A 69,890-nucleotide genomic window follows, 5' to 3' on the forward strand; every position below is an offset into this window, starting at 1 on the left:
TCAATAACAATGCAGATGTCTTTAATTTTCACTACAGATAATAACTGTAGCGTAATGGTTTATTGCTCTTTTATGAAAGATGAACCATCCTACATAATAATTTGAGATATTAATTTTAATAAATTAATAACCAAATTTTATAGAGATAAGAAGACTCGAAGGTTGTTTTCATCGATAAACTGACGATCATATCCGTTTGTCTGTGTTTCAGTTCAATGAAAAGACAAGTTTAAAATTTAAGAGTTTTAATTCTTCAATTTAAACTAATGATTTGAAACGACAATCATAGGAAAAATAATCAACATTGGCAACCTTGTTGGACAATCTTTAACAATTGATATTTTAAGCTTGCACAAATAGACCTTGTGTTGGATGTGCTAAGATTTGAGAATGATGGAATTATGAATGCGTGCATGTATGTGTCTGAGATTGCTTCAGGGAGAGAAAAGGTGAATCTGAGTGAAAAATGATGGTTTGAATTAAACTTAGTTCTTATTAGAAAAACTGCATCAGAACGCTATCTATTGTGTTCTGCCTCACCGACCTTAGGACCCTCTTTTAGATCCGGACGTCACAGGAGGATGTTTCATCCAGGTGACACCTTGGCTGGCAGAGAAGACGAAGGTGTGCTGACGGTCCAGTCCAGAGTTGACCTCGGTACACGTTGATGAAGCGTTTAGCAGATGTGCTTTCTCAAGTTTAAATTAACTCAGAAATCAAAGACTCTGGGACGAGTCTGCGTTAGCTGGTTGCATTTCAGCTATCCTGTCTGGCTTGACAGAAATAGCGTGTGTGTGTGTGTGTGTGTGTGTGGGGGGGGGGGGGGGGGGGGGGCGCCAGGGCTCCTTTCCCCGTGGCGTTGGTACCGCACGTCCTCTCTCTTTCGTTGTCACTCTCGTTCCGACTAACTTACCAAAAACCACTTCTCTTTCCAAAGCAAACTTGTGCGTCAGAGCAAATGTGTTTTGGAGTTACTGTGAATCCAGACCTGTGTGAGCGAGTGTGAAGGTCATCACCAAACTTCTCCAAAAACATTATTTAATTAAATATACTGATTCATTATAGTTCATTATGATTACCCGAAGCATAATAATAATTCATTTGATTAAAATACATTTATAATGAGCAAAGTGATAAATTGATTATTTAGCATTAATAAACAAAGAAAGCGTAAGACTCTTTATTATGACTAGACTGTGTGAGAACTCCTTCTTCTGGAGCTGCAGGTGTTGGATGTTGTGGTTTCCTGCAGACTTGCTGTCGGCTCAGGTCTTAATCTGTGGGTGAAAGTTGGTGAAAGTTGCTGCGTGACCCAGCTCTGACCCAGCCGGGCAAATACAACCTTTGGCACAGAAAACCCATACTTCCTCACCTTACATAACTAAAGGCGTTTTGTGATGTTTGTGTCATTTTATTTCACTTTTATCTCCACCAGTACATATGAGAAGCATTGGAGTGACAGAAAAAAAAAGTAGCAACCAGATAATCTGCAGTGGTTTCTAATAAACTGAGGATGTGGATCACAATTTATTTCAATAAATGGAAGTTCTGAACATTTTACCTGCGGACCTCGCATGTTGTAAAATCAATGTTTGATGTTAGCAAACACTTCTTGTCAAAGCCCTGGTCATCACACAGCATTTATTGTCCTGTTTGTTTGCAACATACATTAACAAACGCTCTTCTAATATCCATGGTCTGCGCCGCACAGCTTCCTCAAAGCTTACGTACTATTTTACGATTTGAATGTAGCATCTTCTTCTTTTATGTCAATTCAGGATGTACAGACGCAACAAAACACAACACTGCCCTCTGGGGTCACAGATTGCAATGGGTCGCAGAATTTGGTGTAACAGGTGCTCTCTGGATATTTACTGGTGAATGAGGAGGAGTGAATGTGCTATATAAATACAGGCCATTTACCATTCAGGTTCTATATAGTTACTGTAAATCAGAATGTGTGATGAACCCATAGATGAGTGCATATGCTATTAATCATTTGCTTCAATGCTTTTACTCTATAATGTATAAGTCAAGAGTCAAGAGTGTGAAATGCTTTAGAAATGTGATTTCTGTGAGGTTTATAATTCACAGCAGATTTTAAAAGACTGATAAAATAACGAACCCTTCTGAATTTAGTTAAATGCATCATCACTCCAGCCGCCAAAGGCGGTATTTAGAAACCAGTTTTTCCACAAACACCTGATACCTTTTTAAAAACCTGCAATTAGATGTTCTTGTAATTTGAGGAGCTATACTAAAGTAGCTCACTGGATTAGGAGGTTCTACGGCAGATTAAACTTTCAACGGCAACTGGGGAATCTGAATTTCGTTAGGGTTTCACTACTCATATAATCACAAAAAAGGTTTGTTAGGTTGATTTTCTGATAATCATATTTAAAATGCATGCTACAAGTCCAGACTGTCAGTGAGCCTCAGAGCAGCTGTGGCTACAATGTAGCTCATCCCCACCAGCGTGTGAATGTGTGTGTGAATGGATGAATGATATACTAGTGTAAAGCGCTTTGGACTCCTCTGACTCTGAAAGGCGCTACACAGCGACATACAGACCATAGAATGAAAACTTTTTTTTTACTTTGATGAAAGAGCTGCACATCTGGAGATGAACAGCTGTTTCTGGAAAGGCTGTAAAACATTTGTGTTTTTAACATGAGGATGTCTGTGTTCCCAGCTGTGAAGAAAGCATCCATCAAGCTTATGTTTCTGTATTTGGCTTTTGCCTAAAGCCACTTAAAATCCAGTTAGTTAAGTTCTGCAGGTTATTGTGACCTGTGTGTGTGTGTGTGTGTGTGTGTGTGTGTGTGTGTGTGTGTGTGTGTGTGTGTGTGTGTGTGTGTGTGTGTGTGTGTGTGTGTGTGTGTGTGTGTGTGTGTGTGTGTGTGTGTGTGTGTGTGTGTGTGCAGCCTGTAGCTGAGGTAATGCTCCCTAGAGTTTTTCTACACAAGCTGCTCTGTGTGTTATCTCTGCCCAGTCAGACATGAAGACAGCTCTAGCACAGATGGAGCTTTTGAAGGATTTCATTTTCTTGCTCGTTTCCAGCCCCACCACAGCTCTGGGAACTGTTTTAATTTTGTTCATCCTTTATTTTGTTGCTGTCAGTTTCGCCTCCAGAGACAGGAGGCCAGAGCCTCCAGGACCAAGGCACCTGCCTCTTCTTGGCAACCTGCTGCAGCTTGATCTCAGCAGACCCCAAAGGACTCTCTGTGAGGTGAGCTTCACTCGTGTATTTAAAAAAATGTTAAATTGAACTTGTTTACAAACTACATTAACACATTTTTAAAAAAAACTTTTCCAGCTTTCCAAGAAATATGGGTCTGTATTTACAGTTTATTTTGGACCAAAGAAAGTGGTTGTCCTTTCTGGGTACAAAGCAGTAAAAGAAGCTCTAGTCGGCCATGCAGATGAGTTTGGAGAACGAGACATCTTACCAATATTCTCTGATGTAAATAAAGGTCATGGTAGGAACTTTCTTCTAAATGTCTTTAGCACTGAGGCATGAATGAGCTATGAAATTATGTATTTATTTTTACTCCCAGAAATACATATTTTCATCTTACAGTATCTTTTGAACATGAGATAAGTATAAATCACTGGTGCAAAATAGATCTAGATTCTTTTTGTGTTTTAAAGGAATTCTGTTTGCAAACGGAGAATCATGGAAGCAGATGAGACGCTTCGCCCTCTCCACCCTCAGAGACTTTGGGATGGGAAAAAGAATAGTGGAGGAAAAAATCCTAGAGGAGTGTAGCCACCTGCTTCAAGTGTTTGACAATCAGAACGGTATGACGCCGACACTGTTTTATGTTGGCTATTTTGTCCATTGAGCTGAGAAGAGCATGTTAAAGGGATACTATGCAACTTTCTCACATGTTAAAATAATTTTCTTGAGCCAGTATGTGCTCAAATGACCCTTTACAGGCTTAATTAAATGTCACTCAGACCTCTACCGCCCTCTGTGGCCAGAAAATCACACTTAGGGCGATGGTGGCACAGGAGTTCAGTGCTTGCCCCGTAATTGGAAGGTTGCAGGTTGGAGCCCTGCTCAGTTTGTCGCTGTCGTTGTGTCCTTAGGCAAGACACTCACACTCAACCCTCCTTGCCTGCTGGTGGTGGTCGGAGAGACCAGTGACGCCAGTGCTCGCCTCGCCTCTGTCGGTGCCCCCCGGGGCAACTGGCTACATCATAGCTCATCTCGTGAATGGGTGAATGACTGATTGTGTTGTAAAACGCCTGTAAAAGGACTCTAGAAGGTGCTTTATCAAATACAGGCCATTTTACCATCTACTTGCAACTTCAGAGTGGCCGACCACCTGTTGGACTTAATAAAGTGGAGCTGACATGCCTGCGCTGGAGTCTGCTTCCAGCATGTTTTAGATCAGTGAACCTCAACTGGTGGCTCGCGGGTCACATTCTTCCCTCCTAATCTTTCCACCTGACCCTCCAATCCTCTGGGCCCTAACGCCCCCAGATTGGGGGACCTTGACGTTTAGCAGCAACATTTATGTCCCAAGTATAAGTAATTGTTTACGTTTTTCAACCACAACTAAAACTACAATCAAAACAGTTTAGATGGAGAGCAAAGCCATTTTAAATATTAATAAATTAAGATACAATAATACTTTAACTTTATTTTAAAAGTAAAAATATTATTGTATAAACCAGAATCCCAATACTGTTTTTTTTTTCCAGCAAGGTGTCTGCTGGAAAAAACTTTGGCTCTTGGGCAAATTTAGTTACATCATGAACATAGATGATTTGTTTGATTTAGTGATGAAGTGCTCCTGTAGAAACTAATGAAGGCTGAGGAGACATTTAGCAGTAAGATTAAGGTGTTAAATGGGCAAACACACGATGAGGAGGAGCATTTCACTTTTGGTTTTACTAAATGGACACTAGGGGGTGCTAAAAGCAAGGCAAAACTGCCTCGTTTCATTTTGTCTTTCCAGGTAAACCTTTTGATACGGCACGTCCACTAAATTTTGCCACATCGAACATAATCTGTTCCTTTGTGTATGGAAGTCGATTTGAGTATGATGATCCCCGATTCATAAAGCTGGTGACTCGAGCCAACGAGACGATACAGAAAGCAGGTTCACCCCAAGTCCAGGTGAGCTCAGTGTTAGGCTTGAATTAGTTATAATGTACAACAAATTGACTAATACAGTTTTAACAGAGTTTAAATTATTTCTGTTAGTTTCATCTGAAGAAAAAACACATATCAACTTAATGTTTGTTGTCAGAAGAAAAGTCACCTACACAACTTCTATCAACTCAAAGGTCACACTTCAAGAATTCACTTTACTGATTCAAAATAACTGCACACTTAATTGTGACATAAAGGCACCACCTGAGTTCAAACACATTAACCCCCTGTAGACTGTTGCTGTTTTTTGCATTAATCATTTCTGGCCCCATAATGTCCAGACAGATTAACAGGCTTAGTAAACTTAAAAGTCCTAAATGTCTTTCAAATTGACTTATTTTTTTTTACTGATGTTAATATAACCGCTACAAATAGCCTGTTATATATTAACGTGATTATAAAACAACATGAAAGTAATAAAGAAATAGAATTGGCCCTTGCCACCTGTAGATCATCCGCCAGAGGGCTGTAGATATGTAACTCAGTCTTATAGTCATTTTTTGCTCTTATATTAACATTTGTGAAAAACAAGTCAATTTGAAAGACTTTTAAGTTTTATCATCTCACATATCTGGCTTTGAAGGAATAAAAGTTGTGAACTAACTAAAAAGTTAATTTAATCAATCTTCACAGAAAAATGTTAAAGCTAACGGACAACTGCTATTTCATATATACTGTGATCAAAACAGCATTCAGAAAAAATGAAACGCAGTGACATATAAAACCTTTATAGAAATACTGAATCTACAAAGCCCTTTTTCTTTTTGTTCAGTAACACCCATGTTCTCAGTAAAATGACTCTTTTCTATTTATTTTGTTTACATGTTTATTTTTACGTGAAGATCTATAACATGTTTCCTTGGCTGGTCGGTTGGATAAAAAACCGACAGGTGATTAAAAACAACTCTGAGATGTCCATCAGAGATGTGAGGGATTTAATCCAACAGCTGAAGGAAACTCTGAACCCTCAGATGTGCAGAGGACTTGTCGACTGTTTTCTCATCCAGAAGCAGAAAGATGAGGTAAGACCGAATGTTCTGCCAACCTTCTTTGAAGAAAAGCAGCACTTGCATGTTTTATATTATGAATGTCTTTATCCTTTTAGGATTCTCATGTTAGAGACACTCACTTCCATGAGGACAACCTGATATGCACTGTGACCAACCTGTTTGCTGCTGGCACTGACACCACAGCTACAACACTGAGATGGGCTTTATTACTGCTGGCCAAATATCCACATATTCAGGGTAAAATAGGCCATCGAGAAGCTTGTTGTTTGCACTGAACAAATGTTCATTCATGGATTTGTTTATTTAGTTTTAGTTATTAAGCTAAAGCCCCGGACAAGATCAAGTGGATACAGAAAACAGATATTTATTTGACTGTAGTAGAGCTCTGCAGTCCTCATGTTTATATCTACGTAAGACTTACAAATGTTTAACAACAGAAGCCAAAACATGTCAGGAATCAAACCGTGAAACTTTCTGTCACACAAATCTATTTAAAGAAAAGCTTCTAAATCTGACCTTGGGTCTGTTTGTCTGGAGATTCTGCATCAAAGTCTCTCAGTAATTTTTTAAGATCATTTTCCAACTAAGTTTAAAAGTAATGGGGTTTAAAAAATTAATCATAAAACCGATTAATTGGTTTTAATTTCATCCCTTGATTAAATAAATAAAACATAGATTACCTTTTCTCAAACCATAACTCAGCCATGAGCTTCTCCAGCCGTATGGACTCTCTCAGCTCGATTCAGCATGTTTCTGGCCCCACACACACCAGGGGTCTTACTCTTGTAACGATGGGTCGTTTACATCTTACTTATGAACCATAAAATGTGAGATTCCATAGAAATATGAAATATCAATCTGATGGATCTTTGAATATTTTAACCAGAAGATCAGAACTTTTTATTGCAGGGATTACGTGACACTTTGTATTAACTCTGAGGAAAGAAAGAGAGTCAGGTTTATAATAGTTGAGAAATTTATTTCTACACAATTTAAACAAGAGGAACTTTAAACACTCTGTGTACTGAAGGACTAGGTGGAATGAGACATGAGTTGATGGTGTGTGTGGAATGTTGTTATCAGAACCAGCTGATCCAGAGAAGCATTTAGTTCTGAGTGGGAGTGAATGTTTCACTCTAGACTTTAGTTGGAGATTTATAACACACATGAGACGCCATCTGTCGGTCTATGCACCCAGGGGAAGCCTCCATTTAGATCCAGAATGTCGAGGCCCTCTTGGACCCTCCTTGGAACCGAAGCCGGTAGAAAAGCAGCGGCACCGACCAAACTAGTCTTGGAATGCTTCCAGGTCACGACAGGTTATCATGGGTGTCAGCGAGACCCTGAAGGGGTCGTGAGGTTCAGCTTTTATTCTGAAGGAACCGTTGTGGTCAGGTGTAACTTGCAACAGATTTTATCCAGCTTGTCGAGGTTCTTTTGGCTGAAGAGGAAGTCCTGATGGCCTGTCCAAGACTTCTCTAGAACGCTTTGAACTAAAAAAAAAAAGGTGACGTGGAATAGTTTTTATAATTGTCATATTTTGCTTTACTGGCAAATCAGAACTTGACATGCAAAAGAGGGTTTATACAAACACAACAGAAAACCACGCCTCGCGTCAGAAACGAAGGTTCTGATTGGATCAGACAAAAGGAAATGTGTCGTGTGACTTTAGCATTACGTGTCATCAGTGTCTAGTGCAAATGTCCAGGATTATAATTACTTGTAAAATACTACTGATTACAGGATTGTAATATCAAGTAATAACATTGTCATTTCACAGATTGATTGAACATTTGGCTCACATTATTATTGGCAATAACAAACGTTGTTTGAATATGTATTTATCAAGAGAGTTCTCCGTCTTCGTCTTGAGCTGTAACAGAGGTGAAGCAGTTCAGATGCAGAGGGCATGAAAGACCTTGGCCACTATCTCATGTAGATTAGGCCTGTGTCAGAGACTTTAAGTCTCTGCTCGAGCAGACGCAGCAGATCATGACCTTTAGGTCACAAACAGGACATTCATGACGCTACACTCTGGACCTTGTTTTTACCCTGAGTCTAAATGCTAATAAGTGTTTGTCCTGAGAATGTTTACACTTCAGATCACCATTGAATTTTCTTTGTCAGTTTTTGTGTCCCCACCTCCTGCTCACTGTCTGGTTAGTTCTTGTTTTCTTAATGAGAGCACAGCTATCAACATTTCTGCTGCTTTTAATCCACCCTATTCTTCTGATAATACTCCTTAACTTCTCACTTTAAGGAGCACTGCCTCTCCATCCTGGACAGCATCTGTCCTGTCAGAACCAGATCAGTTCCTACTCACTGGTTTAACGACAGCATTCACAGCCTGAAGCACCAATGCAGTACCTGCCATTCTCTTTATAAATCGAGCTCTTGTGGAAGAAAACCCGCCTCCTCGTCCATCTGCTGCATCTAAAGGACCTTCTGACATCCTTTAACACTGCAGTCAGAGAGAGAAGGGTTGCCCATTTCTCCAACCTGGTGTCCCAGAGCAAAGGGAACCCCAAGGTGCTGTTTAACACCATCAGCAGCATCGTCTCTCCTGCCTCTCCTACAGCCTCCGTCCACTCTGTTGCAGACTGTGAGAACTTTCTGTCTTTCTTTGTGGACAAAGTCAATAAGGTTTGATCTAGCATCTCTCCTTCAGCCTTATCGCCGCCTCTCCCAACTCCAACCAGGCCCATCATCCTAGATAGCTTTGCTCCTGTTTCTTTGCCTGCCATTTCTGATCATTTTCCAGTTTTGTTTGATTTTGATTGTCCGGTGAGCTTACGTAAAAGGCCTGTGGTGCTGCGCCAGACACGGGTTATTACCCCGGTTACAGCTGATAGATTCTGTGCTTCTTTCACTGAACTGCCGGCCTCCACACTATTTTACACCAATCCAGATGATGCTTTGCGTGTTTTTCACTCAGCCTGTCTCATGGTGATGGATATCGTTGCTCCTTTAAAGGTTAGACGCCCTAAGCCAAAATCTGACCCTAGGTTAAACTCTCACACACATGAACTCAGAAGATTATGCAGAAGGTGTGAACGCAGATGGAAGAAGGATAAACTATCCATTTCCCATGAACTTTTTAGAAATGCACTAGATGAGTATCAGAAAGCAGTCAGGAATTCTAGAAATAAATACTTTGCCAGCATTATTACTACCCATTCTGGGAACCAGAGGGTTTTATATAAAACGCTAAATGCAGTTTTGTCGAGTGATTACTCTCCTACAGTTGCAATCACAGATGATCTCTGCTCCCAATTTTTAAGTTTTTTCTTAGACAAAGTCTCCAATATTAGGAGTCTAATCATTTCCCCTGCAGATGTTCTGCTACCCGTATCAGTTTGTACCGGATGCTTTGACCATTTTGAGCCGATTACACTGCCTGCCCTGGAGAGATTAATATCTTCCATGAAGCCATCAGGATGTCCTGATGACATTGTACCAGCCAGACTCTTCCAGGAGGTTCTTCCAGTGGTAGCCCCTCATGTGCTCAATATTATTAACTCCAGCCTTGTTTCGGGAATTATACCCTCTGCTTTTAAACATGCCGTGCTTCAACCACTACTGAAAAAATCTGGCCTAGACCCAACTGACCTCAGGAACTTTCGCCCCATTTCAAAGCTCCCCTTCTTGTCGAAAGTGATGGAAAAGGCTGTTTATAACCAAATCATGCCCCATCTGAACAACTTTGGGGTCTTGGATAAATTTCAGTCTGGTTTTAGACAATATCACAGCACAGAATCCGCTCACATCAGGGTTTTTAATGATATTATTTTAGCCACTGATTCCGGTTCCCATGTTGCCCTGGTGATGTTGGACCTCTCAGCTGCATTTGACACGGTGGACCATGACATTTTATTGTCCCGCCTTGAGAATTTGGTCGGCATTAAGGGATCCGCGCTTGACTGGTTCTGCTCCTACTTTGACAACAGGTCTATTAGAGTTAGAATGGACGACTGTTCTTCTCCCGCTGCTGCTCTTCCTTGGGGCGTTCCACAGGGGTCTATCCTCGGCCCTCTTTTATTTAGCATTTATATTATTCCACTGGGACTAATCTTCAGGAAGTTTAACATTAACTTTCATCTTTATGCGGACGACTGCCAGATTTATGTTCCATTGAAGGCTTTTACCTCCATCCAGCCGCTCCTTGATTGCCTGAGTGAGGTTAAAGACTGGCTGTCAGCAAATCTTTTGCTGCTGAATGATTTTAAGACCGAGTTTATTGTTTTTACTCCTAATGGCTCGTCTTCCTCCGCTCCTGATTTTTCTGCTCTTCCTTTTAAAATTAGTCAGACAATTGTTAATCTTGGAATTAAAATGGATGTGGCTCTAAAAATGGACTCTCACGTTAATCACATGGTTAAATCATGTTTTTATCAGCTAAGACGTCTTTCCAAACTAAAACCCATTCTGAATCGGCGCCACCTCGAGACAACCATTCACGCTTTCATCACCTCAAGGTTGGACTACTCCAACGCAATTCTGTTTGGTATTTCAAAAGCTGCATTATCTCGCCTTCAGCTGATACAAAATACGACGGCAAGATTTCTGACCAATACTGGCCGTCGTCAGCACATCACTCCAATTTTAGCAAGACTTCACTGGCTTCCTGTGCACTACCGCATACGTTTTAAAATTTTAGTGTTTGTTTTTAAGGCGCTGAATGGCTTAGCACCACCCTACATATCCGAGTTACTCACTCCTTATGTGCCAGGCAGGACTCTCCGTTCAGGTGACCTACACCTCCTACAGATTCCCCGTCAACGCTGCAAAACCCGTGGTGAACGAGCTTTTTCTGTCTGCGCTCCAAAACTTTGGAATGATCTCCCACTGAATATCAGAATCTCCTCCTCCATTGGGGTTTTTAAGTCCCACTTAAAGACTTATTTTTATTCTCTTGCTTTTACTACCTAGCTATTTTATCGATGGTTTATTTACACTGTTCTTTGACTGATTTTATTGACTTCTCATGGTTCTTTTTGTTCTGCTCTAGTTGTTTTATTCTTTTATATTATTCTTTTAACCTTATATGTTTTTACCCCTGTACAGCACTTTGGTCAGCTCACATGCTGTTTTTAAATGTGCTTTATCAAATAAATGGAATGGAATGGAATGGAATGAGTTAACCAAACTAGTTAACTCTATGAAGACCTCTGCATGCCCCCTCGACATCTTACCCTCATCTTTGTTTAAAAGTGCTTTTCAGTCCATCGGTCCGAGCGTGCTCTCTATAATTAATGCTTCTCTGGTTTCTGGTCAGGTCCCTGCTTACGTTAAGAACGCTGTAATCCACCCGCTTCTTAAAAAAACGAGTCTTGACTCCTGTTCATAGCAGCTTCAGACCCATCTCTAAACTTTCATTTATCTCCAAGATCTTGGAAAAGGTGTGGCTACAATTATCTGGGTCATTAACAGAATTGGCCACAAGGTTGGTCCAAATAAGAATGATAACAGGGACACTTTTAGGCACTGGCGTAGAAGTTCCTTTTGAAATGTTCCCAGGGAGCTCCATTGGATTTACCGACTGATCTAGTAAAGAAATTCAAGTAAATATAATCCTAAATTTTTAAAAATACAACAAGAAAATAGTTTCGATCTGCTCTTACTGGACTTAAACATTCTCACAGTTAAACTTCATTGCCCTTGACAGAGGTGACCTCCAGAGCTGCTAGAGTCCAGATAATACTCATTTCTTTCTCTGGTTTGTTAGACCAGGTCCAAGAGGAGCTGGACAGGGTGATAGGAAACCGTCATGTTCGGGTGGATGATCGTAAAAACCTGCCGTTCACCGATGCCGTCATCCATGAGACACAGAGGCTGGCTAACGTCGTTCCCATGTCCATTCCACACAAAACCAGCCAAGACGTCACCTTCCAGGGATACTTAATCAAAAAAGTAAAACAAGATCTCATTTAAGAAACGTCGATTCATCTCTGAGGGCATGAGAGGACTGTTTACTAATGAATCTGTTCTACTTTAACCTTCAGGGGACTGTCGTGTTTCCTCTCCTTACTTCTGTCCTGTATGATGAGACTGAATGGGAAAGCCCTCATACCTTCAACCCCTCTCATTTCTTGAATGAAGAGGGTAAATTCATCAAGCGGGATGCCTTCTTGCCCTTTTCTGCAGGTATAAGTTTATTTATTTGTTAGTGATGACTCCAAAGGTAACACACATGGATGGATGAGCATTGGAGCCATTTTGCTCTTCCAGGTCGCAGGGTTTGTCTCGGAGAGAGTCTGGCTAGGATGGAGCTCTTCCTGTTCTTTGCCTCGCTCTGTCAACGCTTTCTCTTCAGGCCTCCACCTGGAGTTTCAGAAGACGAGCTGGACCTGACCCCAGCTGTTGGCTTCACCGTCCCTCCTTCACCTCATGAGCTGTGTGCTGTCAGTCGCCAATGAGGAAGGAAGTGTGGCTTTTAGTTCGCCTTTTTGTGTAATTTTCATAGATTAACTTTCCAATAATCTTAATAAAAGTGAGCCTAAAAGAAACATATAAAGTTTCATTTAAATCACAGGAAAGATATTCTACAGCATTAAAATGCATTTTGCAACCTTTAATTTTGATGTTGTTACGCCCCCTCTCTGCAGGTCTAGGAGGATGAGGGGACTAACACAAGAAAATAGGTGTAAAAGTGTGTGTGAGGATAAAGGACGAGGAGGTTCGAGTAAAAACAAAAGGATTTATTAACATAAGGTGTCCGTGGGTAAACGGCATAAATAAGGCTTCGTAATAATAAACTACAACATAAGCAGTCTCACTGCTTATGACAGAGGCTTTCTGCCAAAACGCAAAATATCCCCGGCTCAAAAGTCCTATGGGGAAAAAAAAGAACAACACCACGAAGGTTTAACCCTTAACAAGACGTGTGAAAACACACTCAGAAGGTACCCAGGCTAATCTTGGATCCTTAGTAGAAAACCTAAACACAAATGAGCGAGGGAGAATCTCAGGCTACTCCTGGATCTCTATCAACAACCTTAAACCCAGCAGGAACGGTGTTAACAGCCTTAAACCTGTCTGGTAACGGTCGCTAAAGTGTCTGTGAGCTAAAGGAGAATCTCTGGCTACTCCAGGATCTCCTCGATGTCTGTTGCGTTCCTCCTTTTAAAGAGCTGGGAGCTGCTTGATCGCTGATGAAGATCAGCTGCTGTCTCTGCTGGCGTGCCTCTCTCCGAGGTGCTGAAAGGGCGCTGGAGCACTGGAGAGTGTGAGCTGGCCGCTCCTGGCGCTGTCCCTGGTGCTGGATCCCGTGCAGCGGGGACAAAAGGCTCAGGCTAGGATGAGAGGACGGACCGAGGGGACGAGGGTCGTCACAGCCTCCCCCTAAACAGCTAAGAAAGACAGTCATTAAAAAGGATTGTCTTTCTTAAAGAACAAGCTCTAAAAAACCAACTCAGAGGAAAAAAAAACAATGCCTATGGAAAACAAATCTAGGATTCATTTCAGGTTGACAAAAAAACGGATGAGTCCCCACTGACTGCCTAACATTTCTTCTCTAAAAACTGCAGTCTAGGCTTCATGTGATTGCAGGCGGGCAGATTAAGCACATGTTTTCCTAAGAAAACATACTAACCAGCAAGAGGGGTGGCCAAGCCGGCCCCTTTTCCTCCTGGGGTGCTCCCGAGATGGTGCCCAAAAGGACACCAACACTAGCCGCGACACACAACACTAATAAAAAAACAAACAGGACATACCCCAAAGGGGGTATACCTCTAAAACCTACCTGGGAACTCACCGCTTCATTCAAGATTATCTGCAAAATCCATAGAATAAAAGAAAGGCACTATGCTGAAAAACCACGAGAGTTGCTCTCGTTTCACTCCTATGAACACGGAAGTGTTTTCTGGTTATTTCTCTTTTACTGTCGCCTTTACAGTGCACCAAAAACCGCGAGACCGATCATCAGCAACCACATCCTCGCGGCTCCTCTTATTCCGGGATCTGAACCAGGGACCTCTCGCACCCAAAGCGAGGATCATACTCCTGTTAAGGTCCCGCACTTGAAGTATGAGGGTCCACCTCAGCAACTGTTGATTTTCATTCCTGGAGAGAAAACTTACACGGTTAAGATCGAGATTAGTGAAATGATGCAAAAACAGTAACACGGCAAGAATGAGACAGAAAGAAAAGGAAAGAGGGTTTGTCGGTCGTGGACTAGAAATGGAACGCAGTGTTAGCTGGGCGTCCCCCTCAGGGATGGGAGTGAAGGATGCGGCTGCGCACACCGCAGCTTCAGAAACCTCTGATGTTGATGCCTGAGGGGAATGGTAAAGCTTCTGCATTTGGACGTGACAAGCCCTAGACTTGTGGTGACAATGAGGAATGGAAATTCTAGTAGTAGTATAATTGATTTCCCTCACCACAACACAACAACCGGACTCATCACCATCAGTACTCTTAAAGTCCCGAAAACATCCATTCAAGCTGTCATCACGACGCTGCTCCTCTCCTAAAGTCAGCCGGGGTAAGGGCAGACACCCCGACGTGAGCGACACGCCTTCACCCTCGGTGTTGGCGGTAGTGTCCACATTGTGGTCGTGGACGTGATTGTCCTCCTTATTGTGTCCATCCTCAAAGAGAGAGGATAACAGTAAGGTTTCCTCCCGTTTACGTGCCTGGGCACGGGTTATGACACATGCAGGATAATTTCCTGGCTGCTCCTTAACACACGAACTGGTTTCTGAGCACGGGTCGTTTAAAACTTGGAATGGAGGGACCACATTTCCTCCAGCAACATCGTTTCCGAGCAGGAGATTTACTCCAGCGATCGGCAAAGATGGGCAAACCGCCACATCAAAATAACCTCTGGCTAGCTCGCAAGAAAGAAAGACTCGGTGTAACGGCCGAGAAATCGGCTCACCATTTATTCCGTTCAGCAGAACTGACACGCCCGTTGCACTGCTCTCGTTAAAAATCATGACATCGCTAGTTATGAGCGTTTGTGATGCCCCAGTATCGCGCAAGATGATAACTGGAGCTTGGTCAGAACTTGACTCATTTAGCTGAACCACACCTTTGGACAAAAATGGTTGAAAACAGTCGTTTATTTCTGTCACGACCTGCTTGTTTTTCGTTATAAAACCAACCTCACGTGAGGGGGAGGTTTTCTGTTCGTTTTTCCTTTTTAATTTGTAACAGTCTTTTACTACATGCCCAGACCGATGACAGTAAACACATCTTGGCTGGTGGGCGTTTACCGAACTGCTGTGAGCAGGCCTCATCATAGGAGGCCGTCTGGCATCTCTGGGTGGCAGTTCGCCGCTAACGCGGTGCGTTAATGAATATTCATCCGCCAACAAAGCTGCAGAAGACAAAGTCGCTACCTTTTGTTCATTCAAGTATAAAACGGTGCGCTCCGGTAAACATCTCTTGAACTCCTCTAACAGGATTAATTCCTTCAGCTCAGTAAAAGAAGACACTTTTGATGCTGCAACCCACTTTTCAAATAATAAAAGCTTTTCTCTGGCGAACTCGACAAACGTCTGATGTGGCTGTTTATTGGTTAATGCTCGGAATCTTTGTCGGTATGCTTCTGGGACCAGTTCATAAGCAGTTAACACTGCACTTTTCACACATTCGTAATCTAAACTGTCAGAAAGGGACAAAGAAGACATTACCTCCTGGGCTTTTCCGGTGAGCTTGCACTGGAGGATCAACGCCCACACGTCACGAGGCCACTCAAGAGCTGCAGCAATGCGCTCAAATATCTGGAAGTAGCTGTCCACCTCAAACTCCCGAAAAGGTGGCACCAACACAATGCATTTACTTATGTCCAGTCTCTGTTTTATTCCAGGGGTAGTTTCTTCTCTTGTGGTGTCGGGTTCTGTCACAACCTTGTGCGTGTCAACATGTGGGTCACTTTGTTGGGAAATCTCGGCTCGTCTCCAAGCCTGGGCTTCCAGCTCAAGTCTTTTTAGCTTGATCTGAGTGTCGGCTTCCAGATCCATTCTGCGGATCTCCAGCTCCATCTCCATCAGACGGCGCTTCTCCTTTTCCTCGGCCTCATACTTTAGCTGAGCCATTCGGACTTTCAGACGTAGTTTAAAACGCTCCAGCGAACTCGGAGTAGAAGCTGGTGAGACAGGATCAGACTTGGGCAAAGTTAGTGGTGAAGAAGGGGTCTTACTGTGAGCTGGCGGGGTCTGGTAGCCGGGAGCCGTCTCCTCGGGTGCCGCCGAAGATGGTCCTGCTCCGTTCTCATGGCTTGCGGCGTCATCCGCACGCGGGGAAAGGACAGGAAGATCTCCAGTCCCTTTTGCAGGCAACAAGTTCAAGTTTTCCAAGGCAGCAATAACTGTCTCTTTTAGAACCTGTTTCGTCATTGTGCGGGTGCCATGGAGATCAAGGTGCTCAGCCACCTCCACCAGATCGCTCTTGCGGCAGGCCTCGAGCGCTTCCCGCGACGGTGCACGCAGAAACTCCTTTAAAGAAAACATAATTATTATAGAGCTCACCTGGGAAGAGCTAAAATCCAGAGAGTGAAACCACCAAAATGAAAGAGTCCCAGGGTACTTAACACACACTTAAGCGCAATGGGAAAAAAAAAACGCGGCGCACAACCTATTTCTTTATTACCGGGCAGACTTAGATTAAGTTCCAATTATTTATAACTCAAATAAATCCCGGACGAGCCCCCATTATGTTACGCCCCCTCTCTGCAGGTCTAGGAGGATGAGGGGACTAACACAAGAAAATAGGTGTAAAAGTGTGTGTGAGGATAAAGGACGAGGAGGTTCGAGTAAAAACAAAAGGATTTATTAACATAAGGTGTCCGTGGGTAAACGGCATAAATAAGGCTTCGTAATAATAAACTACAACATAAGCAGTCTCACTGCTTATGACAGAGGCTTTCTGCCAAAACGCAAAATATCCCCGGCTCAAAAGTCCTATGGGGAAAAAAAAGAACAACACCACGAAGGTTTAACCCTTAACAAGACGTGTGAAAAAACACTCAGAAGGTACCCAGGCTAATCTTGGATCCTTAGTAGAAAACCTAAACACAAATGAGCGAGGGAGAATCTCAGGCTACTCCTGGATCTCTATCAACAACCTTAAACCCAGCAGGAACGGTGTTAACAGCCTTAAACCTGTCTGGTAACGGTCGCTAAAGTGTCTGTGAGCTAAAGGAGAATCTCTGGCTACTCCAGGATCTCCTCGATGTCTGTTGCGTTCCTCCTTTTAAAGAGCTGGGAGCTGCTTGATCGCTGATGAAGATCAGCTGCTGTCTCTGCTGGCGTGCCTCTCTCCGAGGTGCTGAAAGGGCGCTGGAGCACTGGAGAGTGTGAGCTGGCCGCTCCTGGCGCTGTCCCTGGTGCTGGATCCCGTGCAGCGGGGACAAAAGGCTCAGGCTAGGATGAGAGGACGGACCGAGGGGACGAGGGTCGTCACAGATGTCTTGTTTTTCTCTGGAATGAACACAAAACACTTTTTCACATATGACGCCAGATCATTTACAAGAAGATAATAAGTGAATACTGCAGCTCTTTTGTTTCCCTTGAGTATAACTCCTGTCATTCAGAGCCTCATAAAAGAATGAAAATATTCCATTAATTTAAAGAAGCCAGTCTTAGCCAGTTTTTTTTGACTAAATGCTCACTAAAGCTTGGTTCACACGACAGGATAATAATCTCAGTGTTCAGACAAACTCCTCCCCTTCTGACAATTTGCAACATTTTCTTATTTTTAAATAATTTTCTTGAGCCAGCATGTGCGTACCTTTACAGGTCATCCAGCCCCCATCTCCCCCTGTGGCCAGAATATTGCAATTGCAACATCACAGTAGGTGTTGTAGCAATCTAGTTATCCCCAGTAGACTTTGTTTCCCCTGTGTTGGACGCTGGTGTAGTCTCACAAAACTGGAGGAAAAACAGATCTCGAGGAGGTGACAGATATTGACAAAACACCGGCACACGTTCCAGACAGTGGCGGCTCCAGAAATTTTTTTCTGCAGGTGCTATGAAGGAGCTAGTCTTTTTATTGAGGGTGCTATGAAGGAAGTGGTCATGCGTACCTATTGTTCTCTAAAACACGTTCAACACTAGCAGATACACATGCGTGTACAAAACCTCAACAACACCTGAAACAATCATTAATGTACATCATAAACAGTGGCGGCTGGTGAAAAATATTTTTGGTGGGGCTGTGCCATTTTTTATTTTTAAACAAACTTGTGCTTTCTGAGCTTTGTGCACAACTCCACTATTTCCTGAATTAAGCACAGCTCTTTTATTTCCTGTCTTACATCATTGGACAAACTGATTAATCCAGGTGTGTCTGACTATTGGCACACTGCCTTGCAGACCAAGGTTGAAAAATACTGCATTAAATTGCACATAAAATAGCATGACCATAAATGGTAAATAGGCAATGCAAGAGGCAAGTAACAAAAACATTTTGTTTAATTTCAACATCTGAGTGAACACGAAAAATTATGAGCAGAAGAGATGAACATAAAAAGGCTAAAACCACTAGGTGCCCCATTCAGGAAAAAAAAGAGGAGAAAGATAAAGGTATGTACGCTCTCATGATGCATGTTTTCAATTTTTTGAACCAGTTAACTGGGATTTTAACGGTTACATTTGGTCAACTAATTGCTAACAGAGCTAATAGGGCTAAAATATTGAAACAAATATTCAAATGGTTCGAAAAAAATCCTTGAATCGTTTTTTACTGATTCAAACTAGGATTTGTTAAATGTTCGCTGTAGCCCGTAGCCTGCCTGAACAAAAACAAACACATGTTGATCATGTTCACATAATAATAAAACAACTCTACAAGCAGAAGAAAACTCCCCAGTCACCACTAACTATCCTGTTTATTTATTGCAGATGGCTGCACTGATTATTTTTTTACATGGTTTGTTCTGTAAAAGTTGGCATTTTTGGTAGTCTACAGTTTTTTTTATGTCAGTTTAAATTACAATTTCAGAGGCAATTCTAAAATATTATGGATCATGGTAAAGATCTGTTGGAGATCTACCCCAACTTTTGCACTGCTCTGCCAGTCACTGTGGCTCAAGCTGAGAGGAGCTTTTCAAAACTTGATCAAGTCATACCTGAGGTCACCTATGTTTCAGGGGCGGCTCACTAAAGGTTGGTTTATGCTTGACGCGTCCGCGAGGTCCGCACGGCTCCGCGCGGAAAAGTTGCGTCATTTTGCGTCATTTTAACAACCACGCCCCTCCACCGCGTCTCCGCACGGCCCAAGATTTCCGCAACGCGCACCTCGGAAAATTTCTAACCATGCGGACGGTCGGACGCGGAAAAACATGGCGGACCGGCACGGCAGAGGTTCGTAAATACAGACATTTGTATGATTCAGCTCTCAGAGATCACCGTGATCAACATGTTGTTAATAATTCTTGGAGAGAAATAGCTCGCACTGTCTGAAAACACGAGAACGCTGTTAAAAATGCTGAAATGCCATGTTGTAAACAGTCATTTCTACTTCTACTATGGTGTAGTGTTGGATGCATGCTGTAGAGCTCCATGCTGCCCGTTCAGTTTGGGAGAATATTGGCTCACCGCAGAGACGAGCCGCACAAACCATAAACGCTGCGAGTTGTGAAGCGCGTTCCAGCCGCGAGCCGCATCACCGCGCGGAAAGTGAATGCGTCAAGCATAAACCAAGCTTTACCTGGTTCTGATTAGTATCAATCACTCAGTAGGGGAGCAGATTTCATATGATGACATTATTGATGGCTTTGCATCAAGGTTAGGTTTTAATTTTAGTTTGTGTTTTTTTGTTCTAAGTGCAATGCTGTAGTGATTATCTTTAGTTTGTTATGTGTGAAATATTTTTGCTATTTAGAATATTTATTATATATTATGTTCATATATTCTTAATATTTAGTTATTGTTTGTTTTTGTATATTTGATTCTATATATTTTGATACAGTATATAATGTATATTGCTTTACATTCTGACAACTTCATAGTAATTAATGTAAATACTGTATGTGCAACTTAGAAAAATGAATGTTCAATAGTCGTTCTAATAAAACATGCCTGTTTGTAGAAAACATGCATGTGTTCGATCAGGTGGGGTGGGGTGGTGGTGGTGGTGGTGGGGGGGGGGGGGGGGGCGCTCAAAGGGGGCCTCGCCCGGGGAGTAATTCCATGTAGAACCGCCACTGATCACATTTTTATTCTGTCGGGCATGACCATCGACATTATTTTTGTTTACATCTAACAGCCACTAGAGGGCACCGTTGTGCTCAAAAGTCCACTTAGCAAGGTGATGCAGGGACTGTGTAAAATGGCAGATCTGGCAAGTCAAGCAGCTGGTTCTGAGCCCAGAAGATGTTCTAATGATAAATACTGTAAATAACGTATTAGTTGAAATGAGTCCTTATCCTGTAGGATTAGTCTCTGAACATGGTGCTGGAACGTGTCAGCAGTGGACCAACATCCCCAAGGCTGAAAAACTAGTCCTGCTGTTGCATTACCACCTCTGAACACCAGAGTTTGCCAGAGTGTTTGCCAGTGTCAGTTTCATGTTCAACCTTTAAAAATCAAGGAATATTCAAACACAGCAAAGAACAAGTTCAAACAAAAAAATGCAGATATTTTATCAAGAAGGGAGTGAAGCACTATAACTGAAATGTTTTCAACACACCTCAGCAGATCCACTCATTGTTTTCACATTAGACAAGGCTCTTATTTCAAGGGTGTCAGGAAATAAAGAAACCAGGAAGTTCTGCTTGCAACACGCTACATTTCACTGTGGATTCAGGTTTTCAGCAGCAAGCTGACTGTAAGTTCAGCCAGCAGCTTGGTCTAAAGGTCACAGCTGATCACATCAACATGTTGGAGCTTGTTTTTCAATCCTCCACTTCAGTCTGGCTGTTCAGCGTTTTTATTGTTCTGCTGGTTCTCAACCTGTTCCACAGCTCCCCCAAAGAAAGAGAACCTCCAGGACCCAGAGGCCTTCCTCTGATCGGTAACCTGTTTCAGGTGGATCTGAAGAGACTCGACCAAAACCTGTTTAATGTGAGTTAAGTTCACCTTCTCTCCAAACTGTCTGCAGAGTGGGTAGCTTTTAGATAAACTGTCTGTAGCTTTCGCTGCTTTGTGTTTTTAGCTGTCGAAAGAATATGGGCCAGTTTTCCAAGTGTCCTTTGGACCAAAGAAGGTGGTGGTCCTGGCCGGGTACAGGACAGTCAAACAGGCTCTGGTCAACCATGCTGAGGAATTTGGAAGCAGGGAGATTAATCCAATTTTTCATATTTTCAACCAGGGACACGGTAGGAAAACTCAAAACATTTTCCAATGTGAAAGAAACGGCTTGTTTTTGATTAATGAGGCGAGCATTTTTTGTTTGCAGGTATTCTGTTTTCTAACGGAGACTCGTGGAAGGAAATGAGGCGTTTTGCTCTGACCACACTGAAGGACTTTGGAATGGGCAGGAAGATGAGTGAAGAGATAATTATAGAGGAATGTCGCTACCTCATCCAAGAGTTTGAGCTTTTTAAAGGTAAATCTTTAGATGTAATGCAGACATAAATTTATAAAGTTTTACCTACTGTGTAGTTATTCCAGCAGGTCTGTGTGACCTGATCACAGAAATAGACTCAGGTCTGTGCCTCAGTCAGCAGGTTGGTGATGTGATTTAAGTATAAAGGTTACCGTAGATTTGTGTTAACTAACACTGAAAGAAACTAATATTACTCTTCATGTGAACTTTTTCTAATAATTTTGTCCCAAACAGCATTTAGGGATTCTCAAACAGGTGTTTATTTTGTAATTTGATCACAGGTACAGCCTTCAAAAACACCCAGGCTATCAGCTATGCTGTTTCAAACGTGATCTCTGCTCTGATGTTTGGGAAGAGATTTGATTACAAAGATCCCGTCCTCCAAGCTATGGTGGAAAGAGATAACGAGACCATTCATCTGACAGGATCTGCGTCAATCCAGGTACAGCAGAAGGTTTGTGTGTCGAACTTTAACTGATCAAAACAATTCTACCATGTCAGACAAGCCCGAAGAGGACCACAATGCCATTTTATGATCAACTAAAGAGTTTCCTCTGAACACTACGATTGTAGCTGGAACATTTACACATGGAGATAATTAAAAATGATACATTTTGCCAGATAGGTAGACTAATAATAATGTTCCACCCAGTATTAACAAGGCAATATGTAGAGCTCCATGAAACCCATTTCTTGTTTTAGGGAAAAACAAACAGGGAAAATGATCTTATTGGGCTCTAGAACAACAACCATCATGACATGTTTGCTTGAAGGACATTAAGAGAAAAACCTGTTAGTTTGGATTTAGGGTTTTGCATAACAATGAAAGTTGTAAATGCCAGAGGTTAAGCAGCCAGTTTCTCCTTTATTCCTCTGAAATGCAAGAAGTTTGGATGTCATATTTTCCTCAGCATTGAAACATTTTGTCCTAAAAACGACAACGGATGAAAGTGCAGGAGCCTGAATTTTAAACGCTACACATAGCTGTGATTTATGGCCGAAACTTAGAGATCAAACTGGAGAATTTTAAACCACAAATTGGTTGGGCATCTATTTTTAATTGTTGTTCTGTTGTATATATTTTTGTTAGTAAATGTTGAAAAATCCTGAACATCGAAACACTTTTTATTAACATTTAAGTTTTCTTCAGAATTTGCAGATTTGAGTCCTTGAAAAATAATTGACATCAGTCCACACTTTGGCTGATTTTTGCTGTTCTGTAAACTGGAACCGTTAAGGTTCCTGCACCAGCACTATCTGAAATCATGCATTTATATTCATTAGTAAATCTACTTAATTTCTTTTTGTTAGATTTACAACTTTATTCCTTGGCTGGGTCCTTTTCTGAAGAACTGGAGGGATATTGTTAAGAACGTGGAGGATGGTAAAGCAGATGTAAGGAAGAAAATAGCAGAACTGAAGGAGACTCTGGACCCTGAGCTCTGCAGATGCTTCATTGATGCTTTTCTACTTCATAGAGAACATCTAGAGGTGAGCCGTCACTCCAGTCAGTCGATTCTGCATAATCCTGCTAGCTGAATATCTTTGCTCTTTGTGTTCAGGATTCTGACACAAGCAGCTCATACTACCATGACGAAAACCTGCTGTACAGTGTGGCAAATCTGTTTGCAGCTGGAACTGATACCACAGCTACTACTCTGAAGTGGTGTCTCCTTTACATGGCCAAGTTTCCTCAGGTTCAGGGTAAATTTCCTCCTACTGTCATGAACAGAACTCAGAAGACCCGTGAAGACGCCAACACAGTAAATATATAAAAAAGTCTTTATTTCAAGCAGTTACCAGATGGGCGAGGCTGGAGACAGAGTCGGAGACAGAGTCGGAGAAAGGCGAAGGTCACAATGGCAGGCAGGATACAAGGCGGGGGTCAGGCATAAAACAAGGACCAGAGGCAAAGATCAGGCAGGGTGGATGGCTGGAGAACTACTGGCAAGGCTGTAATAATCTGGCACTGGTTGGAGAGCAGGCTGGGAGTTATATAGCAGGAGGAGCAGGTGTGTGTAATGAGCTGATGAGGAGCTAATGAGAGACAGGTGGTTTGGATGATGTTGATGGTGAGTTGACTGTGGTTGCTGGGGGGAAACAGTTTGGCTGGAGCTTGATGAGGTGACCAGGTGTGATGCATGGTTGAATGAGGAAGTGAAGGAGGGTGAAGGACGGGAGCCATGACACCTCCAGCTTGTTTTAGTTCGCCATTTCCAGTTTGACGCCTGCAGCAGCTTGTTTTAATGTGGCACCAGATCGGGTCCAGGAGGAGCTGAGCAGGGTGGTTGGAAACCGGCAAGTTCAAACAGAGGACAGGAAGAACTTGCCGTACACTGATGCTGTCATCCACGAGTCACACAGAATGGCTAACATCGCCCCCATCGCCATTCCTCACACCGCAAGCAAAGATGTTTCCTTTCAAGGTTATTTCATCAAAAAGGTCAGCTGATCACACTGATCCAGCTGAACAAACAGCACTGTCTCTTCTGATGAGCGCTACTGTACTTTAATCCCAGGGAACAACAGTTTTCCCTCTTCTCACGTCTGTCCTGTATGATGAGAGTGAATGGGAGAGCCCCCACAGCTTTAACCCTTCTCATTTCCTGGATGAAGAGGGTAAATTCGTCAGGAGAGATGCCTTCATGCCATTTTCTGCAGGTGTGTTGCCGACCTATTTCATACATTTGATTTTTTAAGCTTTCTAACACTTTGCACCTTGCAGGTCGCAGGGCGTGTCTTGGGGAAAGTTTGGCTAGAATGGAGATCTTCCTCTTCCTCACATCTCTTCTTCAGCATTTCCGCTTCACTCCCTCACCTGGAGTGTCAGTAGATGACTTGGATCTGGAACCACTTGTGGGCTTCACTCTGGCTCCTAAACCTCAGAAGCTGTGTGCTGTCCTTCGCCTCTGAGGAACGGAATCTGACTGCTTGACTGGTTCTTGTTACATCATGACAGAAATGTATAAACATAAGAAATGTAGAGAAAAGATTTACTGAGGCATGGACCATCTTGATTAACAATCTACAACTTCTTCCCATCTCAGGAACTTCCATGTTATCACCCTTCGGTGATCATATACAAAAGTAATCATCTGTTTTCTGTCATTTTAGTCTTTTTGCCTAATTTGTGCATGTTGTTGCAAGGGCATGAAGCGGGGGAAGGATTTGGGAGTCTGAGAGGAGAGGAAAGAGTGAATTAGTTTTATTTAACCATTACTTATCCAGATGAGTCGATTGAGAACTCATTCTCATTTACAACGACCATCTGGCCAAGAGGCAGCAGCCACAGACACACAGTTAGCTTTACATCAAAGAAAAACAGGTACGATAAAACATACTAGATAAAAATAAGATAAAACTCCTAAAGACAAAGAACTGTTCTCATATATAATATGTACAAGCAATCAAAACAAACTTAAAACAATCTTTAAGTACTCAGAAGCACATTGTTCAGAAACTACTGATTGCAGTGAATTATTGAAGGTAGATAATGGAATGTGGGTAGTGAGCTTTAGTGATTTTTGCAGCTCATTCCGGTCGTTGGAAGCAGCAAACTGGAATGAGGAGCGACCAAAGGAGGCACGAGCTTTGGGAATAACCTAACCCCGGGTTTCCACGGGAGCCGTCAGCAGCACGTTACTGCAGCAGCACGTCTTGCTCGCGTAAGCTGCTGCTTGGCCCTTCCCACGAGACGCGAAGCAGCAGGGGAGCAGCTGTCACCGACAGAGCACGAAGTCACACGAGTGACTTCGTCAATAAACACAACAACAAGCAGGAGAAAACTACAACATGGTTTGTGTTTTATGTTCTGTCCGTTTTATAATCGCCAATACGGACCTGAAAAACAAAGGAGACCGCTAGCTAGGTGATAACTTCTCACGGGGCCGCACAGTTAGTAACCTTTTTTAAAAGTAAAGCAACCGGAAGGCAGTACGTTCTTTATTCTGAAAATCTCGGTAGCTTCTCTCCATTTCCGCGTCCGATTTCCTGTCTTTCCTTCCCCCAAAATGTCGAAATTGACCCGCTTCAGAGGCGTCGCACGTAGAAAATAGAACCGGCGCGTAAAGGCCGCGACATGCTGCTCCTGAGACGCGGCCGACTCGCGCTGCTGACGGCTGCCGACGGCTCCAGTGGAAAAGGTTCTGTTGACCACAGCGGTTCCTATCAGCAGCTATGACGTGCTGCTGCAGTAACGTGCTGCTGACGGCTGCCGTGGAAAGCCGGGGTTAGAGATGAAGTTACTGGAACGTAAATTGTGCTAGTTGTTGGACGTGATGAGTAATGAGCAAAGACATGACGGTGTTCTACCGATGACTGGTGTGTATATAAACTGGTACCACCTGCCGGAATGGAATGATGGCCAGTTAACAAGATAGTACAGATCACAATGATGAGTAGTGAAAGGGCCACCAGTGATGAAACGGATTGCTGAGTGATGAATGACATTGAGTTTATGAAGAAGTTTTTTGGAAGCAGTTGATCTATAGATCAGGGGTCCCCAATCGTGGTTCTGGAGGGCTGGTATCCAGCAGGTTTAGTGGTTTTTCTGCTCCAACAGACTTGATTCAGTGGTTGAAACACCTGTGCAGCAGCTCATCAGGCTCTGCAGAAGCCTGTTAATTAGCTGCTGATTGAAATCAGGTGTGTTGAAACAGAGTTCAAACTAAAACATGCAGGATACCGGCCCTCCAGGACCAGGATTGGGGACCCACATTGAGCTGATAATGCTGCTGCCCGTCTGTAAACCCAAATAAAGACATGGTTATTGTACATGCTTCTTTGTTTTTACAAATCTGGATAACAAAAAACATTCAAATCACAGATTGAGGACAATAGCAGCAAGGTGCTTATAAAAATAAATTTACTTCAGTAAATGATCATCAGATATTCTGAGGAGCTTTATAAAAGCAGGAGTTTTGGGTAGTTTTCTCTCAAATGGATCAGAACACCAAAGAACAATTTAGGAGCTGTTCTGAAAAAGTCATCATGATCACTGTAAGAACAGCTCTGGCTTCAGAACCTCTTCAGTATCATTCCCAATTTATCCCATTCAGGAATTTGTAAAATGGCAGTACTAGTCTATCAAGCCTTCACCCACTCTGAGCTAGCACCAGGAAACAGTGGAAGAAACGACCCCCTCTTAGCTGAATGATTCCCTCGTCATCAGAACAATCCTCTCTTGATAAAGCTGTGGTTGACTGAAAAAAAAAACATTTGAATGATTATTTCTGATTATAATGGGTCACTCTGAGTTTTTCATGCAGGCTGAACATGAAAATAGTCTCCTACACCTATCTCCTGCATTAGCTTCTGCCAGAAAATAGACGGTGAAACTCTAGGATTTATAAAGCCGGACAGATCTACATCACACTGTAGATTGGACTTCGAACATACTGACTCACGACGGGGAAAGCTGTTGATTATTTTAGTGTCCAGGAACCAGCAGATAATGGAAGCTAACTTCTACCATTAGCAACTCACTCACCTAGCTGAAGCCCCTCCAGGTATTTGTAGAGATAAAACTTCCATGTCCCCGAGCAAACAGACTCAGTGGTAGAGTCACGTTGCTTTTACCCAGTCCAAGGCAGGATGTCTACATATCAGGAAATAAAACTCCAAATCCTTGCGTTTGAAATTCAACTCAGACTTGGTCCATCTGAGCCGGGGTTTTTTGAGCTTTTATACCCTGAGTTCTGTCTGCAAGGCATTCACTCCTACTAGAGACCTCTGCAAATGTATTAAACCTCTCCTTTAAATTACAACATGTCTGCAATGAAATAAAAAAGTGAAGTTTGATAATCAGATAAGGAAATTCCTCACTGTTTTCTCTTCACTGAGACAAACAGAACACGGGTGCTTCAGGGCAACTGTGATTGGTGACAGGAATTTTCCCTGTAACTGGTCAGTTGCCAGTTCAAACCCAGGCTGTGTCTGAGACAGTTTTTGTGTCTTTGGTCAAAGTGAACAAGACAGTGAGACCAGTGTTGTTTGGTTCACTGACAGTGGCAACAAAGAAAATACTGGAGATCAAGCTGTTGAGTGACAAGTGTGACAGTGTGAGCGTCCTGTCACAATGTCCCGATAGATAATGCACCCTGGCTACTTGGCCAAGGGGATGTCACTTTGGCTGACTGGTTAGAGCGTATGACTCTCACCCGAGAGTCTGGGGATCGAATCCCGGCCGGGCCCTCATTTATCCACCTTGCCACACAAGGATGGATGGGAATGAGGACATCAGATAGACAGCGCATGTTAAAGTTAAAGTCATCATCACACACTGGTGAAATTCATCTCTGCATTTGATCCATCCCATGGAGGGGAGTGGTGAGCTGCAGCAATGGCTGTGCTAGGGAACTATTTGGTGGTTTAACCCACCAATCCAACCTCAACAGGGTGGCATTGAGTCCCATTTTAAAAGTCTTTGGTATGACCCAACTGGGAGTCAAACCTCAATATCCCAGTCCCAGCAGAGATTCTACCACTAGGCCACTGAGCTGGTCTATAGATGCTTTGGAAACAAAGTCGGAGAGGCCAGATTGAGGTGGGTTGGACATGATGACTACATAGGGAGAAGGATGCTGAGGTTAGAGCCACCATGCAGGCAGGAGGCTGAGAGGAGGATATTAATAGTGTGAGGGTGGAAGGTGCAGAAGACATAACTAAATCTAGACCAATGGTTGCCTGTGGAGACCCTGAAGAGACAAGCCCCAATGGAAGATTTATACGATGCAAGAGGCTCATTTCATGTCTGTATTTTCGGTCTCTTATACTCTTCTGTTTTTGCGCCACTTCTTCCCAGCATGTTCTTGTGCCTTGTTTTGTTTCTTTGGTTAATTTTGCTGTTATTGTAACTGTAGGGGGCACTGTTGCCTTAAAATGAACAATGCTAAACTACTACACACAGGGAGAAGGAACAACCACATTGGTCAGAAACTTATTGTCCAGCTCCAGCAGTCATCAGGCGAGGGACATCCTGGACAGGTCTCAAGTCCATTCCAGGCCACAGAGAGACATCCACACTCACTCCCTGTGGGACACTAATCAGCCTGTCTGATGCTGGGATAGCAGCTGGGAGAAGACTGGAATGTTCAGTCAAACAGCAGCTCAATCTAAAGGTTTGTTTCTCAGAGGGGCTCACAGCTAATCAGAGCAACATGCTGGAAGTCATCTATCAGTCCCCCACTTCAGTCTCCCTGTTGGGGCTGCTTTTTGCTCTGCTGCTCCTCCGCCTTCTTTACTCCAGCCTCAGCTCCCGTGGAGAACCTCCAGGACCCAGAGGGCTTCCTCTGATTGGTAATCTGTTTCAGGTGGATCTGAAGAGACTGGACCAGAGTCTGTTTAATGTGCGTAAAGTTCAGTTTTATCTTAAGAGTTTGGTAAGTCTCATAAAGAAGACGGGTTTGTGTAAACTACTTTATGTTTCCAGTTATCCAAAAAATACGGACCAGTTTTCCAAGTCTACTTTGGACCACAGAAGGTGGTGGTTCTGACCGGTTACAGGACAGTCAAACAGGCTCTGGTCAACCACGCTGAGGAATTTGGGAATAGAGATATCACTCCAATTTTCTACGATTTCCACCAGGGGCATGGTAAACATATTATTTGTAAAGGTGACTGAGGCAATTTTCATTAAAACAAACTCTTTCTTCTCATTCCAGCAATTCTGTTTTCCAACGGAGACTCATGGAAAGAAATGAGGCGTTTTGCTCTGACAACTCTGAAACAGTTTGGAATGGGCAGGAAGATGAGTGAAGAGAGGATTACAGAGGAATGCCAGTATCTGATTAAAGAATTCACGCAGTTCAAAGGTACATCTGGTGCACGTGTCTGTGTTTTCACAAAACATGCTCAGGTTCAACGTTTCATGCATGTTTTTATGTTCAAATGAACATCTGTGGTCGTCTTTGGGGTAATACAATCTCACACCATGTTTTCTCACAAATACGCTTCAGTGTTTTTTTTCTAACCAGCGCATCACCCAGGGGTCGTTTGTCTAGCGGTATTGTAACATTTATGTTCTCATGTTGTCACAGGAAAGCCCTTCAAAAACTCTCAGGCCATCAACTATGCTGCTTCCAATGTGATAGCAGCTTTGTTGTTTGGGAAGAGGTTTGATTACCAAGACCCGGTGTTTCAGGATATGGTGAACAGAGACAATGAGACTGTTAATCTGATTGGATCAACTTCTATCATGGTATGGCAACAATTCAAAAACTTTAGCATTTAGAAAACTGTTTATTTTACAGTTCACCAACTATTTGGTAACTCTGAATGCACAAAAACCTGCATTTAGTTAGATTTAGAAATGCTTAAAAGTGTTGCATGGAAAAAAGAAAAAGGCAACTTGATGTTTTAAGATGTTAAATTGAGAGTTTGAAATTACACTCAGTAAGGACTTTGTTGTATTTTAATGAAGATGCAAATATATCAAGGTTACTGCGTCAGCCACCTTCCCTTTGTAGCTTTAAGTCCGCCCTTAAAACACACTTTCAGTCTGGCTTTTCCCACATGACTGTCTTCATTCATCAGTGTGACACTTCTCCATTAGCAGCAGCTTGTGACGTTCTTTTGTACTTTTTAGCTCACTAATGTTGCTCAGTTACTTTTAATGTAATTTTATGCCTTGCTTTTATGTGTGTTATATGTTTTTAGCTTCATATTTTACTCCTATGCTGTCTTTGTTGTTGTTTGTGAATCTTTTGCTCTCCTGTACAGCATTTTGGTTAGCTGCCATGCTGTTTTTAAATGTGCTTTATAAATAAACTGGTATGGTATGGTATTACAAAACAGGAAGATATTTGATAATAGACTAAACGAAATGTGAATCTCATGTGTTTAAAATGTAAATGAATTCCATTCTGTAGAAATCACGCCAAAGGTGTAATTGTTCCATTTGTTAAAAACTCAAACCCATTTTTGTTGTTACATCAGATTTACAACCTTTTTCCTCAACTGGGCCCTTTCCTTAAAAATTGGAGGGACTTGATAAGGAAGAGGGATCTCGGTATGAGGGACCTAAGGAGCATTATATCGGACCGGAAGGAGACTCTGGACCCTGAGATGTGCAGATGTTTCATTGATGCATTCCTGATGCATAAAAAACATCTGGAGGTGAGCTGATAAACTCTGCTGAATCAGTGACATAAAGTTATAACTGTTCATCCATCCGTCCATTGTCTTCTGCTTATCTGGGGTTTAGTTTAATTTAGTTTTATTTGTCATATGCAAGTTAGCACAGGGTCAACATTGCAATGAAATGTGTTTGACGTGCAGCGGCCTCTCAGCAGCATAATACAATAGAAAAAAAGGACAAGGTATAATACAGTAAAAGCAAAATATTAGAGAGTCATGCTAAAAGTAAAAGCTTACTAAATAGACAAGTAAGTATAGATGACTAAATATAAATATATCTAAAAAAAGTGAGTAGTAACATTAAAATGAAGTAACCAGTGCAGGTTAAATTTTACTTGTGGAGCTGCAGGGTAACATCTGTATCCTGTGTTGTGTGTGTTTAAGTGTAATGGTTGAGGTGTCGTATGGCTTGGTGGTAGAAACTGTTTTTAAGTCTCGTAGTCCGAGCAGGCAGACTCCTGTAACGCCTGCCAGATGGTAATGAGGAGAACAGCTGATGCGCTGGGTGGCTGTGGTCCTTGATGATGCTGTGTGCTTTCCGGAGGCATCGCTGGAGATAAATGTCCTGAATGGCAGGAAGCATTGTGCCAGTGATGTGCTCTGCTGCTTTCACCACCCTCTGTAGTGATTTACAGCTGCTGGCAGAGCAGCTTCCATACCAAACTGTGATGCAGCTCGACAGCAAGCTCTCAATAGCACACCTGTAGAACTTTGAGATGATACTCGTGTTCATGCCAAACTTCCTTAGCCTCCTGAGGAAGTAAAGCCGCTGGCGAGCTTTCTTGATAACAGCGTCTGTGTGGAGGGTCCAGGAGAAGTCCTCAGTGATGTTGACTCCAAGGAACTTGAAGCTGCTGACCCTTTCGACCATGACACCGTTGATGTGGATGGGTCGGTGTTCCCTGACTGGTCGTTTCCGGTAGTCCACTATCATTTCTTTTGTTTTGCTGATGTTGAGAGACAGGTTATTATCCAGGCACCACTTGTGCAATGCCGTCACCTCCTCTCTATAGGCCGTCTCATCATTCCCTGTGATGAGGCCTATGATGGTCGTATCATCTGCAAACTTGATGACGATGTTGGACTCATGTTTTGCAACACAGTCGTGTGTGAACAGGGAATATAGGAGGGAGCTAAGCACACAACCCTGGGATGTACCTGTGTTTAGGATGAGTGATGAGGAAATGTGTTTACCCACTCTCACCACCTGGGGCCTGTTTGTAAGGAAGTTTAGAATCCATCTGCAGATCGGTGTTCCCAGGCCAAGGTCGACAAGCTTCGTGGCAAGTTTTGAGGGTATAATGGTGTTAAATGCCGAGCTGTAGTCGATGAAGAGCATTCTTGCATATGTATTCCCTTTCTCCAGGTGAGTGAGGGTGGTATGTGTTGCTAGGGCGATGGCGTCCTCTGTGGCTCTGTTTGTCCTATAGGCAAACTGAAGAGGGTCCAGTGTGTCAGGGAGAGAGGAGCAGATGTGACATTTGACCAGCCGCTCCAGGCACTTGATGATGGATGTCAGCGCCATAGGACGGTTGTCATTCAGACAGGAGACTACTGATTTTTTGGGAACAGGAATGATGGTGGATGCTTTGAGGGCCGTGGGGACCACCGACTGCCTCAGGGAGAGGTTGAAGATGTTGGTAAAAACCTCTGCCAGCTCGTCTGCACACACTCTGAGTAGCCGGCCTGGGATGCCGTCCGGTCCTGGAGCTTTGTGAGGATTGACCTTTTTGAAGGTCCATCTCACAGCTTCTGTTTTCAGAGTTAAGGTTACAGCCCCACTGTCCTCCTGAGGGTAGAGGATCTGCTCTCTGTTATCTTCATCGAAACGAGCATAAAAGTTGTTGACCTCGTCTGCGAGAGATGCAGTGGGCTGAACACCAATTGTGCTGACCGTGCTGACCTTCTTGTAATCAAGAAGGTTGGGTCGCTGGGGCAGCAACCTAAGGTCCATCCTCTCTCCAACCACCTGGGCTAGCTCCTCCGGGGGAATCCGAAAGCATTCCTTGGCCAGCCAAATAACATAGTGCCTCAGGGGTGTCCTGGGGTTTCTCACATGGACATGCCCGGAAAACCTCACCTGGGTGGTGTCCACGAGGCATTTAGAGCAACTAGATGCTCAAGCCACCCTAGCTGGCTCCTCTCGATGTGGAGCAGCAACGGATCTACTCCAAGCTCCCACCAGATGACCAAGCGTCTTAGCCTGTCTTAGCCTATCTCGAAGGGAGACCCCAGACATCCTGTGGAGAAAAGTCATTTTGTTTGCTTTCATCCGCAATCTTTCTTTTGGATACTACGCAAAGCTCGTGACCTTGCTCATTCATAAGGGAAGGAATGTACATCGACAGGTAAATCAAGAGTTTCACCTTCCTGCTCAGCTCTCTTCACCACGACAGACTGGTAGAACACCCACATAACTGTAGACGCAGCACCAATCTACCATCGATCTTATGCTCCATATTTCCTTCACTCGTGAACAAGACCCCCAGATTCTTAAACTCGTCCACTTGGGGCAGGACCTCATCCAGTGGCGGCTGGTGAAAAATATTTTTGGTGGGGCTGTGCTATTTTTTTTAAACAAACTTGTGCTTTCTGAGCTTTGTGCACAACTTCACTATTTCCTGAATTAAGCACAGCTCTTTTATTTCCTGTCTTACATCATTGGACAAACTGATTAATCCAGGTGTGTCTGACTATTGGCAAACTGCCTTGCAGACCAAGGTTGAAAAACACTGCATTAAATTGCACATAAAATAACATGACCATAAATGGTAAATAGGCAATGCAAGAGGCAAGTAACAAAAACATTTTGTTTAATTTCAACATTTGAGTGAACACGAAAAATTATGAGCAGGTCACTGTTACAGTAATGGTAGTAAACACTACTTAGACAAAATGCCAGAAATTTACACTGTTAGGACTTATGGAAAGTGGAAACACTTTCATAGGAAATAATGTCATCAGTATCCTCTTACAAATGTCATATTTCCCACTTTTTGGGACAATAAAACATTTCTGGTTCTCAAATAAGTAGAACAATATAATAAACAGGCTTTAGTAGTTAAACAGGCGTTGTGCACACAGGTGCTTTGTCTCTCGGTGCTGGTGGTATCTAGGTCTCAGAGTTCCTGTCCTCCTGTTGTCTTCTGTTGTCCTCAGGATAGGAACTGATGTTTCCTGATGATGAGGGAGGGGCAGTATGTGGGCTTCAAACTGGTCCTGGATAACAGTGGGAGACCTCCATTGTCTGAATACTGAGACCAGAGGGTTGGTGAGATGCAGATCTTCTCTACCTCATCTAGATACGGAGTTGGTTCAGAGAAAACTTTTCCAATGACCAGTTCCATGATGTCATCGCCATATTCTGCAATGATAGACAATAACTTTAATGACATGTTTGTCTACAAGCAGCTTTAGGAAAGTTGGTTCTTTAGCTTTCATGTTTATAGTCACGTTTGTGTTTGTTCACAAGTTCACTTTGCTGCAGTGACTTCATATTCTTACAAATGTAATAAAATAGTGACACTAAAATTATATAAATGATTCCTTATGAAAGGAAGCTCATTAGAGAGCAGCGCAGACAGACTTACTACATGCTGCAGCTGTTTTTGTAGGCCAGCTGCTGTCGAATTTGGGGAAAGTTATTCTGCACACATCCAGATCAGATGGTTGTTTACAGAAAATAATGTAATTTAATAATTTCTAAACAGACTAAACAAGTAAAACATCAAATAAATCACTCTGCTGTCATCAGACGGAGGGATTCAGGTGGTGAGGTGTTCTTAATGATGAGGGTGGCTGAGGTGTCATCACTCACTTTGGTCTGGTCCAGACCGTCTCTTTACTGGTGGGTCTCCTTCCTCAGTAGGTGACGTGAGCTCCAACATCTGAGCGTTCTGTGTTCCTTAGAGGAGAAGAAAAGTAACATTAGCAAGCTGGCTAAATTATTTTTACTAGCATCTCAAGGACTTGGAGAAGCAGATCTTCACTTACCTAAACATCAGACCAGATTGTCCCAGCTGAGCTCATCAGGGCGTTAGTCTGACAGCCTGTCAGTGAAACACGGCTCCAGCCTTCTGGATGTGGACTGTAAAAAGCAAAGGAGCATTTTTACTTTTGTTTTAATTATTTTACAGCTGATTTTATCAGCTTTCCAACGCTCACGCTCATACAGACGGTGAGCTTTGCTGCGTCTGACTGATGCAGAGTTAGTTTTTATATCTGCAGTGAGACAAAAAACTAACCTCACGTCACTCAGAGATTTTCCTTTAAAACTATTAAATCCACTGTGTTGACGCACTTTAATGACTTTGTCACGCTGCATTTTAGCTGATATGGGACTTTATTTACTGGATGCTAATTTTATCACACTCACGTAAATTAACACACAGGCTCTCTGCTGCTACAATCAGTGGATGTACAACTGGTGTAAAATAAGGCGTTGATCAGAAATCACGTTTTATTCCACGAAAATCAGCCAAATCCACAATAATCTGGGTGCTAACTTTACTAGCATACTGTGCTAGCGATAGCAAGTCGGATGCTAACGCTTTAGTGCTGCTAATGCCCGTAAACCTAAAGTAAAGTTTGTCGACATTTTAGAGTGATATGAAGCTTACCGCTCTGCTGCTGTGTCCCGTTGCTGCCACATTCAGATGGAAATTACTCCTTTTAGATAGATGAAGCCCTCAGTACTTGGCCACTATGGAGACACGAACGAACCGCGCGCGCACACACACACACACACACACACACACACACACACACACACACACACACACACACACACACACACACACACACACACACACACAACTTTTTCTTCTGTTTTTTTAGCAGTAGTGTCATCAGCTCCTGGGTTTAAATACTGCCACACCACCCTTCCTTAAAACGAGGAACAGTTTTGAGCTGTGTGTGGCTAAAATAACCAGACATTCTGCATTTTTCCAATAGGACTACAAAAAATCTTAGCGAGAAGAAAAAATGGCGGATTGGCTCTGTGTTTAGCTGAGGGCCATTACCATATTTGGTAGTTATCCTGACGAAATAAATTACTGATGTAATAGATAATTTGAAAAACTGAACGGGTGGACAAATATGCCCAAAACTTAATTATTAAATATCTAAATAGCAACTCCAGTGAATAATATAAGCCTTTTTGCTCACTTAGACACTTAAAATGTGAAACACGCTGTGTTAATGGATAAAAAAGTGGGTTTTTCATGTTATGTCTCCTTTAAACAAATGTCCCGGTTTGTGGGACAACCAAGGATTTCTGATTCTGATTGTCTTGTTTACAGAAATGTAAATTACAGCTTACCTCTGCACCCAGCTGCTCTTCTCCCTGTCCAAACGTCCTCCGTTTCTTTGTTGGCTGCTGCACTGATTCGCTGCATTCCTCAGTCAGAGAATGAATGGAGTCCCCAATGAGACACAAGTTCCACATCCACCTTCTGTGGATCCCAGCCGTTCTGAATAACAAACACGGAAAGCAAAATAACGCATTAGTGTGATTGCATCCAGCTAGCCACTGCTTCCTGGTGTACCAATTTGGGGAGAAGCCTCGTGTGTACAGTTTACCCTTCTCCTTCTCCTGCTGGCTTATCTTTACGTCGGGCTGATCTGGTCCAAGCTCTTTGACATTAAGTTTTTCCACCATAGTTCTCCTCTCGAACGGATACTGGAGAAGAGACCGAACTGAATTCAGTGGCTGCTGAGATCCGGTATCCTGGTTGTAGGCGCACTGGCGTCCATGTCTACGTCTGCGTCACGAGTCACTACCAAAAACGTGCTGGAGTCGAGACTCTCCGAGTTCTACCGAACACCAACGAAAGCCTTGGCGGTAGCTCTATCGCCCATCATGCTTCTGAAACGTTCTGAAACAACGTCGACGCTGATTGGATACATTCCCATTCCTACCCTTTGATTTTCTTGTCAGCAATTGGACAACTGGTCCCGTCTTGTTTGGGCGATTGAAAAACAGCACACAGCCTCCACCGCTCGGCAGAGACCGGCAGAGATCGGCAGAGACCAATATATATATATATATATATATATATATATATATATATTTTTTTTTTTTGTTACAAAACACACAATTAACTTAGAATATGTGATTATTGTTAATTTTATTTATTTATTTTTTTAAATAAAAATTAAAAACACTGGGGAAACTGGGAGGGCGGCGCCCTATCGCCCTCTACTGGCCAGCCGCCACTGACCTCTTCCCTGACCCAAAGAAGGCATTCTGTCCTTTTCCGACTTAAGACCATGGTCTCAGATTTAGAGGTGCAGATTCTCACCCCAGCTGCTTCACACTCGGCTGCAAACCGCTACGGTGAAAGCTGGAGATCACGTTCTGATGAAGCCAATAGGACCACATCATCTACAAAAAACAGAGAGCTGATCCTTTGGCCACCAAAACGGATCCCCTCAACACTTTAGCTGCACCTCTCCATGAAAGTTGAGAACAGAATTGGTGAGCCTTGGCAGAGGACAACTCCAACCAGAAACTATTATGACTTGTCTGGCACCGAACATACAGGGACCTATGGTCGTTTTCCAGGAGTACTACTCAGAGTAACTCGGACCGATGCAGCTTGGGCCAACCAGTTTCCACGGGCACGGTTCAGTATTTGCCCTCTACTTTCTCCCCTATTTTTAGTCCCTGCTCTGTTGAGGTACCTGGCAAGTCTGAGTCAGGCCGGCATTGTGATTCTGGTTGCTGGTTCCCTAGGGGACAGAGTCGCTCTGGGGTTTTCTGCCTTGTTTCACTGCTTGCAGCCAGTTCCTGGTTCAGAGAGTCTGACAAAACTGAGCAAACTGTCCAGCAACAGAGGTGTTTCAGACTGAGTAGTGCTTATGGAAAACTAGTCTATATCAGAGGGCCTGGTATCCCATACTCACAGAGTACCCCCCACAGGGCCCCCTGAGGGACGTGGTCAAACGTATTCTCCAAATCCACAAAACACATTGAAATTGGTTAGGCAAATTCCCATGTAACTTCCAGGAACGCCCTGGGCTGAGGCTTGCTTATAACGCTTGCTTACAAAACGGGGTCAGAAAACTGCATAAGCAACTTTCCACGCAAACTTTGGGATTTGTAAAAGATAACGTAGCAGAAAAGTGTGAGCAACTTTAAGGTGACTAAGGACCTGGCTTACGCACATTTTGGACATAGAGAGCACCTGCAGTGCTGCTGCTGAGAAGATACAATTACGAAATCCTGCAGCATTATCACTTGTACCGCTTGTACTGCTTCGTGTTCACACAGAACAACAGGACAGTGTCAGTTAGCACCCGGCCACTTCCAGGTGCGTCATGCGCCCGAGGCACACTGGTGAGACAGGCCGACCCTGCAGCCACATCTTTGGTTGCCACCTGGGATGTCTCGTTGGACGTTTCGTCCAGAGTCACTGGGGGGAAACAATGAGATTTGGTTTTATTTGATATTTTAATGGACACATTTGATCTGTATTAACAAAAGGCTTAAACATTACCAGTCTCCTCTGCATGGTCAGTGTGCCCCTCATTCTCCGGCATGATGCCACGCAAGCTTGCCGGTCCGAGTACTGCTGAGATCCTAACAGCGAGCGGTGGGGGATCACAGGTGCCAGGGCCTCCGCCAGTGGCAGACACACTCTGGCGGTTTTTTGCCTCCACCTTCAGATCGCACCTTTTTTTCTATATCTGACACAGATCTCTGTGTAGAACTCACAGCATTGATGGATTTAGCAACGCTGTGCCACTCTGTGAATTCTCTCTTATTTGTTTTGCAAAAGCACTTCCTTTCATTTTCCACCTCACCCACATGTACCTCAATTTCGGCTTTGGTGAAATTGATCTTCCTTGATCTGCAGTCGCCATCATTAATCGTGAAATGCTGCAATGAGCTGGCTTAGTATATGCATGAGATCCACAAGACACTTTGCATTGACCATTTATGGCAGAAAGTGGGCGTGTTGAGGGCGGGATGTGATCCAGAAACACCTGAGCACATTCCTAGGTAGTTTGTGATTTATAAAGCGAAGACTGAGTGAATCTGTGCACACTCCATGTTTTATAGGTCACAAACCTCCTTGGTGTAAGTACTTTTTTTTTTTTTTGCTGAGCTTAAGTACGGTTTTAGTAAGGATTCTATGCAATGTTTTTATAAATGAGACCCCTGGTCCAGTGTTCCACGGCCAGAACGAAAACCAAGTTGATTCTCCTGAATTCAAGGTTCAACTAGAACCAAAGACTCCAAAAAGGGTGGGTCTGACCTGTAGTTTAGTGCATAAGCACAAGCCACCTGACCCCTTAGGTCCCTGCCACGAGAGGTGAGCCCATGGGAAGGGGGACCCACGGCTTCTCTTTGGGCTGTGCCCGGCCCAGCCTCCAGGTGCTCGCTAACATGACAAACCTCCAGGCCTGGTTCCAGAGGGGCGAGGGAATGCTGTTTCTATATGTTATGAGTCTTTTCACTGCACTTTGCACTTTAAAACTGTTTATTTAAAACGTAACAATTTTTCTTTTTACAAAAGGATTCAGGGGGCTGTATTTCCCTCTATCATGATGACAACCTGCTCTGCTGCGTAGACGATATATTTGCTGCTGGGACTGATACCACAGCAGTCACACTGAAGTGGAGTCTCCTTTATATGGCCAGGTTTCCACACATTCAAGGTTCATCCTAAGACCCGTCTTACATGCTGGGTAAAGACTGATCTGATGTCTGAGTCTAAAATTTTACTGTGGATCCAGATCGGGTCCAGGAGGAGCTGAGCAGGGTGGTTGGAAGCCGGCAGGTTCAGATAGAGGACAGGAAGAACTTGCCGTACACTGATGCTGTTGTCCATGAGACTCAGAGACTGGCTAACATCGCCCCCTTGGCGCTTCCTCACACCACAAGCAAAGACGTCACGTTTCAGGGCTACTCCATCAAAAAGGTCAGCTGTTTCACTTTATTGTCTTTAAACGCGGGGCTCTGTGAAATGATTCTAATGTTCTTCATGTAGAGCTCTGAGAATGACCTCAGTTTGGAGAAACAAAGATTAGTCCATTATTTGTCAATTTATTATTTTCAATGTCAATTTGTCTAAAGGTTTCAGATTGTTTTGTCTACAGGGAACAACGGTTTTCCCTCTTCTCACATCTGTCCTGTATGATGAGAGCGAGTGGGAGAGTCCTCGCAGTTTTAACCCTTCTCATTTCCTCGATAAAAATGGTAAATTCATCAGGAGAGATGCCTTCATGCCCTTTTCTGCAGGTACATTGCTTTTTATACATGAAACATGTACAAATCATACTGAAGTTGATATTAGGTCGATTGTAGCTTATAGTAAAAGGCCACAACGGAGGTGGATAACCATTCATAGACGACGCACCAATTTACTCCATCTTTCAGGTCGCAGGGTATGTCTTGGAGAAAGCCTGGCTAGAATGGAGATCTTCCTGTTCTTCACCTCTCTCCTTCAGCAGTTTTCTTTCACTGCTCCACCTGGAGTTTTGGAAGATGATCTGGATCTGGAACCAGTTGTGGGTTTGACCCTTGCTCCTAAACCTCAGATGATGTGTGCCGTTAGTTGCCACTGAGGAAGAGTCAGACTTACTCTACTGTTTTTATTTATGTTTTAATGGTGATGCAGTCATATTATGGTATTGGGAAAAATGTTGTTGCACGTCAATATTCGTCTGAGCTTAGTGTTGGATTGCAGGCTTGTTTTCAGCTCTGATTTTCTTTACTGCCAGAATGTTGCCCTCACAGGGCTTCAGCTATAGCCACCTTCTTGAATCTCATTTTGCCTTATGAATGTGACTGAACTCTCCTTGTTTTTATATTAGGATGTTTTTCTGTTACCTTAATGAATTTAGATTTTACTGTATATGCAATGTTGCACAAATGCTATTACAACCAAATAATCTCTGTGGCTTTAAAGTGGACTGTTTCCTTTGAAAAAAAAACAAGGAAAATATTTGGATCAGATCTTTGACTTTTTTTTTACCTGATTAGGTGCTAAATTCTGATAAGGTCATTGTAGTGGGGGATTGTGACATTAATGTTGACACTGACAGTGATGGCCTCATCGTGGCCTTTAGTAATATCTTGGACTCAGTTGGTTTTACCCAAGGAATATATAGCTCCACCCACTCAGTCATACGTCAGACCTTGAGCTGACATATGGTATCAATTGTGAGGAAATAAACGTATTTCCACCCAATCCTGTCTCGGCTGACCATCATAATTGAGTTCTCCGGACATGAAAGTCAATTTCACTATAGTCTCTATCTGACAACGCTGTTGCATCTTTTAAATCAACTGTTCCATCTTTACTGTCCTCAGAATCTCAGAGGAATATAGCAGAGGGCAATATTTTCATTTCTAGTCCTTCACAAATTGATGGTTTAGTTCATAATGTTACTTCTTTACGTGTGGCATTAAATGATGTTGCCCCTTTAAAAAAGAAGGTAATTAAGCACAGGAGGTTGGTTCCCTGGTTTAATTCTGAACTACGTACTTTAAAACATAACTAGAAAATTGGAGAGAACATGGTGCTCTACACACCAGGAGGAGTTCCTACTTATCCTGGAAAAATCATCTAGCGCTTTCTAAAAATAAGCTTCGACAAGCTAGAACTGCATATTTTTCATCGCTAATTGAGGAGAATAAGAATAAGCCTAAATTTCTTTTCAGCACAGTTGCCACATTTACACAGAATCATAGCTCTGAACCATCTAGTCCCTTAGCCCTCAGCAGCAATGACTTTTTGGGATTTTTCTCGAGTAAAATAAATTCTATTAGAAACAAAATCATTAGCATCCTCCCTAACGCAATGTCTTTTTCCTCAGTAAGAGAGGCAGTATTTGAGGTAACTGTAGAACCTCATCTGTGTTTGAACAGTTTTGATTCAGATGAGCTTAGATCCAATCCCCACCAAATTATTTAAAGATGCATTTCCTTTGGTCACTGCCCCATTTTAGATATATGATTTAATGAATTATAGACCAATATCCAGTCTTCTATTCTTATCTAAAGTCATTGAGTAGATGGTAGCCAGTTGAGTATGTGAGCATCTAAACACTTATGATCTGTTTGAGGAAAACCGCATTAGTGAAAGTTACAGATATTCTCATGGCCTCAGATAAGAATCTTGTCTGTTCTAGTCTTTTTAGATTTCTGTGCTGATTTTGACAATCACCAGTGTTGGTTATGTTACATCAAATTCAATTCAATTCAATTTTATTTATACAGCGCCAAATCACGACAAGAAACGTCTCAAGGCACTTCACATAATAAACATTCCAATTCAGGTCAGTTCATTAAGCCAATCAGAAATAATGTTTCCTATATAAGGAACCCAGCAACTGACTAGTGTCAGTGACTTTACAGCAATCCTCATACTAAAAAAGCATAAAGCGACAGTGGAGAGGAAAACTCCCTTTTAACAGGAAGAAACCTCCAGAGAATCCTGGCTCAGTATAAGCAGCCATCCTCCACGATTCACTGGGGATCGAGAAGACAGAGCGCGCGCACACACACACACACACACACACACACACACACACACACACACACACACACACACACACACACACACACACACACACACACACACACACACACACACACACACGACAAAGTAATGTGTCTATAGTTATATTGTGACTTCTTAGTAAATATTCTATTTGGTGAGAGATAAACTTTATTGTATTTATCCTAGTGGATCTATAATTAAACGGATAAACTAGTAGTAGCACATCCAACGTCAAGGAAAGCATAAAGTTATTATCAGGAGAGGGATAATTTTTAAGTGGTTAGCAGGAGTGTGCTAGACGATGGCCCCGTCCATGAGTCCACCACAGCTCAGCAGAACATCATTGTAGCTTCTTCTGGGGAGAAAAACACTTAGAGAGAAAATAAAGTTAAGAGCTGAAATTGCAGAAAATAATACAGTTAAAGAGCAGATTGTAGAAGAAAGCAGTAGAGTGTGAAAAGTGGTCAGTGTATCCTCCAGCAGTCTAAGCCTGTAGCAGCATAACTACAGAGATAACTGGATAATCTATCCAATTTAGATGGAGGCATGTTGGAGTCAGGGCAAGGGAGAGCCGTCTTTACCGACTGTACACTCCACCTCCCTCTGCTCCCCCACTTGTCCAGATTTAGGCTAACATCAGATTTTAACCATAGACCCTATCAAATAAAAATGTTTTAAGCCTATTCTTAAAAGTAGACAAGGTGTCTGCCTCACGGACTACAGCTGGGAGCTGGTTCCACAGGAGAGGAGCCTGATAACTAAAAGATCTGCCTCCCATCCTTATTTTAGATATTCTGGGAACCACCAGTAAACCTGCAGTCTGAGAGCGAAGTGCTCGGTTAGGAACGTATGGAACAATCAGATCACTGATGTATGATGGAGCTTGATTATTAAGAGCTTTATATGTGAGAAGAAGGATCTTAAAATCTATTCTGAATTTAACAGGCAGCCAATGTAGGGAAGCTAAGACAGGAGAGTTCAGTTCAGTTCATTTATTTATAAAGCACTTTAAAACACCCAGCACAGGAACAAAGTGCTGTACAGAAAATACATTAAAACAATAGAATAAACAGAAAGCAGCAAAGAGAAATAAATAAAACACATGAGACATGAAATTAAAACAGCCCAATAATAAGAATAAAAACTAGATAAAAATAGCATTGAAACACCCAAAAACACCTAAAATAAGTCAAAACTAAAAATAGCAACAGACCCTCATACATTAGACCTTGTGCTGACTTATGGCATAGAGTGTGAGGAAGTAACGATCTTTCCACATAATCCAGGCCTCTCGGACCACTTTCTGATAACCTTTGAGTTTTTATAACTGAGTTCTCGAGACATGAAAGTGAATTTCACTATAGTCGGTCTCTATCTGACAACGCAGTTGCACCTTTTAAATCAACTGTTCCATCTTTACTGTCCTCAGCATCTCAGAGGAATGTAGCAGAGGGCAATATTTTCATTTCTAGCCCTTCACAAGTTGATGGTCTAGTTCATCATGTTACTTCTTCTTTATGTGTGGCATTAGATGATGCTGCCCCTTTAAAAATCAAGGCAATTAGGCAGAGGAAGTTGGCTCCCTGGTTTAATTCTGATCTACAAACTTTAAAACAGAACTCTTGAAAATTGAAGAGAACATGGCGCTCTACGCACCAGGAGGAGTCCTACTTATCCTGGAAAAATAGTCTTGTGCTTAATAAAAATAAGCTTCCACAAGCTTGTCTTGAAGACATAAAAAAATTGGATGACTCTAAACTTTCTGCTTTTAAATCAAGACAGGACTGAAGTTCTCATCTTTGGACCAGACAGTCAGAAAAGGAAATTGCTTAGTCAATAGCATGACCTAAATGGCATTAAATTTGTCTCCAAGAACAAATTAAGGAACCTTGGTGTTATTTTTGACCAGGACATGTCATTCAAATCCCACGTAAAACAGGTTTGAATGATTTCCTTTTTCCACCTTCCGAGTATTGCTAAGATTGGAAGCATCCTTTCCAGGAGTGATGCTGAAAAACTAATTCATGCATTTATTTCATCAAGACTGGATTACTGTAATTCATTACTATCAGGAAGTCCACAGAATGTAAAAAAAAAAATAAAAATTCTTCAGCTTGTCCAAAATGCTGCAGCTAGAGTTCTGATGAGAATCAAAAAGAGAGATCATATCTCTCCTGTCTTAGCTTCCCTACATTGACTGCCTGTTAAATTCAGAATAGATTTTAAGATCTTCCTTCTCACATATGAACCTCTTAATAATTAAGCTCCATCATACATCAAGTCACCTGATTGTTCCATATGTTCCCAACCAAGCACTTCGCTCTCAGACTGCAGGTTTACTGATGGTTCTGAAGATATCTAAAAATAGGATGGGAGCCAGATCTTTTAGCTGTCAGGCTCCTCTTTTGTGGAACCAGCTCCCAGCTTCAGTCCATGAGGCAGACACCTTGTCTACTTTTAAGACTATAGGCTTAAAACATTTTTATTTGATAGGTCCTATGGTTAAAATCTGATGTTAGCCCAGATCTGGACAAGTGGGGGAGGTAGAGAACACAGTCGGTAAAGATGGCTATCCCCTGCCCTGCCTCCAACATGCCTCCATCTAAAAGGCTAGGTTATCCAGAGTTATCTCTTATTTTTAATTTTTTTTATTTTTTAACCGTGTCCTGTCTGGCTGTGAAGCAAACAGAATTGATGTCTGAATGCTGGTAACAAGCCTTACAGATTTACTCTCAGGTGGAGCATCAAAGCGTCTGCTTTTAATGTCACGCCTGATACTTAAAACTTTATTGTTATTGTTTTTGAATGCTTTGTAATTCCGACTAGACACGGAGCCAGAGGTGAAAGAGAAAGGAAAAGACAAAAGGTGGGGAGAGAGGGGGGAAGGTGGTGGTGGTGGTGGTGGGGGGGGGGGGGTATTCCCCAAAAATAAACAATAATGAACAATAGTCTGCTTCTAGACCTGCAGAAAGAGACAAGAAACAAAAAAGCAAAAATAAAAAAAAATAAAAAAATGGGACACAACAACAATACAACCAGAGCAAGCTATCACTGCGTCAACTTGATGAAGAAATATATAATCAATATTGTTTAACTGAACAATCACACGATAATAAATCACAGTGCAATAAGTGCCCACCATAGTCTTAAGACCTGTGTTGAACGTGCCCAAGCCCATACTCTTGAGAGCACCATGTGAGCACCTGTGTGTGTATACACACGCTTGTTTATGTAAGGTTTCTCTATAGGAGCGTCCAATAGAGAGTGTGAGGGACCACAGATCTACTCCCCAAAGATGCGTAGGAGACAGGGGGGAGCTCCAAGTCCCAGAGATCCAGGCGCTGCCCCAGAACACAGGAACCCCAAGGAGACTGCAACCAGAAAGGCCCCCGCCCCCCTCGAGAGGCACAGAGGATCGCCCCGGAGGGCCACAACCAGCAGCTGTCAGAGTCCCGGGAGATATCAGCGGCAAGCCCACAGGCCCGCCCGCAGCCTCCCACCCCCTAGCCGGCCGAGCCCGGGACCCAGCGACCTGGGAGCCACGAACATTCATGCAGACAGAGGCACCACACCCCACACCAGGTGTGGCAGGGGGAGGGGAGACGAAGATCTATATCATCAAAAGAAGTCCCAGGAGAGGGGAGGAGTCAAAGACCCCACCTGACATATACAGTCATACACAAACACAGTCACACACTCCCTGCCTCATGCTCACACATGCACATACAACCCAAGACTTACATAAATGCACGCCGGACACCCACTCATGCTCCCCATACACACCCTATTAACTCTGGTCCAGGTACTGCTGCACATTGGGTACAACCATCACCGGTAACCAGAGTTTGACCCTTTCTGCTGGGGTGCTGATGAGCAGGCTCCCCCACCCAACGCTGAGCACAGCAACCCACCACCCCAGACCCCAACCAGACGGCCAGATCTCCCTCCAAGCCTCCAGCCCCAGGAAGCCAAGCAACAACAGAGGTGTGCTAAGACCCCTAGTCTCCCTCCGCCTGCTCCAATATAGTGTTGTGTGTTGATGAGATGTATTCCATGGCTGTGGTGAGCGGGCAGTGCGGGCATTGTCTGGTCTATGCCAGCTGATGCCACCGCACCACCCCACTTGCATCCACAGCCGTCCTTGTCTAAGTGCAGTTTAAAATTGGAAGTGGGCACCGGCACTCGGAAGGAGGCTGAGAAATCCCCCTGCCAAGTGCGGTTGAATGTGCTCACTCCCAAGGCCCTAAGTGTGTGTTTGCGTGTAATGTCGTCGATGGAAGTGTTTAAGGTGCAAACAAAATTGGGGGGCAGGTTGCCACAGGAATGCGGAAATGGGGTCCATACCCGCACTCCCTGACTTGTCCACCCCCCAAGGTCCTATGTGCATGTTTGTGTGATGATGTGAGGGAGCAGGAGGAGAGAAAGGTGAGCATGCGCTGGAAAGGTGAGCATGCGCTGACGGCCGAGCACCGGATACACAGCAGCGTTTGAAGCAGATGGCAGCTCGTTAACAAACATCCACACTTAAGATGCATTTTCACCTAATTTATCTACTGACAACTCAAAAAATAATCTGGTAATTATAACTCACTCATCCTGGAGGTAAGTGAAGAAAATTTAGAAAGTTTACAAAACTATATTGACAGAGTTTTTGAGTTTTTCGTTATGGGTTCGAAGAAATCAGCAGCTGAGACTGAAACACCTGGGACCAAGAGGAGCCGTCCTCAGGACTCGCCTGAGGCCTCATCTCCTCGTAAAGACATATTAGAATTATTAGATTCTATAGATAAACGGCATCTGGGATTTGAGGGGCATCTTCATCTGCTTGAGGTTCTACACCAGGAGTTTCAGAACCTCTGTCAGTCTCTGGAGTTCAGCCAGGAGCAGGTGGAGCGGCTCGCCGCTGAGAACGTGTCTCTGCGGGAGTCCGTTTCTTCCCTGGAAGAGGGAATGACGCGGATCACCCTGGACAACAAAACTCTGAAGGAGGAGGTTTTGGACCTTCAGGCCCGTAGAATGAGGGATAATTTGGTGTTCGCAGGCCTGCCGGAGCAGACGGGAGGGGCGGAGAACTGCGAGCAAACAATAAAAAACTTTCTCCAGACCCAAATGAAGATACCCGAAGAAACGGTAAAAAACATCACCTTTCACCGGGTACATCGCCTTGGAGTGACAGACTGGCTGTATTAGCCCAACATCAGGTCAGACATTTACTATTCTTATCAGGATTCACTGGGTTTGATCACGTCAGGATTAAACAGCTGCTAAATCTGTTTTCTAGATGATGAGATCACCTGTTCATCACCACCTCACGCCCCTATCACCTTGTCTTTTTAGTTCTTTCTTCTTTTTTAACCTGTATCTGTATTTTCCTTTCCTCTTTACCTGCTTCTGTACTTTTACAACTGTATGGCACAACCACACAACTTTCCAACACTGCGTCAGACTCGGTACACACACACACACACACACACACACACACACACACACACACACACACACACACACACACACAAATATATATATTAAATCCACAGCACAATATCATAGTTTATGCATCAAATAATAGAACCACAAACACTGTTGGATCTTTATTATTATTATTATTTACTTTTCTGTTATTTATTAACATACTATTTTATACATTTAGATACTTTTTCCATCTTATTCAGATGAAGGCGCCATATTTTAGCTACTCACACACATCTATGGGTGCACTAAGGTTTGTCTCATGGAACGTACATGGAGCTGGCTTCATAGAGAAAAGAATAAAGATTTTTGATCAGCTAAAGAGAATGCAAGCAGACATAATATTATTACAAGAGACTCATAGATGTGCCACATCTGCAGATGAACTTAAAACACCTGAGTTTCCCAGCATGTTCTCTGCCTGCTATAAATCTAGGCAAAGAGGTGTAGCTATTTTAATACACAAAAACATCAATTTCACAGTATTGGACACAGTCTCTGACCCAGAGGGTAGATTTATAATGTTAAAAATATCTGTACAGAACCAAAGCTTATGTATTGTCAGCATATACTGTCCAAATATTGATGACCCTCCATTCTTTCATAATTTTTTCTCTGTACTCTCCGAACACTTGGACTGTCCACTTATACTTGGAGGCAATTTTTATTTTTGGACGCACTCTTTAACAGACAGGCTCAGTACAGCTGGGACTCAGCGCAATTGGCAATCCACTAATATAGTTAAACAGTACATGAGTGATTATGGGCTTTGTGATGCATGGCGATCTCTTCATCCAAACCGTAGAGAATATACTTTGTTTCACACGTCCATAACTCTCATTCACGTTTGGATTATTTTCTAGTCAGCAGCTCATTGTTGGCTGACATTTCAGACACTGAGATACACCCCATAGTTGTCAGCGACCATGCTCCGGTTTCTTTAACTCTGGTAAATAAGAAGACAATCCCACCGAGCAAAAACTGGAGGTTTAATACATCACTGCTTAAAGATGAAGGTTTTATAGAATTTTTTAAAAAGGAGTGGGCTTTATATTTAGAACATAATGACCTGCCTGGAACAGAGTTAATGAGCAAATTACGTAAAGCTAAATTAGAACTTCATGGAATTATTGACAAAAAGACACAATTTTAACACAAAGACTACGAATAGAAAACTTTGAACATAGTAATAAATCAGGTAAATTTTTAGCTGGCCAGTTAAAAATTAATAAAGAGAAAACTACCATATCTGCTGTTAAAGACTCAACCGGGAATATTGTTTATGACCCTGAAAGCATCAACAACACTTTCAGAGACTTTTACCAAACTTTGTACTCACCACAGATAAACCCATCAGATCATGAGATCAATGAGTTCCTTGACAGGATAACACTTCCTAAATTATCAGACAGCCAAGTTACAGTCCTGGACTCGCCACTAACATCAGCGGAGCTCCAGGAAGCCCTTAAATCCATGACGAATAGGAAAGCTCCAGGTCCAGACGGGTTCCCAGTAGAGTTCTACAAAGAATTCTGGATCATTCTGGCTCCAATATTTTTCAGAATGGTGAGGGAAATCGAAGAGAGCAGCAGATTACAGCCAAACATGAACTCAGCCAATATTAGTCTCCTGTTAAAACCAGGCAAAGACCCTGCATTTCCTACCAGCTATCGCGCAATTTCCCTTATTAATGTTGATCTCAAAATAATTTGTAAAGCCCTGGCAAAAAGATTAGAGAAGGTAACCCCCTTCATAATACACCCTGACCAAACTGGTTTCATTAAGGGTAGACAATCATCCACAAACTCACGTAGATTACTTAATTTGATAGATTTATTTTACAGTAGAAACATAGAAACTAGCATATTATCTCTAGATGCAGAAAAGGCTTTTGATAGAGTTAACTGGAAGTTCTTATTTGTAACTTTACATAAATTTGGTTTTGGGAACTTCTTCATAAACTGGCTACAAACATTATACAGTTCGCCAACTGCACGTGTCAGGACGAATGACCAAATATCAGCTAGCTTCTGTCTTCAGAGGGGGACCAGGCAGGGATGCCCACTCTCCCCCACACTGTTTGATATCTTTATTGAACCACTAGCGGCAGCAATTAGGCAAACAACAGGTATTAAAGGGATAAAGTGTAAGAAAATAGAACATAAGATCAGTCTTTATGCAGATGATGTTTTACTCTTTCTCCGGAATTCTTAATCCTCTCTCTCCCATTCAATAGGATGACTTTCATACCAGCTTGGCTGAAAGCGGTGTCTTCTGTCTCCTATTAATGTCATTGGAAATGTCCTCAAATGATGCTGAGTAGGTGGGTCATCCTTGCACTTGCTGATATCTGAAAGAAAATAAATGTTAGCATGAGGATAAAAGTCATAATTAGTTAATTCAGAGTCTTATTTTCTCTATTTATTAAATATAAACAACAGAAATTTTGGTCCAGAGTCAGCATGCCTCAAATGCATTTTACACACAATATGAGCTGCAATCACAGAGGGGTTTGTTCAACACCCACAAACCTGATGGTAGTGTACACGGTGCACATGACAGAAGATGTCCCTCTTTTTGCTCCTCACTCTCTCCCTCACAGCCTACATCTTCCTCCTCACTCTCAGGGTGGACAGCCTCTGACCTCTCTGGTTCCTCTCCAACCATCTCCTCCATCTCTTTCATCCTGCTTCTCAGCTCCCTCGTGACTTTCATCCTCTCTCTGTCTACGCTGTTCTTTATTAACAGCAGTTAAAAAAAGGACAAAATGTCCATTTTTCTTTTCATGGCCGCTGATGCTTCCAGTCAGTGCTGCGAGAAAGTCATAGATGAATACTGTGATCCAATCTCAACGTGTCTAAGGCTTAAACTGCAGCAACTTCATTTTTATTTTACAGTTAATGTTACAAAGGAAAAACAAATCAGTATTAACTGTGGATAGACTCAGTTAGGAACATAAAAGTAAATGACAGAAACGCGCGACTATGATCAAAACATTGATGTCAGGAAAATAAACTGTATTGCTTACCTTCGTCTCTTAGTGTCTTTTCCGTTAGTCGTGCTCAAGAATTTCTTTGGGTCCCATTTAAAACATTTTTAATCTTTTATTCAAAAATCCACCGGGTAAACAGTTCTGTCCACAGAGTGTGCTGCGCTCTAAAGGCTCCGTGTGAAACGCTGCAGCGCATTAGTTCCCGTCTCCGAGGCAGCGCGGGGAAAAAAAAAATCCAATCTCTTCAGCACAGGGGCCATAACAGGGGCCAGGGCCGGTTCTACAGGAGCCCAGGGCCGGTTCTATAGGAGCCCAGGCCCCTGTGGGCCCCTGTTTAAAACAGCCAATGTTCTGGATGAATGGCAAGAACAATGGATAAGGGATGTGAAAGGAAGAATTTATACAAATTAAAGGGAAAAGTTGGAAGAATGGAAGTAATTCAAATGAGTAACAGAAATGAAGTAGTAATAACAAGGATGAGAATGGGACATACAGCTTAGAACAGTACGCTTTTTATTCTTGGACGGCATAATGCCGGTATGTGTGACTGTGGACTTGATAGGGAAACAGTAGAACATGTATCATGTACTTGTAGAAAATATGTGGGGAATAGGAAAATGTTAGTTGAAAAATTAAAAGTTAAAGGGTATAAGAAATATAATTTGAATATTCTGTTAAATGGGGGAGTAGTGGTGTATAAGTTAGTCATAGACTTTTTAAGGGACAGTGGAATACTTGATAGAATTTAGTTTTTTTTTTAGTTTTTTTTTTTAGTAGGATACTCCCCACTTCAACTCACACCCCCATTCAGTAGGTGGCGGAAATGCACCTGAAAGTTGGTTGCCACACGCCAACTAAACAATAGAAAAAGAAGAAGAAGAACTGCCTTAGAGGCTCTCAGGTGACGCGAGGACTCAGGAGAAGTTTACAAGGAAGAAGAACATGTTGGAAGTCATCTATCAATCCCCCACTTCAGCCTCCCTGTTTGGCCTGGTTGTTGCTCTGCTGGTCCTCCACCTTCTTTTCTCCAGCTTCAGCTCCCATGGAGAACCTCCAGGACCCAGAGGCCTTCCTCTGATCGGTAATCTGTTTCAGGTGGATCTGAAGAGACTTGACCAGAGTCTGTTTAATGTGAGTGATTTTCAGTTTGTCATAATTAAAATTGATCAGCCAATTAAAGACAGACTGTTTTAGTGAAGTCCCACTTTTTTCTTCTTTGTGGTTTTTAGCTGTCTAAGAAATATGGACCAGTTTTCCAGGTGAACTTTGGACCACAGAAGGTGGTGGTTCTGGCTGGCTACAGGACAGTCAAACACGCTATGGTCAACCACGCTGAGGAATTTGGAAACAGAGACATCACACCAATTTTTCGTGATTGGACACATGGACATGGTAAGAAAATAATGCTGAGCCAGCAAAATTTGTGGTTCTCTGTTTAAAAACATTTTAACTTGTTCTGTTCCCAGGTATTATTTTCTCTAATGGAGATTCGTGGAGAGAAATGAGGCGTTTTGCTTTGACAACACTGAAGGACTTAGGAATGGGCAGGACGATGAGTCAAGAGATAATCCTACAGGAATGTCGCTACCTGATTAAAGAACTTGAACAGTTTGGAGATAAATCTTTTGAATTGGTGCAAGTCACCATCAAAATTCAATTAATGGATTTCCTCTATTTAAAAAACCAAGAGGTTGGTAATGACTTTGTTCTGAATATTGTTGCAGATAAAGCTTTCACAGATGACCTGGCCATCACTTGTGCCGTTTCAAATGTTATATCAACTCTAATGTATGGAAAGAGATCTGATTGCACAGACAAAGTCTTCTGCGATACGTTGGAAAGAGAAAATAAGACCGTTCATCTGATTGGATCTGCTTCCATCATGGTACGTCAGAATACCTTCATGATCACAAGGATCAGATGTTTATCTTCAAACTGTTGTACAGTAACTCCATAAAATGTATACAGCAATGGACCGTTACAGAGGTTTATTCAACTTAAGAACTCTTAAGAATTTCATAATCCTGTGGAAAAAAGAGCCCACTTTAATTAGGCTCTGTTTACCAATTCATGACAAACTTATCTGGTCTCCAAAATTTTGTTTTGTAGGTTGTGGTGAAAATGTTATGTCAGATGTAAAGGGGGAAACAAATATCACAAGATGACACAACAAATGTTACTTTTCACGGGAATGTACTTTTTATTTGACTAAAGACATCAGGAAAAGGGACTTGGAAAGAGAACTTGCTAATTTGCCGATACCAGGAAGAATCTTATCTTTTTCTGGCTGAATCATTTCTAAACTAAACTCATGAATATTCTAGATTTACAACATATTTCCCTGGCTGGGCTATTTCCTTAAGAACTGGAGGGATTTGATGAAGAATATGGCAAAAGATAAGTTGGTCAAAGAGAAGATAATAACAGACCTGACGGAGACTCTGGACCCTGAGACGTGCAGATGTTTTGTTGATGCTTTTCTGATCCGTAAGAAACAACTGGAGGTGAGCTGTTAACTTTTGGATAATATTTGTATTCCTAGACCATTGCACCAGAATACTGATACTCCACTTGATGCTACTCAGCTGCCTGCAGGATCTAATAAGACAAGCTGTTCTTTTAATTAGGTTGGCATTGTTTTTTTTATTTAATTTTATTTATTTTTTTGTTCTTTGCACAAATCTGCTTGGGTGCAAACGCCTGACTTCTTGTGTCCTGTCGTATAGAATAGAAAGGTGGCACCTAGTCACTACTTGACATGCGTCCATGTTTCTACCCAGTTGGAACTTACCAAGACTTAGTGGATTAAACCCAGGAAAAGGAATTCTCTTTATATAGCACCTATCAAGATAAAGGAGGAGGAGAGGACAGGAGTACACAGGGTTCATCCCAGACTGCAGCTAGCGACGGGCCGGGCCCTGTGGATCCAGAATAAGCTCATGTTATTCACCAACTTTATTGTCTTTTGTGTTGTACAAGGATTCCGGTAACTACAATTCCCACTACCATAAGGACAACCTCTTCTACAGTGTGGACAATCTGTTTGCTGCTGGGACTGACACCACAGCAGTCACAATCAGGTGGGGTCTCCTCTACTTGGCAAAGTTTCCTCACATTCAAGGTACGATTAATCCTCTTTGGGCTGGTCATAACTTTTAGTGCTCCCACGTTGAGGATTAATGTTTAATTTTACTGTGGATCCAGATCGGGTCCAGGAGGAGCTGAGCAGTGTAGTTGGAAGCCGGGAGGTTCGTATAGAGGACCGAAAGAACTTGCCGTATACTGATGCTGTCATCCATGAAACTCAGAGACTGGCTAACATCGTCCCCATGGCTCTTCCTCACACCACAAGTAAAGACGTCACTTTTCAGGGCTACTCCATCAAAGAGGTGACCAACAGAATAAAACCAGTTTAACAAGTTTTCTTTCTTCCATATGTGGCTCCTACATAAGTCTGTTCCTTAATCTACAGGGAACCACTGTTGTTCCTCTTCTTACTTCGGTCCTGTGTGATGAGAGTGAGTGGGAGACCCCTTACAGTTTCAACCCGTTTCATTTCCTGGATAAGGAGGGTAAATTCATCAGGAGAGATGCATTCATGCCCTTTCTGGCAGGTACATTGATGGATTTGAGATGTCAGTAAAAACTGTTGGATATTAATTTTATTTTGAAAGCTCCCTATACTGGCCAAGTAACTGACCCTGTTTTAGCCCCAACCAACTTACAGAAAAAACGGTTTAACCTGTTTTTCTTTGCAGGTCGGAGGGCGTGTGTAGGTGAAGGTCTTGCAAAAATGGAACTTTTCTTGTTCTTCGCCTCCCTCCTTCAGAATTTTTCTTTCTCTCCCCCACCTGGAGTTTCAGAAGATGATCTGGATCTGGAACCAGCTGTTGGTTTGACCTTTCCCCCCAAACCTCAACAGCTATGCGCCATTTCTCGTCACTGAGGATCAGTCGGACTTGACTTTGTTCCGGTTTTTTAGAAATCTTAATTTACTTTTAACGGGGTTGGAAGATTTAAAATTCATTTTCTGCAGATAAAATTCTTCACTGCACACAGTGTTGCTTAGCATTTCTGCTAACACTACAGTTCAGCACCAGCTGAAAACATCAAAGTCATGTGTTAATCCTATGTCTCAGTTCCATTTTAATTTCCTTTTTTGTTAAATATTTTTCTGTTGAATACTGTAAAATAATAAACTCGTCTCAAGGCACTTCAGAGTAAACATTCCTATACAGGTCGGTTCATTAATCCAATCAGTGAAGTTTCCTATATAAGGAACCCAGCAGATTGTATCAAGTCACTGATTAGTGTCAGAGTCCTTAAGCAATCCTCACACTAAGCAAGCATTTAGCGACAGTGGAGAGGAAAACTCCCTTTTAACAGGAAGAAACCTCCAGAGGATCCTGGCTCAGTATAAGCAGCCATCCACCATGACTCACTGGGGATCGAGAAGACCGAACAAACACACACACACCCGCCCAAAATGAGTGCAGGGAGATGGTCAACATTGCCTTTTTTACCGATGTTGCTGATTCTTAATTTCTGATGAAAATCTAAACAAATATCCATCCATAAAGGCCGTGTCTCTCAATAAAAAAAAACCCTAAAACATTTTAGTTAACATCACAATAATTAAAGTGACTTATGCCTTTAAACATTTTTGTGCTAAATGACAATCATTTCAATGTGTTAGTAAAATAAACGTACCACAGTCACTTGGTCTCCAACAGCAGTGAGTCTCTTTCTCCTTAAAGCCTAATTACATTTCTCCAGTAGCTCCACGAGGTGGAGACGCACATATTGACAGAAGTTTTGCTGTCAGACTTCTGCAAAGCAGTCCCCAGCTTTGCATCTACGTACATCACCAACTGTTGTCTTCCATGGAAGACAACAGTTGGTAGTGGGACCCAGGGCCAGATTAACACTTTGTTGTACCCTGGGCAACAATATTCAAGGGCCCCATCATCATGACCCAAGGATCACCATAATATGGTCACATACAGAATATATTACTGTAATATGCAGTAAATATACTCAATACTTGAATGCCTGACTTCACGTAACCCGCTCAGGGTAACCTTTGACCCACCTTGTGTGGACTGACCAATGAGGAGAGGGTCTTAACTTGAGGTCCTCTCTTCATTGGTCAGTCTGCATGAGACTGACTCTCAACTGACGTTCAAAGTCATAGGCAGCGAAGCGTCTCTGTGCAGCGCAAAAGCCCGGGTGGACAGTTTGTTTAATACAGGGTGATCATATTTCCATTTCCAAACAAGAGGACAGGGGATCTGTGCCTATGACGGCACACTATGGCAACGCCACACAAACCACGTTGGGACCCATTTTTTTGTAAGAACTAAATTAATATCAGATTCTGCCAATAAAAGGGCTCTAAAACAATTCATATGTAAATATTTAGCATTTTATTGCAAAATCTCATTTTTCTGCTTTAATGCTGCAACAAGGTTTTATTAATAATAAATTATTATACCTTTTGTTTTACTACAGCATCGGTAAGCTTCCTGTGCACAGATTATTAAGGATGCTTGTTTCAGCTGTGAGATTAGACGATAGGGTCAATGAAAAAATAAGTTGTCACACACTCCATGGAAACTTTCAGCGAATCCACAAATAGTGGCTTTCAAATGGTTTTGTTACTTTTTGCAAGTTTAGAAAAGAAGCAGATGAGACCGCATGTCTGATAATTTAGTTTTTCATCTGATCATATTAGAACATGTCAGTAATGTCTGAGGGGCTTTTATAAACACTGTATAACTAACACTACTGGAGAGGGCATGAATTACACAGAGGCTTCTGGGGAGCCCAGTTATGGGGGGAGGGGGGTGGGGTCATGTTGCCTTGGCCCTCAAAATGTCTTGAAACGGCCCTGGGTGTGTGACTGAGTTTTGAAGGTGATCTGAATTGTATCAGATGTATTAATATGACATGTGTATAACTTATTGTTTATACAGGTAAAAACGTGTAGTGGAGATAAATCTACCTACATTTTACTTTTCAACACTTTGTTTTGTTTTCTTGTTTTTATTTAACTATTTCCTGTCCTGTCTGTCTTTCATCTTCCTGCATCTCCTTTTCATTCTCCAGAAAAAACGCTGCCTGGATTCTTACTTTTTCACCTCATCAGTTACTTCTGAGCAAATCAAAGGGATCTCCTGACCACAAAGTGGAGAGCGCGTTTCGATGCTGCGTCAGTGAGGTGAAATCACTGCAGCACAGGTGATGAGCTCCGCAGTGGCAGAGCGCTTCAGGCACAAATAAGACAGAAAGTAGAGAACATGTGCGGACATGAACGATCGTGTGCTAATTATAGTTTTTTGGTTGCGCCACTTTGAGAATGAACCGTGCGCTGGAAGCAGCTGCCTGGAGCGCTGCGCAACAACGATCAGCGCTATCTGTGCTCTCTTCTCAGTTAAGTCCATGAATGATGTAATATCAGTAGAAAACTTTTTTCCGGCTCCCCTGGATGTGTAGGATATACAGCTCCCCCATAATTCGTTCCCTGCTCCTGGATGAAAAACCGGACATTTTCATCAATACAAGAACCCCCAGTCCGGACGCCCCAGACAGAGAGTGAAAAGTGGACATATCTGGGGAAAAGAGGATGTATGGCCACCCTAGTTTAATATAAAGTGGGAGATTACAGATACAGTATTTTGCTCGTGCCCTTGCTGCCCTGGGCCCTTTAGAGTTCGTGGGCCCTGGGCAATTGCCCAGTTGCCCATATGGTTTTTCCGGCCTTGGTGGGGCCTTAGAACGGAGGAAAAATATTCCAGTAGATTGTTTTAGCCTGGCCTCTGCTTGTTTAAACCTAGCACACCTCAGCTGGGTTCATAGAGACCAGTATTTACAAAGTCAGATAGCTAGCTTAGCGGACAACAGAGGGTGTAGCATTAGTTTGAGGTATCCTGCTACCATTACAGTCATGTATCCAGTCCACAATGGTGTATTTACTGTTGTTTACATTGTTTTAATGTATTTCAGAAACCTTTGAACACAAATTTGTCCCCCAGCCACCTCTTCATGTGATCGGAACCTCTAAACTCACTTTTCTTTTTTTCCATCCATGAATAAAACATGGCTTTGTAGTCCAGTCACAGATGAATAAATGTTCATATTTTAGGACTTTTCCCGAGATGCATTCTTCAGTCTGTTCCATGTTTGCCGCTAGATATCTTTTTACTCTTTGAAGGGGCAAAGGCAGTGCTGTTGACGACTTTACAGAGAGCGGCAATCTCAAGCTTGTGGTCTCCGCCACTTTCGAAGGATATTTAAAAATTTGGCCTGTCAAAGAGCTCCTACGCCGACACACAATGGCATTGCGCGTCTCCGTACCAACGCAGACGAAGAAGTATAAATTGAGATGCTAAAATGTGTATTAGTAATGTATTTGTTTGCATTCTGTAACTTGCAGCTATGGCGATAAAATGTTTCCAAAACTCTGATAAAGCAAGCCTTGGGTTAAGCTCTGTTTTAGGGGTTTGTCAGCTGTCTAGCTACACATGGCTACGTACTGCGAGGACAGTGTTTTTTCACTACACGGGGCAAATTTCATCTTCACAAGCTGCGCCAAATAAACAAATCTCTAATAAGAGGAAATTGTGAAATGTACTCCTTAATTTAAAACAATCAGCAGAATTTACTGTTCATGTGGAGTGAACATTCAGGTAAAATCTACTGGTTTTTGGTGAAGTGCATCCTTTTGTTTGGGAGTGAATTTTCACCCCATCAGAAATTTTGTGTAACAGTTTAGATCTGATGAAGCAGCTGAAACACAAAGCTCTACTTACTGTTCAATGTTCAAACCCTCACCTATGGTCAGAAGATTTAGATCATAAAAAAACTTGATTCCATTCGAATCATAGATGCTTTACACCCTACACCATTCAAATTTTAGTCAGTAATAAGATAAAAACAAGAACAATCTAGATGTCCATTTGTTAATTAATTAAAAAAATCTGCAAGTGGGAAATAAAATATTTAGTTGTTTTAGAGGTAATTCTTAAAAAAAATTTCTATGAAACTTGATTTTATTTTCTGTGTGTGGATGTCATAAATACTCAGGAGTAGGGGCAGAGGATGTAAGGTTTATACTCATGGATAACAGGTGAACACCAGCTCTACAGTCTCTGACTGCATCCTGCAGGGTACAGTTTTGTTGGCTGGTTAGCATGAACATTTCAGTTCTGAATGCTGAGAATTCACAAACTAAACTGTGACTCTAAAACAAGTTTTCTATGATAGAAATCCCACACCCAGTTGTGGAGCAATGACATGTTGTAAACTTCACAGGAGGTTCAGCTCAAAACTCTCGAGTCTGAGATGAACAGCAGATGGGCCTCGGGGATCCACGGGCCTTTTCTCACACTGGGGATTTCACGGTTCCACACAGTCCACTGTGCTCAGTGTATACACATTAATGTGTTACTATTTAGAATTGCTGTGGCGCTGTGCTCCTTATGTTATATGCAGAGAGATGAAGGGAACCAGATGGGAGGAGGTGTAGACATTTTCCTGCAGGTCTTATAACAACATGGACCAGCTTAGCTCGGTGACAAAATCAGACGGCCAGAAGCAGATATCTTTCAAAATGCCGCCAAATGATAAGGAAATCCCTTTACCTGTAAACACTCACATCTTGATCAAAATGTTATAAACTGTACAGCAGCTACAATAAACCCATCCATCCATCCATTGTCTGAACCCACTTTGTCCACGTAGGGTCGCGGGGGGGCTGGTGCCTATCTCCAGCGCTACATTAAACCTATTTAGGGCCAAATATCATTCGACTGAGGATGTGTTGAGTTTCTCCAGTTTTAAGCTTCATTCTCTAAGCTTTCTCTCAGCTCAGAGCCTACTTATGTAATTTATTCCACAGAGATCGGCTCTCAAATTATTCTTTCACACTAAAGATTCATGGGTGGCACCCAAGAAAAGAAAACATGGGTACCATTTACCACATGCTTCTCTCAAACACAAGGAGATCAAAAAGGTTTTATATTTTAGCAGAAGCTTTTATCCAAAGTGACTTACACTTTACCAGTAGGACTGAAGAAGATCCGGGGCTTAACACACACACACACACACTCACACGCGCGCACACACGCACGTGCACGCTCGCACACACACACACGTGACACGCACTAGTCAACATCATATATGTACCACATAATTTTTAATCTGAAGCTACATATTAAGCATTTTCAGGGCAGAGTATTGTTCCTGTTAGTGTTTAGTGTGAGATGATAGGGAATATTCCCGTTCTTTCTCCATCAACTTTAATGATAAATGATAAATGACTCGCACTTGTATAGCACCTCTCAAAGTAAGGACTCCAAAGCGCTTTACACTACACCGTATCATTCATCCATTCACACACTCATTCACACACTGGTGGGGATGAGCTACGATGTAGCCACAGCTGCCCTGGGACGCACTGACAGAGGCGAGGCTGCTGAGCACAGGCGCCACCGGACCCTCCGACCACTACCAGCAGGCAAGGTGGGTTAAGTGTCTTGCCCAAGGACACAACAGCAGAATTCTCTGTCCAGAGCCGGGATCGAACCTGCAACCTTCCGATTACTGGACAACCCGCTCAACCTGTTGAGCTACTGCTACTTTACCTGATGGTAAGCTAACTTTAGGCAAACCAGCAGCACAACAAATATTTTCAAATAAGACTCACAAACCTGAGTCAACACCAGTCTCATCAAAGCTGGGGTTCTGTCGATGATCTTCACTCGTGCGTTTCAGGCAGACTGTAGAAGAAGCCGGCTGCTGAAGGGCTTCTTCTTCAGTGGTGGAGGCTCAGGCAGGCTGTATACAAACTACTTCCAGCTGCTCCCTCTCTGTTGGACTTTGGTACTGCATGTTACTTCCACGATTTAGATCCGGGGCTTTTCATAAAACATTTGGGGCTTGAGCCCAAGAAGCCGGGCCTAACGCCGCCCCTGCACTTTACCATTCTCTGTTTTTCAGCTGTAACCTGCATTTCTGCTCCAGTCTATTGTTGTCAAGTCATGTGACCTCATACACAGCAGAGCATGGGGAGTGGTCACCAAGAGAGAAAGTAGTCAGGACTAAAGAAATGAGAACGTATTGAAGACAAAGGATTGAAACCAACAAAAGCATTGATCCTGTCCTGTTCATCAGTGGTGTCAGTAGCTTCAATATTTAGACTGATCTGCCTGTTCCGAATTCCTGGAAGAGAGAAATCTTGTTTTCATAATTCTTGGTGATCACTAGGATTGGAATGTGGAGGTAGAACAACTGAACATCAAAAGGATTGTGTCTTTCAGCTCAGGAGAAGTTTACAGCTGAACATGTTGGAAGATATTTTTCAGTCCCCCACCTCTCTCTCTCTGTTTGGGGTAACAATTGCTCTACTGCTATTCCACTTTCTTCACTCCAACTTCAGCTCCCAGGAAACCCAGCACCCACCAGGACCCAGAGGTCTTCCTCTGATTGGTAACCTGTTTCAGATGGATCTGAAGAGACTGGATCAGAGTTTGTTTGATGTGAGTAACATACTGTTCAGCTGATTACAGATACCTTGGTTTTACAAACTATGAGTCTCACTGTTAGCTGATTTGTGTTTTTAGTTGTATAAGAAATACGGACCAGTTTTCCAAGTCTACTTTGGACCACAGAAGGTGGTGGTTCTGGCTGGTTACAGAACCGTCAAACAGGCTCTGGTGAACCATGCTGAGGAATTTGGAAACCGAGAAACTAATCCGTTGTTTTACGATTTGAACCAGGACTATGGTAATCAAGGGTTATTAAACTGTATATTTTGTTGAAACAAGCTAACTACTTCTGTTTTTAGGCATTGTATTTTCCAACGGTGAAACATGGAAAGAAATGAGGCGTTTTGCTCTGAAAACCCTGAAAGATTTTGGAATGGGAAGGAAGATAAGTGAAGAGATAATTATCAACGAATGTCACTACTTGATCAAAGAATTTGAACAATGTGAAGGTAACAGTTAGAAATCAGCGCAGATGTTTATTTACACAGTAAATGATTGTGTAAATAGTTTTGACCCTTTGCATCCTTGTACATCACCTAAGTGGAAGACAACAGTTAGTGATGGGACTATTGAATGGAGGAAAAAGTTCCAATAGAGATTGTTTTAGCCTGACCTCTGCTTGTTCAAACATACCTCACTTATTGGAAGAAGCAGCACACCTCAGCTGGGTTCATAGAGACCGGGCGGGATTTACAAAGTCAGTTAGCTAGACAGAGAGCTCCACGGCAGCCAGCATGGCTGAAGCATTGCATTGCATCACAGCAATTAGACCCGAGTGGCCAGGACAAGCAGACGATTTGCAGCCTCCACCGAGATCCCAGATCCTGCAGAATGGAGGGAGAAGGAAACTCTTCTGCAGCTTTGTGGAACTCTGACTTCTCATCCAAAAAGCCAGAACTGAATAAGCTTTTTAGATGAGAAGTGAAATGCGTTCAAGAAAAACAAGAGAACCTTCAACATCATCTTGCTAAAAAATGTAATTTCCAACAATGGAACAATTACAATAGTTTCTAGAAATTCATTATAGAGGACAAAAATGTATGTCCATCACAGTGAAATAAGATCATCAGTACTACAAACGCATCACGTTTGTCATTTTAGGCCCATCACAGCCAGTCCCTGACGGTCTTACCCATGAAATATATGAACATTAATCTTACCTGGTAAAAAGTATTTGCTGCAAATCCACGAATACTCTTAGAGCTACCAGTCCTTTTGATTGACATCTTCTGTCCATCACTGTCTTCTGTCTCCATCAAAAGTTATGCATAAAAAGAAAAGTTGGCTTTACTCTTTTGTCTTTAGTCCATCCACCTGTGCAGCAAGCTATTAGCATTTAACCCTTTGATGCATGAATTATGAAATCTTCAACCATGATTTTTTTACACAGTTTTTTCATTCATCTTTAGGTGTGAATGAAACAAATTTAAACAATTTTTTTGTAACATTTCATAATTTACAAATAATTTATTACATGTCCATCTCAGTGGACAGTGAGCTTTCTGAACATGAAATATGTTGGCTTGACTTACTGAAGTCCAAATGGAGGGGCTCAAATGCAATAAAGTCTTCAACAGCTGTGCTTAATTGCAAAAATAAATAAATAACAATTTTGAGTACCTGTCCACTGTAGTGACCATTATGCATCAAAGGGTTAACTTTGAAATCAACCAAATAAAAGTGATTTTAAGCTACAAACAGGATTGTTTTAGCTTTACAGGAGATTCAACGCACATCAATATTTCCTTTGAGTCATAACAACCAAGGCATTCCCATGAACAGTGGGACGTCACATGCAAAGGGTCAATAGGGTTTACGAGGTTAAACAGATGTCATCTCTGTAATATTAGCATAGAAATGACTGAATGTTACTCATTACTATTGACTGATTTATACTCTTGAACAGGTAAAGCCTTCAACAACATCCAGGCCATCAATTACGCTACTTCAAATGTGATTTCGACTCTAATGTTTGGAAAGAGGTTTGAATACACCGACCAAATCTTCCAAGCAATGGTGAGAAGAGATAATGAGACAATCCATCTGATGGGATCAGCTTCCCTTATGGTATGGAAAAATCCATTTACAATTCAAAAAGATATTCCGATTGTGCCTTTTGATGTTGTATCGGATTTTGTCTGCAGTCAGGAGAATTTTTTTAAACCTTTAACACATTCCTTGATTTCATTATCACTATATCCCCCCAGTAACTATCAAGATAACCATATTTCAGTTCAATTCTTAATGCTTAGTTTTCATTTTTTGAACAAATTTCCGAGCAGTTTCTCCTAAAACTTTTCTCTTGCTGCTGAAGAAGATGCTGATAACAATCTGAGTGCAAAGGTTCACACATGCCTGTTAAGCACAGACGTGTTAAATGAGATTCTTGCACTGTGGATATTCTTGTGTTGTTGCTACCGCTACATAACGAGGTCAGTGTGCTGGATCCTGAGTTAAAGTTTGTTTTTTATACATTATATATTTGCAAAATACACAACATTTATGAAGACCATAGACATAGATGCTGAACGTAGCAATGCTTATTTCTCACATTACTCTTAAATGATAGCATAGCATAGCATAGCATAGCATAGTTTATTTATATAGCACATTTAAAATGCAGCATGGGAGCTGCCCAAAGTGCTGCATAGGCTAAAACAAAACACACCATTACAAGGAGCTAAAACAAAGGATAAAAATCTCAATTAAAAGCAGAGAAAACATGATGAATAAAGAGCACATTAAAACAATGACACAATAAAACACTGAAACGAGTCACTGTCTAAAAGCCAAAGTGTAAAAGTGGGTCTTTAAACGAGATTTAAAAACCGCCAGAGATGGAGCCTGCCGAACTCCAATGGGCAGTGAGTTCCATAGCTTTGGGGCAGCATGGACAAATGCTCGGTCCCCCCGCGATTTGAGTCTCATCCGCTCATCCCCATTGAAAATGGGGGGTTCCCATCACCACCATATTGGCCGTGTCACATCTTGTACCACCCAGACAATCTAAAAATGTGAAAAGAAGTGGAGCTGAGGGTGGGGCTTTGAAGGTAGGAGCATATGAACCAAAATTAACTAATGTAGCTACTAGATAACCTCCAGAGCTAGGAAAGAGTTCTGTGGCAGCCGGCCCGCGCAGCCGCCTGGCTTCCGTGCAAGGCTTTAGTCATGCTGGTCGCCTGTGGAGCTCTAATATGGACTGTTAAAATACAGCTGTAATCAGAGCCGGGTACCCTTATGTGAGTTCATGCTCAGCCACAGTCGGAGATCAGTGGAAGATTAGCTCCATGCTAATCTGACGTTAACAGGAGTTCTCGGGTGCTTCTAGCAACCGAAACGCGGTTGAGCGACTCCAAACTGATGTAACATTAATTCAAAGAGCTGGAGTGTTTCTGAAGTCTTGCTCAGAGAGCGCCGCAGGCAATCGGCATAACTACAGCTTCACCAGGCAGCCACGTGTCTTGACGCATTCGGGAGAAGGGAGTGTGTTTGGCCCAGGGCCGCCAACCCTCACGCATTGTTTGTGAGACACAGGCATTTGACCTTCTTCACATGCTGTCACGCCACTTCTCCAGTATCTCGCGTTGATTAATGAACTCCCCTGGACAGTGAACAGGGTGAAACGGTCCACTATTCAACCAGCAAAATAAAGTACAGAAATGTAATTTTACTTACTGATAAAAATGAAGCAGAGACTTCTTGGATGATCTGTTTGCCCTCTTTGTCCAATAATTTCATGATTAACATCCACATCCGTACACACGGAGGACTAAAGTTTAGAGAGTCGAAATAGCCAAACATCTATTAACGTTAGGCTGAGGCCTTTCCCAGAGCTTGCTGCTAGCACTAACTCTGACATGGCCATGGTGCACTTACTTCCTGTCAATCAAAACTAATAATTCATCATTTTTAATTACACTTAAACGGAAAAGTTACAAAAAGTCACCCTATTTGAGTCATCATGACTGTTAACTAGAAAACCTAAAATGGTTTTTGAACCAGGCAGTAGACATGTTTTTTTCTGCTATGAAACTGGCCTTTTTAACATGGAGTCAAGGATGATTTGCTCACTTCTGGTGCCAGCCCCTAGTGGATGTGGGGAGAACAGCAATTTCTGGCACTTCTGAGTTGGGAGCAGTCTAGATCCATGGGGTGTCTATCTATCCCTTTGATAAAGACACATGATCAGCAACGCCAAGCCTGTGATAATAAATTTTTTGCAGAGTTTGGTGTTATTTGGTTGTTGTTGTGGCTGCATGGTGGTGCAGTGGTTGGCACTGTTGCCTCGCAGCACGAAGGTTGCAGGTTCGAAACTCTGCTGCGGCCTTTCTGCGTGGAGTTGCGTGTTCTCCACATGCATGCGTGGGTTTCCTCTGGGTACTCCAGTTTCCCCCACAGATCACAGCATGCCCTATAGGTTATAAATTGTAAGTCGCTTTGGATAAAAGCGTCTGCTAAATAAATAAACATAAAACAGATAAAGATACTTATCTTTGAAGTTTATATAAAGATACTTAAAGGAAACTTTTATTTTGTGAAGTACTGTTAGCTGTATTTTATTACTTGTACCGTGAGTGCCTTTAGACAAAATCTGCATGTTTTGCACACTGGCAGGATAACATCTTGTGATGTCCAAAAAGGGTCATTTTTCATCTACAGTTTGAGCTCTTCAGTATCCGGCCATCTACAGACGTATTCTGCCTCTGGTGCCCTCTAATCTTCCAAGCTGCAAGAAAGATTCTGCAGTGCTTGTTGACATCCCAAGATCACACTAAAAGTGGGTCAGGTTGGGTCCTACTGATGTAAAAGTTTAAAACAACTACATTAAAACTTCACATGTGCCCTGATTCTTTCCTCTAAGATATAAATATTTGTGTTCTGCTGCTATAATATCTGCTTATGTTGCATAAACTGAAATTCTGTTTTATTCTGTTAAACGTGCCTCCTGCACATGAGACGAAATAGGCCAGACACCATCATCCACCTGAATTTAAGACTAACAGGTACCAGACTACATGTCTGGGTCAAGAGAATCACACCACAATCAGAGATGTGTGTGTGTGTGTCTTCATTGCTAAATGACTGCATCATTAGTGTCATTTAGTTTTACAACATAGTAGGCACAGTATAAATGGACAGCCTCAACATTGGAAGAAGCCTTTTGCAGATGCACTCATCTCTGACATCCATATATACTGACAGACCAGTATATACAGATGTTTTCCTCATAAAATTCATATAAACGCCAACAATAATACTAGGAGTTTAAAGGCTACAAAAGACAATAAGCCAGAGGTGAAGGTTTATGCATTTAACAAGAAATGTCATAAATGATCATGGTTTTCACATCAAGGCTGATGTGAAAATCTAATCCAGATCAGTCCAGGTCAGAATTATCATCTCATCTGTCTCATGATCAGCAGCAGCTGGATGTTTATGGCCACAAAACTTCAATTGAAGCACGCTCCTTTTAAGTCTTGTGTTTGCTCACGATCCATGTTTCCGTTTAGATACTGTCTCTCCTCCATGGATGTACCTGCCTGTCAGGGTGTTTAACCACTGGTTGGTCAGCTGATGCTGCTGTCAGTCATTGTGGGAATGTGTACGGTGTGGGGAAACAGTTTTAATTTCTCTCCTCTGCCTGAGCTGATGGTGACGCGCGGCGTGCCTCGTGGCAGTGATGCGCCAAAATGCGGCCCGTCATGGAGCTCGTGCCTGTCACGTTAAGGAGCGGATGGCGGCGGACCATGTGTGGTGGAGCAAATCAGGAGGCAGGAATGCAGGCACGGATTAAATAAAAGTAGTTTTAATGGCAGAGCGGGAACGACAGAACAAAAACAACACTGACAACAAACAATGATCCAACAAACTCAAACAAGACGGGAGGTATAAATACACAGGGGGAAATCAGGAACACATGGGCAGGTTAACAAGGGGCAGGTGAGACAAGTAAAAACTAATCAAGGGCAGGGGAGAGACACAGTCAGGGAGGCAGGAGCAGATTGTGACAGTGCCAGACTGTGGATGACTGATGTTATAGGACAGATTTCGACTAATGAATACCTGGAAAATTTACCGGTATGCACTGTACCCTAGAAAAAGTACTGGCATGCTGAAAGGTTAGATTTAGAAGTGGCGGTGGTGCTGGTACCGGTCCCATGCACTGCTCTCTGTCCCCAAAGGATGAGTCTGATGATCTGATCATCAGAACCTGATCATCATCATGATCCGTTCCTGGCAGCCGCTGTTTCTTCCTCCCCAACCCACCCCACGTGCCCAGCATTGCGCTCTGCGCAATAATTAAACTGGCCCAAATGTTCCACCTTAAACCGGTTCTCCCACCATGACCACATACAGGCCAGCCTGGACATGCATCTGTGGCCAGAGCTTTCTTCTTTTTCAATCTCTCTTTCTGCTCCACCTTTCCTGGTCCGTCTGGGTCCATTTTGCCTCTGGGGCCGAAGGTGCGGTGGCGCTGTAGCCGCTCTGGGGTGGTGGGTGTCTGCTGCGCCTTGCCAGACCCCAAAAAAGTGAGAGGAGGGGTTGTCTTTGTGCACAGTTTGCTCCGTTTGTGCGAGCATCAGGACCGCAGATGCCCTAATGAGCTGCATGACGGATTGCTCATTTAGATATTACATACGTCATGACCGGCAATCACTGAGCGGGCCAGTTTAACGGCCAGGCCACCAGGAAATCTCCCGTGTCTCCCGATTACCAGTCCACCACTGAAGAGATGTGTGTTAAGTTAGAGAATGTGACCGCAATTTTAATTCCCCCCCCCCCCGTGCGTGTTCTGGCATGTTTTACCTTTAGTGTTTAGTGAACTTTGGTTTGACGTCAGTATCTGCGTTCCAGGAACGTTTGCTTTTCAAATTAAGCACTGTCTGTAGATGGCCGATACTGAAGAGGTCAAACTGTAGATGAAAAATGACCCTTTCTGGACATTTCAATCTTAACCAAACTAAATAACATAAATCAAATGTAAATGGATGGATTTTTTTCTACTCTGACCAAATATCTGATTTGGTTTGTATGATTGTTAATGAAATCACATTTTTTAGATTTACAACCTGTTTCCTCGGCTGGGCCCTTTTCTGAAAAACTGGAGAAATGTGATGCAGAACGTAAACGACAATAAGGCACACTTGAGAAGGATTGTTGCCAACCGTAAGGAGAGTTTGGATCCTGGAATATGCAAATGTTTTATTGACGCATTTCTGATTCGTAAGAAACATCTGGAGGTGAGATGTGAAACTCCAGTGAGTTAACAACAAATTGAACAATGATCACAGGTTTATAATCCAGCTGTTCTCATTATTTTTTTTTCAAGGATTCTGGAATCAAGGATTGCCACTACCTTGATGAAAACCTGCTGTACAGTGTGATGAATCTGTTCTCAGCTGGAACTGATACCACTGCTAACACTCTGAAGTGGTGTCTTCTTTACATGGCCAAGTTTCCTCAGACTCAAGGTACGGTCATTCCTCCATGCTAACCGTGGTTAGTCTCAACCTTAAATGACTTTTCAAGCACCAGTGTACATTTAGATTTACTGTTACTGTGTGTGATACCGCGCAATATACTACACTGTGCATCCAGATCAGGTCCACGAGGAGCTGAGCAGGGTGGTTGGAAGTCGACAGGTTCGGATTGAGGACAGGAAGAACTTGCCGTACACCGATGCTGTCGTCCATGAGGCACAGAGACTGGCTAACATCGTCCCCTTGGCTCTCCCTCATGCCACCAGCAGAGATATGATCTTACAGGGCTACTTCATCAATGAGGTCAGTCTCTCACATAGGTGATGGCTCAAAAATATGAAATCATATCAAGATCACACTTTCAGTTCTCTTTTTCTCAGTTTCTCTTTTTTCAAGTTTCTCAATAATAACAACTCTTGATTGCATTATTTGGATCTTTTTTAACACAGAAGAGGGTTATTTTACTTTTTTGTGTTAAGAACAAAATAATGCAATCAGACGAAACAGAATGAATGCACAAAATAAATAACAAATTTTATTCCTTGGAACAGCAGTAACAAAAAGTAAAACATTCTGACCAAATAAAATTTCTGTGCAGATTTAAATCAGTTCAGATTTTACTGTGGCAATATGGCTCATGTGGCAGACCACCAGAGGGCTCCACTCACACCCATAGATGGGATGTGATATGTGTGGGAGGAGACGTGCTTTGTATACCTTTTTGTGTATCTGTTGTGCGAACTCACTTGGAGTGATTAACAGATGTGAGCAGAACTACCTCGTGTCGTCCCTGCCTTCCTCCACAACCCTACATTAAACAGGCGGTAGAATTAAAAGCAACATTATCCTTGTTGTTGGTGAATAAAGACAGCTTGGGTGGTCAAATGTAGCATACCAAAAAGTCAAAGCCGTGAGTGACCTTCTTTTTATGTAAAATAGAAAGGTGAAGAAGGGCGACCGAAAAACTCCCAATCTGAGCAAGGCTGCCTAACATGTCATGGTAGCCAGTCCTGCTACTTCTACATGTTCCAACCCACTTCAGCGTCAGCTATATTTAAACGCTGGTCACAGCAACGCTACCGCAAAG

The 69,890-nt window shown here is 42.5% G+C and overlaps 6 protein-coding genes and 2 long non-coding RNA genes across 8 annotated transcripts in view; 5 read left to right on the forward strand and 3 right to left on the reverse strand.

The window, feature by feature from the left end:
• The first annotated feature begins 2,932 nt into the window (after positions 1–2,932).
• LOC107376472 (cytochrome P450 2K1) lies at positions 2,933–12,680 on the forward strand. Its single transcript, XM_015945572.3, has 9 exons — positions 2,933–3,229; positions 3,317–3,479; positions 3,652–3,801; positions 4,968–5,128; positions 6,007–6,186; positions 6,270–6,411; positions 11,900–12,084; positions 12,177–12,318; positions 12,403–12,680. The coding sequence occupies exons 1-9, from the start codon at positions 2,999–3,001 to the stop codon at positions 12,588–12,590; spliced, it is 1,542 nt and encodes a 513-aa protein (XP_015801058.3). The 5' UTR covers positions 2,933–2,998; the 3' UTR covers positions 12,591–12,680.
• Positions 12,681–12,851: 171 nt separating this feature from the next.
• LOC129155857 (uncharacterized) lies at positions 12,852–16,684 on the reverse strand. Its single transcript, XM_070542747.1, has 2 exons — positions 13,916–16,684; positions 12,852–13,523 (listed from the first exon to the last, which is right to left on the reverse strand). Exon 1 carries the CDS (start codon positions 16,626–16,628, stop codon positions 14,040–14,042), a length of 2,589 nt encoding a protein of 862 aa, XP_070398848.1. The 5' UTR covers positions 16,629–16,684; the 3' UTR covers positions 12,852–13,523; positions 13,916–14,039.
• Positions 16,685–16,925: 241 nt separating this feature from the next.
• On the reverse strand, positions 16,926–18,483 carry LOC139062179 (uncharacterized). The gene is made up of 2 exons (XR_011515761.1): positions 17,908–18,483; positions 16,926–17,597 (listed from the first exon to the last, which is right to left on the reverse strand). It is a non-coding gene; the product is annotated as an uncharacterized lncRNA (long non-coding RNA).
• A 2,420-nt stretch (positions 18,484–20,903) lies between these two features.
• On the forward strand, positions 20,904–26,439 carry LOC107376157 (cytochrome P450 2K1). The gene is made up of 9 exons (XM_015945108.3): positions 20,904–21,182; positions 21,274–21,436; positions 21,517–21,666; positions 21,948–22,108; positions 22,978–23,157; positions 23,229–23,370; positions 23,925–24,109; positions 24,186–24,327; positions 24,392–26,439. Exons 1-9 carry the CDS (start codon positions 20,997–20,999, stop codon positions 24,577–24,579), a joined length of 1,497 nt encoding a protein of 498 aa, XP_015800594.2. The 5' UTR covers positions 20,904–20,996; the 3' UTR covers positions 24,580–26,439.
• A 1,758-nt stretch (positions 26,440–28,197) lies between these two features.
• On the forward strand, positions 28,198–40,763 carry LOC139062178 (cytochrome P450 2K1-like). Its single transcript, XM_070542750.1, has 9 exons — positions 28,198–29,012; positions 29,096–29,258; positions 29,328–29,477; positions 29,703–29,863; positions 30,601–30,780; positions 39,324–39,465; positions 39,544–39,728; positions 39,907–40,048; positions 40,187–40,763. The coding sequence occupies exons 1-9, from the start codon at positions 28,824–28,826 to the stop codon at positions 40,372–40,374; spliced, it is 1,500 nt and encodes a 499-aa protein (XP_070398851.1). The 5' UTR covers positions 28,198–28,823; the 3' UTR covers positions 40,375–40,763.
• Positions 33,337–35,826, reverse strand: LOC129166921 (uncharacterized). Its single transcript, XR_008565817.2, has 4 exons — positions 35,421–35,826; positions 34,795–34,888; positions 34,619–34,705; positions 33,337–34,165 (listed from the first exon to the last, which is right to left on the reverse strand). It is a non-coding gene; the product is annotated as an uncharacterized lncRNA (long non-coding RNA).
• Positions 40,764–51,441: 10,678 nt separating the features above from the next.
• On the forward strand, positions 51,442–55,228 carry LOC107376470 (cytochrome P450 2K1). Its single transcript, XM_070542748.1, has 8 exons — positions 51,442–51,906; positions 52,005–52,167; positions 52,242–52,660; positions 53,100–53,279; positions 53,755–53,896; positions 53,980–54,164; positions 54,248–54,389; positions 54,534–55,228. Exons 1-8 carry the CDS (start codon positions 51,718–51,720, stop codon positions 54,719–54,721), a joined length of 1,608 nt encoding a protein of 535 aa, XP_070398849.1. The 5' UTR covers positions 51,442–51,717; the 3' UTR covers positions 54,722–55,228.
• Positions 55,229–60,876: 5,648 nt separating this feature from the next.
• LOC107376469 (cytochrome P450 2K1-like) overlaps positions 60,877–69,890 on the forward strand; it is a 13,170-nt gene continuing 4,156 nt past the window's right edge. Inside the window, exons 1-7 of the mRNA XM_015945568.3 lie at positions 60,877–61,313; positions 61,398–61,560; positions 61,622–61,771; positions 63,229–63,389; positions 68,384–68,563; positions 68,653–68,794; positions 68,922–69,106. Coding sequence (XP_015801054.3) covers positions 61,119–61,313; positions 61,398–61,560; positions 61,622–61,771; positions 63,229–63,389; positions 68,384–68,563; positions 68,653–68,794; positions 68,922–69,106 — 1,176 coding nt within the window. The 5' untranslated portion in view covers positions 60,877–61,118. The remainder of the gene's footprint in view (positions 61,314–61,397; positions 61,561–61,621; positions 61,772–63,228; positions 63,390–68,383; positions 68,564–68,652; positions 68,795–68,921; positions 69,107–69,890) is intronic.

Source organism: Nothobranchius furzeri, chromosome 12, assembly GCF_043380555.1.
Source record: "Nothobranchius furzeri strain GRZ-AD chromosome 12, NfurGRZ-RIMD1, whole genome shotgun sequence".
In the NCBI taxonomy this organism is placed as follows: domain Eukaryota; kingdom Metazoa; phylum Chordata; class Actinopteri; order Cyprinodontiformes; family Nothobranchiidae; genus Nothobranchius; species Nothobranchius furzeri.

Bases quoted from the DNA above. Each gene is read 5' to 3' on its own strand.
- LOC139062178 (XM_070542750.1), top strand. From the start codon at position 28,824: ATGCTGGAAGTCATCTATCAGTCCCCCACTTCAGTCTCCCTGTTGGGG. The intron at 29,013-29,095 runs GTGCGTAAAGTT...TTATGTTTCCAG, and splicing joins TGGACCAGAGTCTGTTTAAT to TTATCCAAAAAATACGGACC. The intron at 29,478-29,702 runs GTACATCTGGTG...ATGTTGTCACAG, and splicing joins AGAATTCACGCAGTTCAAAG to GAAAGCCCTTCAAAAACTCT.
- LOC107376157 (XM_015945108.3), top strand. From the start codon at position 20,997: ATGTTGGAGCTTGTTTTTCAATCCTCCACTTCAGTCTGGCTGTTCAGC. The intron at 23,158-23,228 runs GTGAGCCGTCAC...CTTTGTGTTCAG, and splicing joins TTCATAGAGAACATCTAGAG to GATTCTGACACAAGCAGCTC. The intron at 23,371-23,924 runs GTAAATTTCCTC...ATGTGGCACCAG, and splicing joins CAAGTTTCCTCAGGTTCAGG to ATCGGGTCCAGGAGGAGCTG.
- LOC107376472 (XM_015945572.3), top strand. From the start codon at position 2,999: ATGAAGACAGCTCTAGCACAGATGGAGCTTTTGAAGGATTTCATTTTC. The intron at 3,802-4,967 runs GTATGACGCCGA...TTGTCTTTCCAG, and splicing joins AGTGTTTGACAATCAGAACG to GTAAACCTTTTGATACGGCA. The intron at 6,412-11,899 runs GTAAAATAGGCC...CTGGTTTGTTAG, and splicing joins CAAATATCCACATATTCAGG to ACCAGGTCCAAGAGGAGCTG.
- LOC129155857 (XM_070542747.1), bottom strand. From the start codon at position 16,628: ATGTTTTCTTTAAAGGAGTTTCTGCGTGCACCGTCGCGGGAAGCGCTC.
- LOC107376470 (XM_070542748.1), top strand. From the start codon at position 51,718: ATGTTGGAAGTCATCTATCAATCCCCCACTTCAGCCTCCCTGTTTGGC. The intron at 52,661-53,099 runs GTACGTCAGAAT...TGAATATTCTAG, and splicing joins TTGGATCTGCTTCCATCATG to ATTTACAACATATTTCCCTG. The intron at 53,897-53,979 runs GTACGATTAATC...CTGTGGATCCAG, and splicing joins AAAGTTTCCTCACATTCAAG to ATCGGGTCCAGGAGGAGCTG.